Here is a 60,948-nt window from a genome sequence, read left to right as displayed (position 1 = left end):
AAGTACAAATGAACTGAAAAGTGACAATTTTGTTACTATATCTATAGATACCTCCATCAGACTAGAATATAATAGTCATACTTAAAGTATAACTTAGAATTTGGTTATTTTACAGAGAGACAGATATTTTCACCTATAGCGTTACTAAAAGTCTTAAAAAGTTAGTTTGGTGTAGAAAATGAAAAGTTATCATAATGTGCACATAACACAAATACAAATTCTGGGGAGTGAGATGACAGCATAAATTAATGTAACAAGAAGAAATAGGCAGAAAACTTTTATGCTGTTTTCAAAAATAAAGAGCAGGTGCATTTTTCTTTTCTTTTCACACATTTGTACATGATAAAAGTTGAAAAACGTGATTGTCAGTCGAAACGTTTTTTCAAAACTTGACAACCCATTGGGAGAACAAAAAAAAGACAAGTAATAGCTAATAATGTAATTGTGTCTTTTGAAGTGAATAAAGTACAAAATGAATTAAATAGTGACAATTTTATTGTTCCATTTACATCTCCAACAGACTAGGATATTTGTTCATCAGCTTGGAATTAAAGTACAACTGTAAGAATTTGGTGATTTTACAGACAGCAGATAATTTAACCTAAAAATGTGACAAACTCCTAAAATGTTTGGAAAAAAAAAATGGATTGTACTCTGCAGATAACACAAATACAAATTTTGGGGCAATGAGAAGACAGTTAATCTAATGTTTGTACAAAGTAAAAACAAGAAATGGGCAGAAAAAATTTAGGAAATAGGTCTAACATTTTCACATTTTGACTGTAAGAGTAGAAAAATCAAAATTTGTGAGTTTGCAGACAATGAGTACAAAAGTTAGGGCTAAATGGCCTCGCCTACTCCCGTATATGGGAATAAAAAGGCGTTAGCTGATTTTTTTTTTTTATGTAGAAAATAGACAAAGGAAAACAAAGCTTGCAAAACAATATTTGTAAAATCAAGTGTTTTGCATATAAAATTTTGCACATAAAATGTAACTTCGATATCACTGATATTGAGAAATGCATTTATGTAAAAATTTTCTCATTAATGTTATTATTTACAATATCATGCAGTATATTACATAAATACAATTCATGGCATTACAAACTTCTAAGTTATCAAAATCATTGATATGATTTTGATAACTTAGAAGTTAAATTCAAATTCAGCATTTCAAAGTGTGTTTATCTGACCACACAGGTGGATAATTAGTCAATAAGCTTAATGCAATGAGGTGTTTTAATTCTTTTAAAATATCTTAAGACATTGTTAAAATATAAACGGCAGACATCCATTGAAATTGACACTTGACTAAACTGATTAAATCAAACAATATTAATGATATTCGTGCAAAAAAAATTGGCCCACAGGACTAAAAACATCCACAAAGTTTATTTTTAATGGAAACAAAAATCTTTCACAGAGTATTGCAAACAATTTCGCAGAATATCAAAATGTACCAAAGTATATTTCTAATATTTTACTGACATATCTTAACAGAAAGATCTTTCTTCCTTATGGCCTATAAAGAGCAGGATCTGCAATGATCTGAAAGGTTTTCATGGCCTTTATAACTAAAATTATGATATATATTAAGAATAATTAAATCTCAAGGAAGTAATTATATGAAAAGTTTCTTTCCAGTTCCATTCTGTTGACAATTCTTTTCTGAAAATTACTTTGCACAGAGTATAAAGATGTAAATCATCAACCATTCCCTTATATCTTTCTGAGAATACATTATATTCTTTTCGTAAATATTTCACGAGAAATCAATCCTGAGAATAATTTTCAGAGAAATTATCAGTTTTCTATGCTAAAAATTCTTTTTGGGGATTTAAAAAATGCTGCTGTCGAAGCACTTTTCACAAATGTGAATCCTTTAGTGCCTGTTAAGACTGCAGGTTTATTTTTTTCACAAACTACACTGTGTACCAATTAACAGCAGTTAATATTCAATTGTTTTGTGAGATTGCATTTTTCTGAAAATTTCCTTTCCCATACTTCACAACTGAAGGGTTTCTCACGAGTATGAAACTTTAAGTGCTCTTTGAGATTACTTCTTGATGAAAGTTTGTTTTCACATACTTCAAAGTGAAAGTTGTTCATGAGAATGAAAGCAAGTGCTTTTTTCAGAGACTTCTGCGAGAAAATTTCTTTTCACAGACTCCACAAATCAAGGGTCGTTCACGAGTATGAATCTTGAAGTGCTCTTTGAGATTATCACTTGTTGAAAATTTCTTTTCACATACTTCAAGTGAAGGGTTATTCACGAGTATGAATCTTTAAGTGCTTTTTCAGATTAGTTCTTTGTGAAATATTCTTCTCACAGATTTCACAAATGAGGGGTTATTCACGAGTATTAACCTTTAAGTGCTCTTTGAGACTACTTCTGTGTGAAAATTTCTTTTCACATACATCACAAATGAAGGGTTGCTCATGAGTATGAACCTTTAAGAGTTTTTTCAGATTATTTTGTGAAAATTTCTTTCCACAAATTTCACAAGAGTAGGATTTCTCTTGAGTGTGCACCCTCAAGTGAGGTTTTAAATGGCCACTTCGTAAAAATTTCTTTCCACATATTTCACAACTAAGATTTCTCTTGAGTATGAATTCTCATATGAGTTGTAAGCAAATGCATAAATGGAAATATTTTCTCACAGATTTCACAAAGGACATTTCTTGAATGTGAACCTTTAAGTAACTGATAGGAGTACTGCATACAGATTGACCTCTGAATGTTTCTGCTCAGCATCAAACTCAATGTCTCCTCTGAGGCAGCTCTTTATTAAATTGCTTTCGACAGTCTTTGCATGAATATTTCTGAGAACTAATTACCTTCAATCTAAGACTGAGTTCTAGAGAAATTTCATCAGATGTACACAAAATGCTCTGAGCTATCTAGTAATAATTAACGGTTTTTATCGTAATGTATTAGAAACTTTCACCATATACTGTACGTCATGAATGGACTACTTTTTTTTTCTATGTTCTCCCCGATTTAGCAACCATCTTATTTAAATTCTAGTAACGACAAAAACTGATTAGGAATGTCATATTCATCTGTACATATTTTATATAATTTCACCAGACAATGTGTGTTAGTGACTAATTTCAATCCTTAAAACTGGTCCTATTCCTTGACTGTTATTTATCACTTCTAATATCCTTTTGCAGACAGTCTTCCACGTAAATCTCGTGAAGATGTTCATTTTACTGTAAAATGAATTCTCAATTTTCGCAACTTGTAGAAGTTGTCTAAAATAAACAAGAAAAAAAAAAGAAAATATAATCAAGGGTGATTGGTTTAATTGATGCAAAATTTTAAATAAAAAACATTTTCTAATTTAGTTCATAATGAAAACAAGATTTCTGAAATATTTGAAATTGGATATTTTCCAGAAAGCCAGTAAATTGGTGATTAAAATTTATGCTATGAAATCATGCTTTTCATCCAATAGTTTACAAGTGAGAAAAATCTACATAATATTAGTAATACAAAGCATAATACAATTGACTGAGAGGCTTTTATTTCCTTTGATAATAATTCTGTCATATATAACTTAATACGACTCATGGGAAACTTATAAAATAAGAATAAAAAATTCAAATTCTGGAGAGAGAGAGAGAGAGAGAGATGGGAAAATCAGTTCTGCTGGGGGAAGGTGCATACTGTGTAACAGGGATCAAAAAGCCAATCAAATGCATAAAGAAGCAGCTATGAAAGAATGTTAGTAATAAGTTACCAAAAATTACTCAAAATGAGCAATACAGACACTGGCAGAAGAAATAATCTAAGCTTGTGGGAAGAATTGAAAAATCCAAAAATGGTTCAACAACAAAAGAATCCTTGCCAAGTATCAGAAGCGGACTCTGGCTGAAAATACAAGCCATCTCTCCAGGTTTAACAGTGCTACTAACAGGACATGGAGAATTAGATATCTATATACATTTCATATTCTGCAATCGCCATTTTGCATCTCTTGTCCATACATTCAAGAGATTGTTGATCACTTACTCAATGACCATGATCAATTTCACTACATCCAGATATCCCTAACACAAAACCTCATCACTTCTGGAGGCGAGTGGCCAGCAGTAATCAAATTTATTTAATTTTGGCAAAAGCATCAACTTCCAATCATTGTAAATTAATAAACAACTCATACTCTTTGATCTAACAGATAAGCTTAGACATTGATGGTTATTTAAGACTTATTTTTCACGGTATTAACAACACCACAAACACTTTTATCAACAAGGATGTTTTATTAACGCTAATATTTCGCTGATTTTCAACTCGGCATCATCAGAGCACAACACACATGTAAACGCGACAATGAGTGAGTGAAACAATATAATTGCAAAAGACAAAAGATCTAAAGTCCTATTTTTGGCGCCCTCTAACGGGGAAAAAAAAAAAGCAGTAGTTATCCAGGAGTTTTTCTTAGGATAACCGTCTCCCAAATTTTTGGCAAATTAATGCAAACATATTTGTTAAGGTTGGGAGAACTCTTCAAAGCCATTGCTGACATATCTGTCATACTCTTTGAATTATGTAATGTAGATTATCTAGATATACAATTAGATAAATGTAAATATGGTATATGTAAATATGAATATTGACACGTGAATATGTGTACAGATCTTTTAAAATGTATATCAATATGAATATTAATACAAAAATATCAATGCAAATGTTAACCCGTTTCTTAGAAGCTACCTGTAATAAGCCCATTGTGTTCAATGCGCGTGCCCGTGCATACACACACACGAAATGAAAGATACATCAACAAAAGATCTGAATTCGACACCTAATAGCCATATCAGTAACATAAGGTAATAGGCACCCTGATGAAATTTTAAGTTGAGTGCCCCATACTTTTTATTTTAAATGTACTTAAAATTTAAAGATTAAAAATCAAAACACAGTTTTATGTAAAATTGTGTACTTTCAAAAATACATATATTAAGTAAGCAACAAAAGTAAATCAAAATTATTGAAATGGCCATTCTAAAATAATAATAATAACAATCTGTTTCATTTTTCAACTCGGAGTTCTTTTGAAATACTACTGAATATAATTTAGTGATATTTTACACTTACCCTTGAAATAAGAATGTAATGCAAGTTAACAAAAGAGTTGTTCTCAAACAGCAGTAGAATATCTAAATTTGTAAGCATAACAAACGTGCAAATATTTCCATATAATGTTGAAACCTTATTTATTGCAATAAATTTTGCTTGACAGCATTTTTTTTTTTTAATTTTAAAACCAATGTTTAACACAACCGCCAAAATTAGCACGATAAACAATTTCCACAATATTTTCTGTAAGACATCTTCCAAAATGATTATGTATGTAGGCGTATATATCTTGGAAATAACCAAAATGATGACTTGGAATTTAAAAATGCAGAAAACACTATATAAGACAGGTTCACTTTTCTAAGTCAAGAGGTCATAAGCATTACAAATCTGCTACAGTTAACATTCTCATTATTTCTGATGTTTAGGTGACAAAAATAGCAAGAAAATAATCACTTTATTTTCAAAAAAATAAAGTGATTATTTTATTTTATTTTCAAAAAAAAAAAAAAAAAAAAAAAAAAAAAGATGAAGAAAAAGAAAGTCCGTTATAAATCGCACTTCAATCTGAAATCTGCACTCAATGAAAAAGAAAATACTATGTATTTTTCTTATTATGATAAATATCTGGCATGTTCTTTTAGTAAAAAAAGAAGAAATCGCCGCATGTTTGGAAAAGATATTTATGGCTCATTTAGATAAGTGGAGAAATAGTTATCCTTAATAAGAATAACTACTACTACTTCAGATTTATTTACAGTGAAATGTATGAGTATGCTCCCCAAGTGATTTACGGTTTTGAAAAATATTTCAAACATCAACAGGATGAATAGGTGGGTCCTCTTCTCCCCCCCCCCAAAAAAAGGATGCAAATCTAATACATATGCACCTATTTTTCATCATCATCAAATTCCTGCCATGTACCCTCAAAGGGTGTAAAAGGTATGATAGTACATGACAAAAACTACATCATTACTAACTTCCTATCTACAATTTTTCTCCAAATCAGTCTGTTACTTTTCAAGACTCCAACATTATCAGATCTTATATTTCTATCGTCTAAGGCACTTTGTACCGCATCAATCCACCTATATCTTGGTCTTCCTCTGGGTCGTTTTGCTGCCAACCTAGCAGAGAACACTTGTTTTGCTAATCTTTCCTCGCCCATTCTGTTTAAGTGACCATACCACCTGAGATTAGCTCTGCTAACACATTCCTGGATGCTGACAATGTCAAGTTCTTTACCTAATATCCTCGTTTTTAATATGATACTGCCATTGATGCATCTGTTCACGCCTATAATCTTTCTCAGGACTCTCATATCTGCGGTCTGTAGTCTTTGGTCAAGTGTTTTACTTCTGACCCAGCTCTCAGATCCATAAGTTAAAACTGGTTTGAACACTTTCTTGTATACAGCTAATTTAGTGTTTCGACTAATTTCTCTCTTATTCCACATGAATTTATTCAATTGACTTCCCACTATACCAGCTTTGCTGATTCTGTTGTCTATTTCTGAATTTATCATCTTCACTAATAATCGTGCCTAAGTAGCTAAAATGTTTTACTTGTTCCACAGGTTCTCCATTCACAACACAGTTGACATTTTCAATGATTCTGCTTATTTTCATTGTCTTTGTCTTTTTATTGCTAACCTTCATACCATATATATTACAACAGCTATTCAATTTAGCCAGAGAATCTTGCAGACTTGTAGCGGATTTATTTAGAAGTATAACATCATCCGCATAAAGCAAAGATCTGACATTAACATCTCCAATTTTTATATCATGTTTAATACCACTTTGCTTCATAATGTGATCCATATAGATAATGAATAACAGAGGGGATAATGTACATCCTTGTCTCACACCAGATTTAACATTAAACCATCTTCCTGTACTTCCTTCAATTCTAACTGCTAACTTACAACTGAAATAAAGACTAAGTATTGCTTGATATAATGCCCCATTGACACCATATAACTGCAGCGTATTGAATAGCTTCTCTCTTGGCACCTTGTCATATGCCTTTTCCAAATCGACAAAACCTAAATAAAGATCTTTGTTATATTCCCATGCTTTCTCGACTATTTGTCATGAATGAAGATCTGATCCTGACAGCCTCTATTTGGCCTGAATCCAGCTTGTTCTTCACCAAGCTTTTCTTCCACAATTCTTCTCAACCGTTTCTCAAATATACTTGCATAGATCTTGCCAGAAACACTCAGTAGGGAAATACCTATGTAATTCTCACATTCAGTTTTATTTCCCTTTTTATATATGGGTACTATGAGAGCTCTACTCCAATCATCGGGAATTCGTCCCTGTGTCCAGGCTTTCTGAACTATGCAGTGCAGCCACTGTAAGACTCTTATACCACCATACTTCAGCATTTCTGGTCGAATATCATCTACTCCTGCTGCCTTTCCACATTTCAAGCCTTTGATGGCTTTTTCTACTTCAATTATGGATACGTATTCCTGACTGCATGCCTGGTCAGTGTTTTTTACCACTGTGCTATCATCAGTGCTTGTTTCATTTAGCAGTTTTTCATAGTAATTACTCCATACTTCAAGGATATCTTTTTCTCCCATTTTCATGTCACCTTTATCATCTCCAACTCCTTTTACATCACTCTTTCCTCCATTCCTAAGCTTCTTCAACAACCTCCAGAATATTTTGCCACCTTCTTGATATTTATTTTCTATATTCTTGCCAAAGTTCTCCCACGACTTTTTTTAGCTAGTTTTACACAGTGTTTTAGCATTCTTGCATATGTCTCTATATTCTCTAAGAGCACAAGCTGACTTATTTGACAGAAACTTTTGATATGCTTTCTTCTTTTTCTTCACTGCCTCTTTAACTTTCTGTGTCCACCAGGGAGTTCTGATTTTTTTATCCTTGCAGACTTCACCACATGCCTCTCTGGCTGAATCAATCAATGTTTTCTTCAGAGTTTGCCACTGAATCTCCAGTGTTTGATTTCTGTTTTCAAACTCTTTCATTTTTTCTTCAATAATCTTTGTGTATTTTAGTCTACAGTTCGCATCTGAGAGCTGTAGACTAAAAGACTCTTGTTCAACTTTTATTCACTTTAACACTTTCTTACATGTCATTCTTTTCAATATGAAATTCAATTTTATCCTGCTCAAGACTAAATAGTGATCACTTCCAATTTCAAATCCTTTGTACACTGTGGTGTCCTGCACCACGGAGAAAACATCACTATCAACAATAACATATTCAATGAGACTTTTCTTATTCCTTGCCTCTTCTCTCCATGTGAATTTGTGCACATTGTTATGTTGGAACATGGTGTTAGTAATAACCAGTCCGTGTCCTGAGCAGAAATCCAACAGATATTTGCCATTATTATTAGCTTTGCTCTTTTCTCCAAATTTTCCCAAAATATTTTTGTATGTCTCACAATCATTTCCTAATCTACTATTTAGATCCCCAACAAGGACCAACTTTTCCTTTTTCATTGTGTCAATTGCTTTTTCTAAAGCCTCAAAAAATTCCTCCACTTCTACTTTAGTAGAACCATCTGTGGGACCATGGGCACAAATAAGTCTCATTGTCCAGTTCCCCATTCTCATAATTGCACCTATTTTTTTGAATTAAAAGTAACTGCATCAAACAATTTATGTTTTCGATAATAAAAGTGCAATTTTGATTATTATAAATTCTTCTTCCTCTCCAGGCTTATAGGCCAAATGGCCTGTTCCGGACTCAATTCCATCTTTTTAAGGGTCTTCCTCTGAATCAGGTACCTTTTGGGTGGTAATTTAGAATTTGTTTAGGTATTCTGCTTCTATTCATTCTCAGTATGTGTTCTTTCCATTTTTCTTTGTAGCAAATAACTGTTTCATTTAGTGAGACTGTAATTCCACGTTTTTTTCTGATTTCGCTGCTTTTCATTTTGTCCATTATTGTGACTCCTTCAGTTCTGCGCAGAAATTTCTTTTCGAATGATTCAATTCTTCTTTCATCTGCTTTTTTCATTGTCCAAATTTCACTGCCATAAAGTAAGGTTAGTTTAGCTACTGTATTGTAGATTCTTATTCGTGTGTATTTTTGTATATAATTGGGTTTGAAATTTTTTTTATTTATGATGCCTATTACTTTTAAAAAGTTTGATATCTTTGGTTCTATATCAGCTTCATTTTCATATGACATTGTGCAAGCTAAATATTTGATGTATTTACTTGCACTGTTATTTTGTTGTTTATTACTATTTTGCTTCTTATTAGATTAGCACCTTTGAAAGCCATGACTTTGGTTTTGTCTGTTGATATTTCCATACCATATGTTTTTATCAGATTATTTAGACTGCATAATGATTTTTGTAGTTCATCTTCGTTGTTTCCAAGGATTATTTGGTCATCAGCAAAAAGAAGAGTAGCTAATCTGGTGTTATTGTTTATCTTGAATCTTCCTTCATTAGTTATCTTCCATTCTTTTATGATTTTATCTATGTATATATTAAATAAAACTGGTGAGAGAGGGCAACCCTGATGTACTCCTCCATTTATTGGTTTCCAGCTTGATGCTGAATTATTGTACTTCAAAGATATTTTATTATCTTGATATATATATATATATATATATATATATATATATAAGGCTCTAAAGAGTTGGTTTGGTATTTCATATTCTTCTAGGATTTCCCATAGTTTTTCTCTGATAATTTTATCAAATGCTTTGGTGTAATCTATAAAAGCTATGTGTGTTTCTATGTTCGGTTCTCTGTGTTTTTTCAATTAATAATTTTAATGCAAATGCAGAGTCTATGCAAAACCTGCCTTTTCTGAATCCATTTTGTTCTTCTATTAATTTTGGGTCTACTATACCTTTAAGTTTATATGATAAGATGTTTGCACATACTTTATAACAGGTACAAAGCAAGCTGATTCCACGATAATTGTTACAATCAGATTTTTGTCCTTTTTTGTAGATGGGGATAACTATTGCTTTGGTCCAAACTTGTAGGCATTTTCCGTCTTTCCAGATTTCAAGGCTTATCATTATAAATTAAGAAATTATTGTGACATAAATATTGCATCAGACTAAAAAAGAAATATCGGTATTTGTTTTTATCATATAACTGAAAACAAAATAAGACATTTAATTAAATTGTAACATATTGATCTTTAATTGGCCATGCTTTATAAACATCTAATACCTCTGTACTAGCCACTTGGAGCTTTTTCTCTTACTGACAGGGCTGTCGGGCTTCTTCTTATAAGCCCTAAAGAAGCCGCGTCAGTGAAATTTGATGGTATTAGATGTTTATAAATCACAGTCAATTAAAGATCAATATATTACAATTTAATTATATGTTTCAATGAATAAATATAACCTAAATAATGAAAACAAGACATTGCTTATGGTGGGCCACTTTGTCTCAAGAACTCCTGAATCACTTCGTGTTTAGCATGGTGAGAGTTGCATCACAGTTCATGGTGGCTAAAGAGTGCACATTAATTCCTTTAACTATGTCCTTAGGAAATTTGTAACTTTTGCCAAAAAGGTATTGTAATTTAATTTGTAAGAAATTTATAACACATATTTTGTTTATACAAAATGTGTTATAAATTTCATACAAATTAAATAATATTTGTTTTCTGTTTGTCCTGATGAACAAAAGTATTGCTGCAGTGATGAGGATAATTTATCTGATGATAAATTGACATTAGAAATATCTCGATTAAAAAAAATATTAGAAAATATACCAACTTATTAGAAAACAGGTAGCGACCCTACTTAAGTGGGAAAAGCTACAGAAGAAGATGATTAGAAAATAGGCTAGAGAACTGGAAAAGGTGGAAAATGTTTGACTAAACTTTGGATAAGAAAAAGGATCAGAACAAGAACAGGCAGGAAAGTACTTAAATTGGTAATCAAAATATTAACAACAAGTTAAAATCTAAGAAAAAAGAGGTGATATGGAATAGTGACTCAATCTTAAAATTTGCTCTTGCTAAGGGAATCCTACTTATAGTTTCCCAGGAGCGAAAATTAAATATTATTATTATTATTATGGGCATCTCCATGGAGTCAGTAGACTCATCGCGGGAGACCCAAACTAGCAAAACAATATCTGTCATATCTCTTCTTGAATTCATTTACAGACGAAGAGCTCACAACTAAGTAAGGCAATGAATTCCACTCATTCACCACCCTCCAGGCAAAAAACCTTGTTCTGACACCTTTGTTAACCACACTCTTCTTTAATTTCCAGAGATGACCTCTTGTTCTTCCATCACTATCACACAGCTGAAACATTTCCCCTGCATCAAGCCTATAAAAACCTTTCAGTAATTTGAATGTTTCTATCATATCCCTCTTCTTCGCCTATCAACCAATCTCTGCAATCCACAAGTTCTCAATCTATCAATGTAGGGAGCATTTTTTACATCACTCGCCAACTTAGTCACTCTTCTCTGAACCCTCTCCACAGCCTCCTCATCTCCAAGGAATCCAGGTGACCAGACCTGAGCACAGTAATCCAAATGTGGAAGTATCAATGCTTTATAAAGGGGAATAATAACTTCTTTATCTCTGGATGTCAGTGTGTTCCTCAACAACCAAGTAATCCTATGTGCAATCTTGGACACCTTAGCAATGTGTCCTCTGAACTTCATCTCCCTATCTACCAATACCCCTAAGTCCCTAGCCTCATCAATCTCTTGGAGTACCTTTCCATCAATGTAGTACACAGCTGGTAATCTTTTAATCCCAAAATGCATGACTTTACACTTTTCCACATTGAACTGACATCCATTTTCTTTTGCCCATTTTACCAGCTTATTTAAATCCTCCTGCAAACTTTCAACATCAGCTTGATTTTTTATTGCACTACACAACTGAATATCTCCCTTTAAGCCATTTCCTATATCATTTATATACAAATTAAATAACATTGGCCCAAGCACAGAGCCACACCACTGGTCACCTGCCTCATTCTGGACTCTGCTCCACCATACACCACCTTATGGTATCGCTCCCTGAGCCATTCTCCTATCCATATCACCAATTTAATATCCATTCCCATCTGCTCCAATTTGCGTAACAGTATTCTATGGGGTATCCTGTCAAAAGCCTTAGCAAAATCCACAAGTACCACTGTGTAGCCAGTTCCTCTGTCCAACTCAGATGTTATTCTATTATGAATAGTTAATAGATTGCCAAGGCAGGATCTACCTTTAACAAAACCATGTTGGCCTCTATAGAGTATCATATCCTGATCCACCCATTCTTGAATTTTGTCTTTAACCAACTTTTCCAATACTTTTACCACTACTCCTGAGATGGTGATTGGTCTGTAATTAAATACTGCAGTTTTAGAGCCACCCTTATGCAAAGGAACCACTTTGCCCAACTTCCACTCCCTAGGGACCATACCAGAGTTCAAACTTAAATTAAATATCCAAGTAAGAGGGGTTGACAATTCATTTGCACATTCACGCAACACCCGAGCTGATATTCCATCTAAGCCTACAGCAGGGTTTGCATTTAAATTTTGCAATATATTTAATACCTCTGATTCTTTAGCTTCAATTCTCACATTAGCTATTGCTACAGGTATAGAGATATCCTCACTTGGGTGATAGACATTTGAAAAGTGATCACTCAGTAACTCGACTATTACATCTGATTTTGTCACCTCAATACCATCAGCACCCACTAAAGTTATCCTTCCAAAGTCATTCTTCCTCTTACTTGCCACATAGCAGAAGAACTCTTTGGGATTACCCTTGATCTCTTTGGCTAAGTCTTCTCATAATCTGATTTAGCTTTTCTTACTATGCTGGTAACCTTCCTAGCTTGAGCCTTGTACTGCTCATGGGTGTACTGATCGCCTTTCTCCTTGTAAATTCTCCATAACATTTTCTTTTTTTGCAGATCAAGCTTGATACTACTGCTCATCCATCTAATGCCTGCCTTCTTTGACCTCCTGACCGTGGGAACACAATCTGATATTGCTTTCCTCAGATACCCGCTGATTTTATCCCAAGCACTGCTAACATCTTTCCCTTGTAATATGTTTTGCCATGGGATGGCTGCAAGCTCACTCCGAAGCTTCTTATAATTTCCTAACCTGTAGTTCTGTATATACCCCTTCTTAACAGAAAAATCCACAGATTTTGCAACCTCCCAAGTCAATACCACATGATCGCTTTCACCAATTGCAGGTAACGAGGACACCTTACTTATGCACATAACCCCTGAACCAATAACCAGGTCCAACACTCTCACACCACGTGCATGACATATATATGTCATATATGTGAATTATATAATTGAAAAACAGAAAGGAAAAGAGATGGTAGTTCTGGAGGGTATTAATAATTTAAGTAGTAACAAATATAGTATGAGAGAAGATATGAAAGGTCTGCTGGAAGATGCGAGAAAGAAATGTCAGAGTAAAAATTGTAAGATTGCTATCCAGATATGACAGTACTGAGTTAAGAAGGAGGACGATGATAGTAAATGATTTCACGTGCAGGCTGTGTAAAAGAAATGAGATTTTAGATGTGCGGGGGTGTGTTTGTGGCAGAAAAGACTTGTATAAGAAGGAATTCATCTGGCATCAGAAACCTGGAGAAATTATTTCTTGTTATGAGACCTAATGCAGAGAGTCAGAGAAACTAGACCATCAAGGGAGGAATGGGAATAACGTGTGTGAAAGTTCAGCTATAGTATGCAAATGTGATAAAGATATGAATGTTTTTGAACAGGGTTATGTATGTGGTGAAACGGCAGAAATATATGCTTTGGGTTCGGACTGCTGAGTATGGAGAGGGAAAAGAGAAAGTTCTAGAACAAGACCAAATAGATTGCATGTGTAATTATAAGAAAGTAGTAATTTATTATGTCTATACCCAATTGCCAGGAGCATTAGAAACAAACGGGTTGAGTTCGTTGCTTTATTGAATACGATGTGGACTAAGATTGTTGGCATTAATGAAACCTTGCTATCAGAATCAGTTATGGTAAGTGGGATTAAGTATAATTGGTGTACCATTTTTAGGAATGACAGAAGAGATAGGAGAGGTGTGCTACTAATGATATCAGATGACTTAAGTTCGGTTAGGGTAGAAACACAAGAAAACAATCATGGTTACGATGTCCCATGTACCGGTGAGTTTGAGTCTATCTGGTGTGAAGTGGAGGTTAAAAAATGAAATATACGGTGGGGTGTTGCTACAGACCTAGCGGCTCAGTTGTGGGGGAGAAGAAATGCATCGCCAATTTAGCCTTATCAGTACCAAACTGAATGATCATTATGGGCGACTTTCATTTTCCAAACATTAATTGGGTAGAAGAGAAATTTCATGATAACAAAGAAGAGGTATTTATTGAATTGTTTCGAGAAAACTTTCTCAAGCAACTTGTCAAAGAAGGAACTCGTGGTCTAAGAGTGTTGGATTTGCTCAGAGTCAGAAAGGGTCTCTGTCAAGAACATGGCTATTTTAACACCAATTGGTGACAGTGATCATGCTGTACTTTCTTAGGAAGTAACTAGAATTGATGCTCCGATTAAAACAGGTTACATGCTGAACTATAGAGCTGGATATTATGATCACCTTAAGAGAATACCAACTTTGGTCCCATGCTATCAGCTACTGAATGGGAAAAATGTCAGGAATGCATACTGTGGGAATCTTCGAAAAAGTGCTTAAATGACGAAGTATCTGAATGTATACCTAGTGTTCAAAAATAAATAGTTTGGGAATGAAATGGATGTGCAACCTTATTAAGAAAGAGATCCACAAAAAGAATATCATGTGCAAAGAATATTGTGAGAATAAGAGAGAGAAGTTATGAAATCTATAAAGCACAGGCCAGAAAAATAACGGCATTGTGAGCAAAGCTAAACTGGAGTATGAAAAGAAATTCGCCATGCAAGCTAAAGACAATCCAAAAGAATTTTATCGTTATAACGCAAGCAAAAGAAAGAATGAATATGGAAGAATAACTTTACTGAATGCAGATGGTACTTGAGTGTCAAAAGCTAATGAGATTGCTCAGTTAATGAGTTCTCTCTCCCTTTGATAAGATATATGAACCAAGTGTATGAAACATGTTGCACATTGCTAGTGCTAAATTGGATGAAGAGTTAGAGGTTCATGAAAATGAGGTTGAAGATCTATGGAATAACCTTGATAAGAATTTGTCTATAGAGACAAAAAAAAAGAGTACCTCTATAGGGATAGATGGAATTTAGCTCGTTTGCTAAAATAATGTTCAGCTGAATTGGCTACGCCTTTCACATGTTTGTATAACTTGTCTCAGCTCAGGAATGATTCAGGAATGGAAGGAATGTATGATAGTTCGATTGTACAAGGATGGTACAAAAACTGATGTCTAACTACCAACCTATCAGTATCTCTAATGTGGTAGTGAAGATTTTAGAGAAGATAGTAAGAACTCACATACAGAAATGGGTAGACAAACATGCTGTACTCTGCAAGAAACAGCATGAGTTTAATAAAGGAAGGTCAGGTTTTAGTAATTTGCTTATATTTTATAACAATGTTACAGCCTAGTTGGATAAAGGGATTGGATACACTATGATAATGTTACATTTTTCTAAAGCATTTGAGAGGATACCATGCAAAACGCTGTTCATAAACTGGAGAACATGGGATTGGAATATAAGCTCATGTCTTGGATCAGAAGATGGTTGGCATACATATCAAAAAGTGGTACAGTGAGTGTGAATCTGCCAGATTTAAGGTGACCAATGGTGTACCCCAGGGTTCAGTCCTTGGGCCATTTTTGTTCAATCCATATATTAATGACATCGGACAGGGTTTAATATGAGATGTGCAATTGTTTTCCGATGATGAGAAGATAGGCAGAGCAATCAGGGATGCTACTGATATTCAGCAATTACAAAACGATTTGAATAGACTGGAGAAATTTCAATAAACAAAAATGGCTATCACTTTAATGTTAGTGAGTGTAACGTTACGCACTTTGGCGTGATTTGAATTTCAGCAGCATATTATATTAGTGGGGTTATGCTCTAAGAAACTGAGGAGGCAAGCAATCTTGGTGTATGGGTGGTTAGGAATTTAAATCACATAGCAAAATATGCAAATCCAACTCAGAGGATAACTGCGATACTGAAGCGAATCTTGACATGGTAGGGATAAGAAAGTCATTTTGGCTCTTTATAAGGCTTTGATAAGACCAAACTTGGATTATTGTGCGCAGATTTGATCTCCTGGATTCCAAGGAGGTGAAGAAGCTGGAAATGATGTAAAAAAGAGTTACGAAGATTAGATCCGGATATGGGATTATGGAATTTAGGATATGAAGAGAGATTGCGAGTATGTGGATTACAGACTTTGGGTGTTACAGAATAATAAAATAATAAAATTTTTCATTATATGGAGAGAACATGGGGAATCCATGGAAGTTAAATTTGTTCACAGTTAAGAAAGCAGTAAGAGCTAGGTTTTTCTCACAGACAGCAGTGAGTGAGTGGAATAATTTGCTTTTAGGGCTACTGAGTGCATCTACTGTGAATGAATTTAAGGAAAGGTATGACACGTGTGTAGAGGCTTAAGTGCTGTGAGGACATCATGTTGGAGGGTTAATGGAATTTTTACAACACTCAAAAATAATTAAAATAGAATTTAATACTTCCTATATTTCGTCCTAGTCACTAGGACATCTACGGGGATTACAAAAACAATTAATGTAACATATACACAAATAACAAACAATACTAAGCCCAACCATGTAGGTGACACTAAAGTCCTATCTAGGTAGAGCGCCCTCTAAGGGCAGTAGTAGGTGGCCTGGAATGTTGTAAGGTGGGAACTCTGGTGATGAGTGTTTCCCAAATCTTCGGAAGCTTAATGCAACCATATTTATTGGGATTTGGTTGGTTTTTGAGAGCTGCTGCTGCTGCTTCTAACCCTCCTCTCTCTCTGCCTGGAGTTTACAAAGTATCCTGTTCCTGTAAGCTGGTGTACTTTGGACAAACACCGCCATTGGCTCCTTACATGCAGAGCTCTCCACAGTTCTTAACCCTGAACTTTGGTCGATTCTCTCTGGCATTTCGGCAACTTCTGCACAGAGAGAATTCCAAAAAATAAAAAATAAACACATCAAGAAATATAGCAACCTTGTGAAAAACAAACCACAACCACAAATTCAACAGCTCCAGACAGTAATAAACCTCTCTTCCAAAAGGCTCAACAACGATGCCGTCAGCGCCCTTTGCCTCAGCCGTAATTTTGCCGTCTCTCCGAAGGAAGTGCCGGTGCTTGACGTAATGGTGAACATCGAACATGGAATCGGTCGCTTACCGTTGGAGATAGCTAACAACATCAGACTTGATGTAGCCAACATCCTCGCGCATTCTTTGCCACCAAAAAGTAATTTATCATATGCCCAACGCACGGCTCTCCTGAAACTACGTAAAGAAAAAAGTATCATCATCACCAGAGCGGATAAGGGTAAGGCCACAGTCGTTCTTAATACCAGTGAATATAATCGTAAAATGAACATTATCCTCCGTGATCGCGCTACCTACATCCCTAGAACACGACCCCACAAAAACACAAGTTAAGAAACTAAAAATTTTACTCAAAAAAGTATCTTCCTAGCCCCCTGATGTCACGAAAAAACTTAAACCTTCCCCCCCCCCCCCCAAATATATGGTTTACCAAAAATCCACAAACCCAATTCCCCACTCAGGCCTATAGTAGATGCTACCGATGCACCTTGCTATAGACTATCTAAACGGCTGGCCAACTATCTGATCCCCCTCACCGGAAGGTCCCCTTCCTATATAAAAAACTCGACCCACTTTAAAGCCCTCACAGAAAATTTAACCTTGAAGAAGACAGACATATTGGTAAGCTTTGATATCTCCTCTTTGTTTAACAATATTCCCTTAATTGACACCTTATCTCTCTTAGAAAACGTTTTTCCCTCTGACATCTTAGATCTCTTTTCCTTTGCCATTAACTCTGGGTATTTCTCTTGGAACAACAAAATCTACAAGCAGATAGAGGGAACTGCCATGGGTTCCCCCCTCTCACCCCCCTTGCCAATTTCTATATGGAAAATTTCGAAAAACGTGCCATAGACTCAGCCCCACTCAAACCTTCTATCTGGCTGAGATATGTAGATGATGTGTTCTCTATTTGGCCTCATGGCCCAGACATGTTAGACTCCTTCCTCAGTCATCTCAATAGTCTACATCCAAGAATCCAGTTCACTATGGAAAAGGAAAAGAACAATTGTTTACCCTTCCTAGACACCTTAGTCACACGCCTGCCTAATGATACACTTACCTTCACCGTATACAGAAAACCCACACACACAGGCAGATACATTCACAAACTCTCCCACCACCACCCCTCTCAACAATATGGCATTATTAAAACTCTTACCAAGAGAGCCCACAATCTTTGTTCCAGTGGAACTGCCCTCACTACTGAGCTTAACCACATACACAGCACTTTCCTCTCCAATGGCTACAGCGATCACAGTATCAAAAAAATAATCAACTCCTCCCCCATTCCCCGTCCTTCTCGTCAACAAGAATTTAAAAATGCCATCACCATACCCTACATCCGTGGCACATCCGAAAAAAGCAAAGATACTAAAACAGTACAATCTACACACAGCATATAAGCCCCACCGCAAACTGGCTACCCTTATCCGTTCTACGAAAGATCAGCTCCCTCCTCTCTCTCTGCCTGGAGTTTACAAAGTACCCTGTTCCTGTAAGCTGGCGTACTTTGGACAGACGGGCAGATCAGCATCCATCCGTCTAGAGGAACACAAGTCTTACATCTTCAAATACAACTATGGCCATTCAGGCTTGGCTGACCATGTTTTGGACACCACCCACAGGGTATCATGGAAGAAAACCACCATGCTCCACCACAGCAAATTCAAGAAAGAGAGACTTTTCTTAGAAGCAGCAGCAGCAGCTCTCAAAAACCAACCAAATCTCAATAAATATGGTTGCATTAAGCTTCCAAAGATTTGGGAAACACTCATCACCAGAGTTCCCACCTTACATTCCAGGCCACCTACTACTGCCCTTAGAGGGCGCTCTACCTAGATAGGACTTTAGTGTCACCCACGTGGTTGGGCTTAGTATTGTTTGTTATTTGTGTATATGTTACATTAATTGTTTTTGTAATCCCCGTAGATGTCCTAGTGACTAGGACAAAATATAGGAAGTATTAAATTCTATTTTAATTCTTTTTGAGTGTTGTAAAAAATGCATGAAAGGTATGACAGCTGGTTGGAGTAATTTATAGCCTCACTCGATGAGTCCTTGACTCCTTGGAAGTCTCAATAATAATAATAATTGCTTAGTATGCTGGCAATAAATTTATGTCCACAGTTTGCTGGTCATGAAAATATTTTCATATACAGGTAAAAATGTAGTTCCTCCTTTGCTTTTATACACCAGTGTAGACTTATTCAAGAATGCTGTTTTAGACCGCATTCAATCAGCCAAGTAGAACAACTAGGTTTAGTTTATTGAATCATTTAACTGGAATTAGAACTCAACTCTCATCAAAAAGACTGCAACAATTTATAGTGAGGGTGGAAGCAGAGAGGATGATATTGAAAACCAAAATACCAACTTAGCATTAGCAGAGAAGACAATAAATCTAGTAAGCAATCTTCCTCTATTGGGATTGGAAATTAATTTCTGCTGGGAGAAGGTATATCATCAAAGTAGCAGAACACCATAAAGAGTGTACCAGTTGACTGAAGCTATAAAGTAACTGCTAAAAACAAGTTACCAGAAGTACTCAAAATCAGCCAATAAAAACACTTCAAGAAGTAATAAGCCTAATCGTGTGAAAAAAAATACGGAAAACATCCAAAAATTGATCAACAACAAAAGAATTTTTATCAACTATCACAAACAGTCCGGTGGAAAGTAGAAACCATTTGTGTAGTTTTAACCACGATATTAAAGGGAAATGGAAAATTAAAACACTTTCTAAATAACTCACTGTTATGTGAACACGTTCTCAACATGTTCCACGGAATGTTCATCACCTACACCAGGGCTGTCCAACCTTTGGTAATCCGAGGGCCGCATTTAAAAAGAAAAAAAGATTTGCCCAATGGCTGCATCATAATGCGTATCTAGTAATTTGGTGAGCAGCAGCAACACAACCTCAATAGTTGAACAAACGAACAACACTAATCTCCCGCTCACGTTCCCCGGGAGTGGCCAGAGCATGCATGTTGGAACAAACCAGTGTAAGAATGCTTCTTTGACACATCTAATATTTGAAAAACACGTGGGTATATAGTGATGTAATGACACCAAATAAAATTACCAACATCATGATTATGATTAGTGATAGAATTAAAATATCTAATACGCACGAGGCCCGTGTAGCTCAGTGGAAGTGACGCTTGCGTCCTCTGTCCTTGGTCGTTTGAAGTTAGACGTATAGTTCAAGTCTAGTTGCCGACTGGAGGAACTTTTTCTAAGCCTTTCTTTAACCAGTTCCCAAGTTAGTGCATCTCTGGCATGGGCAAGCATGTTTCTCCTCCCGGAAACTCGGATTTTGCATCCCATAAACTCAAGAAAATCGACCATAGTACCCACGTTATTTCAGACTAACATATCTTGTTAGGGTTAGGTACCAAGAGATGGCAGCACTTGTTTGCCAGTGTCTTCATCGGTGGCTGCTATAATTAGTGATAGACATGGGCCAGCTATCTCTGATTGGCTACCGGTGGAGATTGAACTGCCAACTCGGTCTCCAAAAGCTAGATAGGGTATAAAGGCCTCGCCTACTCCCTATAAAGGAATAATGAGTTAGCGTTGATGCGATCTTATTGAATTCTGAGTTTGTTGAGTTTGGTGGTTTGCTTTTATTATGTGTTGAAGATCATGCAATTTTTTGAATCAGTGCTCTTACCAAAACAGTTCAGAGTCCTGCAGCAGTGCCGGTAAGACTACAACTGCATGGTATGCATTTTTTTAAATTTTTTTTTTAAAATGCAAATTGAGAGATATGGAACAGCAGCCAAACGAGACAACGTTTGAAGTATATTGGGAATTTATCAGACTGGGCGAGTTGCTCAATAAACATTGGCCAAGAAAGGTGAAACTTTGTGATACATTTCCCCCGGTAAGTATTACAGACGTTGACACGGAGATTATAGAAGATCAGTCAAAATCGGCAAACCGCACTATTTCTGATTTTCAAGAAGTCTGCGTATGTAAAAAGCAGAAAACAACAGATGAACCACTCAAAGACAACATAATGGAACAACACGATTAAGTTTCGGACTCCACTGCTTCTCCCGGAGAAAAGGTGCCTCCGATTATATTACGAGAGAAGCAGAGATGGGCAGCTTTAAGATCAACAATGTCCAACCTACATATTGGCTATGTAAAGGCCAAAAATGTGGATGAAGGAATAAAGATATATCCTACAATGGTGATAGACTATAGGCGACTAACAAAAGAAATGGACAATAGAGGTATACAGTATCATACCTTTTCGCTCAGCTCGGAGAAAAATTTAAAAGTGATCCTCCATGGCATCTGTGAAGACATTGATATAGAAGATATAGTTGCTGATCTTAATTTGCAGGATCTACCTCCTGTTAAGGTGAGCAGAATGTACAGGTCCAACAAATCTCCCATGCCATTAGTCCTCGTAGAGATCCATAACATCCATAAAAATATTGACAACTTGAAAACAGTCTGTGGACTCATTATCACACCAGAGCCACTCTGAAAAAGGGCATCTTCTGGGAAGTGCCATAGGTGTCAAAAGTAGTCAAGCCCAGAAATTATATAAAGCTGAATTTAAATGCTTGAAATGTGGGGCAAGCCACCCAACCAATATCTGCACAAAGCCTAAAACAACCCCTGCTAAATGTGTCAACCGCAATGGCCCCCACCCAACCAACTATAAGGGATGCATTCAGCATCCCAAAAATAGACAGATGAAAACAGCGAAACAGTCCTCTTCCTCTAGTACAAGAACACCAGAGGTCGCTGCACCACAGTCGGAGGCTTGGCGTGCACAGTCAGAGACCTTCAAAGATAGAGCGAGCCAAAAACAAACAAGAAGTTATACTGATGTGGCCCGTACAAACAAATCAGCACCTACAAATCTAACAGCTGTTATTATAGCCTCTCTAGCCAACTTGCTACAAGACTTCAGCTTGTCAAACCATTCAATAACCTCCACCAAAAGATTTCTCCATGAAACACAGGTTATCCTCACACCACTAATTGATGAGTAGAAAAACTTATTCCAGCCTCTTTGCAGATCAGTACATGGAATGCAAATGGCCTAAGAAACAAAATTCTGGAGCTGCAAGAATTCACTAACAGATATCAACCAGATGTTATATTAATCAGCGATTCTCATCTAATGACCCTCAGATAACTAAAATAAGGGGTTACTGCCTATACAGAAATGATAGATTGGTCTACAGAGGTGGTGGCATTGCCATCTTCATTAAAAACTACATCAAGCACAATTCTGTGAACAACCCTCCAACCACTAATCTTGAGATCGCAGGTGTGAAGGTGTTCACCAGCTCGGCTGACAGACTGAAAATCTACTGTGCTTACAACCCACCCCTAAAAACTCTATTACACTCTGACCTAAATATCATCTTATGCATAAGAGAACTCACCATTATAGCCGGGGATCTGAACTCCAAGCACCCTGTATGGAATTGCAGATCCACCAACAAGAACAGTTACATCCTTTCCAACTTCATAGGATCACACAATGCTGTTATGGCAGGCCCCACTGAACCAACTCATCTTAGTACGTTTGGAACTGCGAACATTCTGGATATAGCTATCCTGCAGGACATTAATCTTCAATACAGCCTAAGATCATTAAATGAGTTGTCATCTGATCACAACCCAATACTACTAATGTCTACCCAACAGGAAGACAAGAATACCTGTCTCCTCCCCCGCACTCCTATATAACATGGGTAAGATTGTCATAAGTGCTCAGGAATAGTAATGGCCCTGTTCCTCACATTTGTACAAAAGACGACATAGAACCTGCAGTTACGAACCTCTCCCAACTAATTAACTCTGCTATAATGGTAACCACATTCTACAAATCTGTCCACAAGCCTGGTCATCTGCCTGAAGACATGAACTTGATCAGGGAGAAAAACATAGCCAGGAAAAGATTTCATAACACTCCTGCACCACAAGATAAAACAAATCTAAATAGACTTACTGGGGCTGTGAGAGATGCACTCAAGGCACACAAAGACCATCTATGGGAAGAAAGGTTAGCCTCTATCTCATCTACTGATCACTCTGCCTGGAAATTACTAAGAAACATCAAAAATAAAGGCAAATCTCTTCCCCCAATACTCTCTGACCAGGGCCTTGTACACACTGGTGTGGACAAGGCAGAGGCCATGGCAAGAAATTTGGAAGAGCAGTGCAAACCTGCATATGGAAATCAAGACTTCAATCACATATACAAAATTCACAGACAGGTCAGGCACTCACTCAAACTTCCTGATACCAGTACTGACCACATTGTACCCACATCACCTGGTGAAATATATTATATTATCAAAAACTTAAAGAACAAAAAAGCTCCTAGACCAGATGGCATCTCAAACAGGGTGATCAAGCTGTTGCCTCGAAAAACTGTCGTGCACCTGATCATTATAATAAATGCAATCTTAAGATTTCACTATTTTCCTTCCACCTGGAAACTGGGTGATGTAATCCTATACATAAGCCAGGCAATTACAAGGACCCACACCTAGCGCAAAATTATTGTCCAATCAGTCTTATCTCCAACCTGGGTAAGGTTGCGAAGAAGGTCATCCTCTCACGACTCCAAACCTCAGTAAATGACCTAAACATCCTCCCTAAAGAACAGTTTGGTTTTCGGCAACACCATAGTACTACCTACCAAATCCACAGAATTGTGGAATACATCACCACCAGCTATAACTGGCGCCAGTGCACAGGAGCTGTTTTCCTAGACCTATCCAAACATTTGACAAAATCTGGCATTTCGGACTCCTATACAAAAACTTATCTCAGCCGGTATCTCACTAAAAATGGTTCATCTAATCCATTCATGTCTTCAGATAGATCAATACAAGTCAAAATCAACGGTACTACCTCATCCCAGTGCCATATCGTTGCTGGAGTGCCGCAGGGATCCCCTACTAGCTCCATTGCTATTTTCTATATACATGTCGGACACCCCGCACAATCCGATGTCTTCCATCTTGACCCTGTATGCGGATGATACAGCAATATTAACCAGATCTCTCTCCGACCACGCTTCATTACCAGAACGCTTCAAGAAAACCTTCGGCATAGGTGATTATAGGATGAATCGTCATCTGATATAGCTGCAATTTGATTCTTTTGCTGAGCTTGCTATTTCTATTAATTAGCAGATAGATCTGAGCGATGGCTTTAGATTCCTTTCCGCACGTAGACTTGATGTGTTGGTTGAAAGATAGCTTTTTTTTTTTTTGTCGAGAATTACACCCAGGTATTTCCCCAGTGTGCCGGGAATTTTGGTATTGAATAGTAACACATCTCCTGCAGGGGATATTGGCCTTTTCGAGAATAGAATGGCTGAGCTTTTTTGGGGATTGACTTCAAATCTCCATTTGGAGAACCAACCCTCCAGCTTTAGAAGGTTTGGTATGACTTAACGTGAAATGTCTCGTTTGGAAAATTACAAAATTGCATGACACACAATCTCTTACTTGCGGAATGTCACGCAACCAACTGGAAATACGAATAATCCTTAGTTTTTGAATTAATCCATTTTTAGAAGGGACTCAACGGTCTGTTTTTTTTTTTTAACATTGAAGTCTATGGGAGACCGCTCTGCACGTCATGATGCATTAGCAGGCGCCTAGTCCTCGTCCGCAAGGGGAAGTGAGGGGGATGAAGCGGATGTTACATCAGTCAGACGTCACACTGACGCACCGATATGACTAGACTAGCTCTGCGCTACTGGAATAATGGCGCCCGCCAATTTTGAAGTGGATATTCCTTTACCAGAGGAACTATATAAACAAATCAGCTATAACACAAATCAGAAGCATTTTTGCTCGATGTCACCACATATAAAACCTATTAGTGAAGAACTTAACTAACCTAACCATGCAATGTGTCTTCCAATTTTCAAAAAGGAGTCAAACACCGTCCAAAGCAAGATAGGGATAGGGAGCCTCGGTAAAAAAGTCGCATATTTGCGCAAGCGACAGTATCGTAACCAGACATACGGAGACCACGGCCGCTATCTTACTCGCAGGTGGAGAGAGAGAGAGAGCCAAGCGTCACAGTGACGTCAACTTGATGTTACTTCCGTTTCATTCTCCTTCCGGTGATGTCTCTTCCAGCAGCGAACGAAGACGAGGTACCCACTTATGCATTAGTGCGTCCGCTGCGATCTCCCATAGGCTGCCATGTTAAAGAACCGGCCGTTGGAAGGGAAGGAGTCCAATTTTCGAAATGGATTAATTCCCAAAGCAGAAACGACCCGGAATTTTAGAAAGTTGCGCTATTCCCACTAAACGATAAAAAATTACATGACATGCTAATTTCGTGTTGAGACATTCTTTTTCAAGTTTTGTCAAATAGGCAAAAATCTAATACATACCTCCTTTCAGTAAGTCTGTTTTCTTCTTTGAAAGGAAAAAATTCTTTCTCTGTCTTAAATTACAGAATATAATATCAACAATCGTTAAATAAATTTCAGATGATACGAATAACTAAAAACCCAACACTAAAGAAATCTCAAATAACATATTGTAAAGAGGGCGCTTCCAAAAAAATAAATGCACTTTATAAAGAACAATTGTATTATAGCAGTGCCATCTATCATCAAACAAGAACAACGCCCGTAACTGTGTGATGCTAATATATGTATATATACATATACACGCATTGGAAGTGTGTATGTGTGTGTATGTGTGTGTATATATATATATATATATATATATATTAGGATAACCAAGCAATTTTATATGCTTGGTTATTTTAGCTCCTAATCCCAAGTATGCAAACAATTAAGTTTGCGCCTGAAACAAAGTTCAAGTCTAAAGATGGTACAACACCAGGGCAACTCATTGTAAAGGTGGTTAAAGCTTTGATCACTATTCTTAGTATTTTCCCATAATGTAAAGCACATCTCACTAGAAGATGTATACTGCAATGCATTATGGGTGGGGTCACTACCCAGACCGGTTTCGACCTTTTTTGAGGTCTCCTCAGTGAGTAGCTAGACCCTAAATACCAAGGTTTTAGTAATACAAAGCCTTATCAACTTTACCTATATAAGTTGCAACAAGGTGTATTAAGTTTTAATAAAAATCTCTGGAGGAGATATTGATGGGAATAAATTTTTAACTTGGGTATATTGTATATTAGGATAACCAAGCAATTTTATATGCTTGGTTATTTTAGCTCCTAATCCCAAGTATGCAAACAATTAAGTTTGCGCCTGAAACAAAGTTCAAGTCTAAAGATGGTACAACACCAGGGCAACTCATTGTAAAGGTGGTTAAAGCTTTGATCACTATTCTTAGTATTTTCCCATAATGTAAAGCACATCTCACTAGAAGATGTATACTGCAATGCATTATGGGTGGGGTCACTACCCAGACCGGTTTCGACCTTTTTTGAGGACTCCTCAGTGAGTAGCTAGACCCTAAATACCAAGGTTTTAGTAATACAAAGCCTTATCAACTTTACCTATATAAGTTGCAACAAGGTGTATTAAGTTTTAATAAAAATCTCTGGAGGAGATATTGATGGGAATAAATTTTTAACTTGGGTATATTGTATATTAGGATAACCAAGCAATTTTATATGCTTTAACCACCTTTACAATGAGTTGCCCTGGTGTTGTACCATCTTTAGACTTGAACTTTGTTTCAGGCGCAAACTTAATTGTTTGCATACTTGGGATTAGGAGCTAAAATAACCAAGCATATAAAATTGCTTGGTTATCCTAATATACAATATACCCAAGTTAAAAATTTATTCCCATCAATATCTCCTCCAGAGATTTTTATTAAAACTTAATACACCTTGTTGCAACTTATATAGGTAAAGTTGATAAGGCTTTGTATTACTAAAACCTTGGTATTTAGGGTCTAGCTACTCACTGAGGAGACCTCAAAAAAGGTCGAAACCGGTCTGGGTAGTGACCCCACCCATAATGCATTGCAGTATACATCTTCTAGTGAGATGTGCTTTACATTATGGGAAAATACTAAGAATAGTGATCAAAGCTTTAACCACCTTTACAATGAGTTGCCCTGGTGTTGTACCATCTTTAGACTTGAACTTTGTTTCAGGCGCAAACTTAATTGTTTGCATACTTGGGATTAGGAGCTAAAATAACCAAGCATATAAAATTGCTTGGTTATCCTAATATACAATATACCCAAGTTAAAAATTTATTCCCATCAATATCTCCTCCAGAGATTTTTATTAAAACTTAATACACCTTGTTGCAACTTATATAGGTAAAGTTGATAAGGCTTTGTATTACTAAAACCTTGGTATTTAGGGTCTAGCTACTCACTGAGGAGACCTCAAAAAAGGTCGAAACCGGTCTGGGTAGTGACCCCACCCATAATGCATTGCAGTATACATCTTCTAGTGAGATGTGCTTTACATTATGGGAAAATACTAAGAATAGTGATCAAAGCTTTAACCACCTTTACAATGAGTTGCCCTGGTGTTGTACCATCTTTAGACTTGAACTTTGTTTCAGGCGCAAACTTAATTGTTTGCATACTTGGGATTAGGAGCTAAAATAACCAAGCATATAAAATTGCTTGGTTATCCTAATATACAATATACCCAAGTTAAAAATTTATTCCCATATATATATATATATATATATATATATTTTTTTTTTTTTTTTTTTTTTTTTTTTTAATGCTGCTGTGGGACAACTTCCTCAAGCTGCATGTAACAGAAGGAACTCGAAGGTAAGAGGGTTACATTTCATTATAGTGTCAGAGGCCATTTCACATTCAATTTAAGACGTAACTATTTGCCTCTGGTTAGTGACAGTGATCCTGTGGTACTCACTTGGGAAGTGACTAAGTTTATGAATGTTCCATTCAGACAAGGTTACGTGCTGAACTAAAAAGCAGGAAATTATGACCAACTGAGGAGTATACTGAGTTGAATGGATTGGGATCGGTTGCTGGATGGAAAGAACATCGGCAGTGCATGTGAAGCATTTAAACAATACTTAAATGATGCGATATCAGAATGTGTCCCGAGGGTACGAAGTATAAATAAAGTGGGAGTCAAATGGATGTGTAATCTTATTAAGTAAGAAATTCGTAAGAAAATGACGATGTGGGAGGAACACTTGCGCATAAGGATGATTTCCGTTATGAACGTAATAAGCAGCACGCCAGTGTAAAGACTACTCACTCACAAGAATTCTTCGATATGCTGAAAGTAAAAGAAAGAATGAATATGAAAGAATAACTCTTCTGAATGTAGATGGCATGAGGGTAATAGATGAAGAAGAGGTTGTTCAACTAACGGGTGCCCATTTTGTTAAAGCTATTAACCTGGTGTACTCAGCATTGAGCTCACTGCTACCTCTTCAGGTAGCAGTGAGAGATATTATAGAGCTGTTGCACAAACTGAATAAGAATTCAGCAACAGGAACTGATGGGATATCAGCAAGTGTGCTAAAAGAGTGTTCAACTGAACTGGCTATTCCTTTGACCAGGCTGTTTAATATGAGAATCAGAACAGGAAAAATTCTGCAGGAATGAAAAGAATGTATAGTACAACATCGCTATAGAATGTGAGCAAGTTGCTAAAAATGACTTTCCCTTAGTAAACCGATGTTGCTCATTGCAACGTAGACAAGAGGCATGGATATAACATGATATTATTGTTTAAATTAAGGGGATATTTAATCCCACACCATTTCAAAGCCGGATATGAAAATTCTAAGATAGAAATCAATCAAAGACTTTCATGCCGAATATAGCAAACTATAAAAGTTCGGCGAGTCCAAGCGTGAGCAAACACCTGGGTGGTGCAATACCGGGAAACTCGTAGTAAAGGTGGATAAAGTTAGGATCGCTATTCTTAGTATTTGCCCTAATGTAAAACTCATCCCCTAGGAGATGTATGTTGTTTTACATTAAGGGAGATAGGTTACTACCCAGACCGGTTACTACCTTTATTGAGGTCTCATCAGTGAGTAGATAGACCAACAAATACCAAGATTATAGTGATAATAGCTTTAGTACTTTACAGTACGAGTTGTTAAAGAGGTGCATAAATAAATTAATGAAATAAAGGGCCAAAAGGGTTCACTTCGGCGATGTAAAAATTATTTAAATTAAGGGGATATTTAATTCCACATACGTCTCCTAGGGGATGAGTTTTACATTAGGGCAAATACTAAGAATAGCGATCCTATCTTTATCCACCTTTACTACGAGTTGCTCGGTATTGCACCACCCAGGTGTTTGCTCACGCTTGGACTCGTCGAACGATTATTCGGCATGAAACTCTTTGATTGATTTCTATCTTAGAGTTTTCTTATTTGGCTTTGAAATAATGTGGGATTAAATATCCCCTTAATTTAAATAATAATTACATCGCCGAAGTGAAGCCTTTTGGCTCATTACTTCATTAATGATATTATTGGATTTTCTAAGACTTTTCACAGAATGCAGCATGGTAGACCTTTGTATAAATTGAAGAATATGGTTTTGGGCTATAGATTGTTAGCATGGATAAGAGGATGGCTGAATGACAGATATAAAAAAGTGGTACAGGGGGGGGTGTGTCTGCAAGGCTTAAGGTAACAAGTGTTGTAACAGAAGGATCAGTGTTTGGTCCACTGTTATTCAATCCATACATTAATAATATCGGGAAGGATATGACAAGTGACAGACAGCTATATGCTGATGATGCAAAGATAGATATGTTAATGAGGAATGCTGCTGATATGTAGTATTTGCAAATTGATTTGAATAGGTTGGAACTGTGGGAATGGGAAAATGGAAGTCATTTCAATGTTAGTAAATGTAAAGTCATTCAGTTCGACGTAATTAGTTATCCAATGTCGTATTATATTGGCGGGATAATGCTACAAGAAGCTAATGGGGCCAGGGATCTTCGAATGTTAGTAGATAAGTTGAAGCTCAGGGTACAGGTAGCAAAGATTGCAAATAGAACTCAAAATATAATTAGAATGCTGAAAAGAACGTTCACATAGAACATATAGGATGTCATTTTGCCTATTTACAAGGCGTTCATAAGACCTGACTTGGACTATTGTGTGCAGGTCTGGTCTTCTAGTTTCGGTTGTGATTCTGATATACTGGAGTAGTGCAATGGAGAGTTTTAAAAATGACAGCAGGTTTGTGGAATACTGATTGAGAATTTGTAGACTGCGAATACCTAGCAAACTGGAGAAAGAGGGAAAATGAGATGTATAAACATCTAAATTTATACATCTCAATTGAGATGTATAAACATCTGAAAGTGTGATACAGAGTTTCAGTTGATGGAGCTTTTCATTTTATGGAGGGGTGGGAAAAGGAGAAGTGGGCATCCTTGGAAGCTGAGAATGAATGCTGCTAAGAAGGGTGTGAGGGCTATGTTTATCTCTCATAGGCTAGTGTGTGATTGAAATGGATGGTGTGAGTGCAAGCAGTGTGAATGAATTCAAGAATGAGTATGATAGCTGGTGCGTGTAGTATGTATGTGGTCTCCTCGATGAGTCCCTGGAGGTCTCTCTCTTCATAATAATAATAATAATATTATTAATATTATTATTATTATTATTATTAATAATTCCCCCCCCCCGAAGGTACTCGACCTTGTCGTGGCGGTGGGGCTATTCTGGCGGTAGCTGCCAGCAGGGCCACCCTTGTCAGACAGTTCTCAAATTAGTAGCCAGACAAACAGTGTTCCATTCCCCATCTTAATGGTGAAAGGAAGAAGAGATCCGTACTGGATCAGTCGACGCCCGGGGTTATCAAGTACTGCATCAGATGTTGGGGGGATCCTAGGCATAAGGCAACATGTGAGCTACAGGACCCAGCTCTCCTCTGGGCAATCAGGGCAGGAAGCTGAAAAGCGACTGGAAGAAACCAAACTTAAAAAATGACTGTAGAAGAAAACAGAGAAGTTATGAAATGTTTTATAGTTCAACACCAGAAAAACGAGGTTTCAGAAAGCGTGTGCATTTAATTTGGAAGCAAAAATTCCCAGAATCTGCAATAACAGAACAAAGACTTATAGGCCAAAAGAATTCCATTTTCCATAACAAAATATTTACTGAAATTGAGCTGCTAGAGTTATGTAATAAACCAACTCCAGTAACAACTAAACATCACGAAGTAGCTATATCAAACCTTGGAATTCAACTCAGTAAACATCAAGCTGACGACATGCATCAGAATGTTTTGACAGAAGTGTTATGAAGTCTGGGATATTGGAACATATGAACCCCATAAATGACTGTATAAGTCTACCACCATTAAAAGCTTTATAAAAATCAAAGCTAAAACAGCTCCTCTTAGGCGCAAATGCTGTGATTGAAACTATCACAACCAACAGTATAAAGGAAACAAATCAGCTCCTATACAGCACATTTCAGTGAAGCTTGGTTTCAAACCGAAAGAGCAGAAGCCGAGGATGAAATAATCTGCACCATGGAAAATCCTGTTAGAAGGAAAAGTCAACAAACTTCGAGCTGATCTGAGTAACTTAAAGACTTTTAAAGAACTATGGCTGAAAAATAATAACAACAAAAACAAAATGATTAGCACATATAATTTTGCCAACAAAACAATTGCTGAAGTTACTGAAAAGCTAAAACAAAGTATTACAGCGACTGCATAGAAAATAAAAGATATGAATCAAGAATAAGCCAATATGTACAAAATATGCAATTTTTACAGAACCAAAGTCAGCTCTTTCAGTCACTCCAGAGAAATATTAATGCAAACCATCATTCACCACGAACACCAAAAACACTCAAATTTTGGAAATCAATCTGGGATAATCCTATTGAATACAACAAAAGTGCCTCATGGATTCAGGAAATAGAATCAGAAATGAAACAAAAACAAATGCAAAATGTCATTATCACTAAATAAATGGTCAGTGCTCAGGCTAGAAAATTTTTAAAAAAATTTTTTAAAAATTTTGCAAAATATGTACAAAATTCATGTGGTTCGTCTTTGCACCTGGCAAAGATGAACCACATGGATTTTGATTAAAACATCTAATCATCTTCATGATCGAATAGTAAAACAATTTAATTATTTGTTGCAGTCAGGCTCAATGGAAGACAGGATGGTATCTTTGCGCACTTTTCTCTTTATGAGAGATAAGGATAAGTGTCCAGACCCAAGTAACTATCGTCCAATAACGTGCCTACCAACTATGCATAAGCTGATCACTGCAATCATAGCAAATTCCATATACCACTACTTATCAGATTTATCGGATTGACCAAAAAGGCAATTTTCAAAAATCTAGAGGAACAAAAGACCAGATCTTTATTAATAATGATTCTCAGAAATTCAAAAAGACGGAAAAAATTATTTAAACATGGCATGGATAGACTACAAGAAAGCATTCGATTCCCTCCCACACTCCTGGATCCTAAAATCACTAAAACTATTTGGAATTAGCAAAAGCATATGTTTGTTTCTGGCTGCTGCTATGAAATTATGGGAAATAACTTTAATAATGAATCATGAACGATTTGGAGATATAAGCATTAAACATGTAAGATTCCAAGGTGATTCCTTGTCACCATTGCTCTTCAACATTACTTTGATACCTTTGTCTATGATTCTGAAGAAAACAAAACTTGGATATGAAATTCCAAAATGTAATATTAAAATTTCCCATCTGTTGTATATGGATGACTTGAAATGAGACAGACTGTGGAACAAGAAGAAATTAGTTTAAGAAGTTACATGGACAATAGCTCTGGGCCAATGCTTCAAGCAATTACTCAAGAAGGCCTTTTAAAAGCAACAGGAAACAAATCCGATTACAAAAAGGAACAACAAAATAACCGATATGTGCGCTGGAAAATAAAACCCATGCATGGCCAATTTCTTCGAGATACTGAGGACAAAATTGACGTGAACAAGACGTGGCGATGGCTATAATACGAATATATTCAAAAAGAAACAGAAGAATTTATTCCAGCAGCTCAAGAACTGGCATTACAAACTAATGCGATGAAAGCAAAAATTTTGAACATCAATAATAACACAGAATAAGCGATCAGAAATATGAGCCTGTAGAACATCTTATCAGTGCCTGCAGCAAAATAGCTCAACTGACTATGAACACGGCCATGATCAAGTGGCCAAAATAGTTCATTGGCATGTATCCAAAAAATATGGCTTTCCTACTTCTGATAACTGATAGCAGCATAAAATAGAGACTTTGTTGGAAAACGAAACAGCAAAAATTCTCTGGGACTTTAGAATACAAACTGTTTGGCATTTGGAACACAATAGACCTGACATTACAGTTATCGAACATCGACAGGTTTCGATTATTGATATCGCGGTACCAAGTGATAACAACATTAACAACAAAGAACTTGAAAAAATTACTAAATATCGATATTTGGCAATCGAAGTTGGCCGACTGATGATTAAACAAACCAAAGTCATCCCAATGGTTATCGGTGCACTTGGTGCAACTTTAAAGAAGCTATCCAACTATTTACAGCAATTAAACATCAATGAAGTGACCCCATGTGACCTAAAAAAATCAGCATTACTTGGAACTGTCAATATTTTACGACGCCACGTGATGGACTATTCTTAGATTCTTGGGTAGAATAGAATATGAATTGTTCTGTATCACCAGTCAATTTTTGTTTATATGATATCTTATTTTGACTGTGGATCAATTATGTGAATAAAATAATATATATATATAAAAAAAAAAAAAATCAGCTAACGCCATTTTATTCTCGTATACGGGAGTAGGCGAAGCCATTTAGCCCTATCTAACTTTTGGAGACTGAGTGGGCAGTTCAATCTCCAATCAGAGACAGATGGCCCAAGGCTATCACTAATTAAGCGGTACGCAGTGAAGAGAGACGGCTCAAATGTGCCGCCATCTCGTGGTCCCTAACCCTAACACAATATATTTAATGTCTGAAATAATGTGGGTTCTAAGTTCGATTTTCTTGAGTTTACAGGACGAAAAACCCGAGTTTCCGGGAGGAAAAACCTGCTTGCCCGTGCCAGAGATCGACTAACTCGGGAACCGGTCGAAAAAAGGCTTAGAAAAATTTCCTCTAGTCGCCGACTAGACTCGAAACCAAGACTTCCTTCGTGCAGCCAAGCGCGATGGTGTGCAAACGCCACATCCACTGAGCTACACAGGCTCTAATACGACTAGACTCGAAACCAAGACTTCCTTCGTGCAGCCAAGCGCGATGGTGTGCAAACGCCACATGCACTGAGCTACACAGGCTCTTATATATATATATATATATATATTTTTTTTTTTTTTTTTAAATAATTTCTAAACTGTTTATAACATATAATTCTGACACATAATCTCTCAAATATTTACATATATACAATTATCATCTTGAGTAACATTCAGTATATTATTTTACAAAGTTCAGCACCGAGTGCTACATATAATGAAATTTCAATAATAGTGATGATAGCATAGTTTTATTTTTGCTATCTTTTAAAATAACAATCACAGTAATAATTTAGAATTATATAGTTCAGAGTTATACAAGTTATATAATATTTTATAATACAATATTATATAATATAATATAATACACATGTTATATTACATGTAGTTTACTTTTTTTTTTCCAAAATTTGAAAAAGTGTGATTATACTACAGTATTTACACATGCGCAATTAAACTATGATAAAATATAAAAATTATATATATATATATATATATATATATATTTATAAAAATAAATTTAACTGACTAGAACCCGAGAAAGTATAACAAAAACCTTTAATACATCACAACTAGTTTCATCGGTGATCCGACTTCTTCAGGTGAGAAATAAAAACATAAGACATAAAATAACACGGTAAAAAATGAACTTTACAGCTTAATAAAAAGCAGAATAATAACAGTCATATTTGAATAGGTGACCGCGTGCTACCGTTGGCATGAGTAGAATGTGTGCGACAATTAATTTTTGAGCGCCAGTACTGGATTACTGCGCTATGGGAATCGGGTAAATTGTAGCTAAGATTATTGTTTAAATGTGAAGGGTCCAGAACTATTTCTTTTGATTCGATGATTCTTCTTTCGAATTCATCCTTGCAAATATATAAATTAGTAGTGCGTTCCCAATCAACTTGATGTGGCTGTTCTTCAAGGTTAGAGTTTGCCGAGAAAAGGACATGACTGGAAAGGGCGCTCGCTCGTGCTCTACTGTAGGAGATGTCAAGTCTATGTTCCTCAAGACGAAGTGAAACAGATTTGTCTGTCTGGCCAAAATAAGGTCGACCACAGTTGCACATAACTTTATAAACACCAGGAAAATGCAGATGGTTGTGTTTTGGTTTTGGTCGACTCAGAAAAGAACGAAGTTTTGGCAGCGTAGTATAGTCGGTCTTTATGTTGAATTTTTTCAGAATCTTAGCTAGTTTTGGGGTAAGAGTGCTGATAAAAGGCAACTGTATATGAGTGATAGGGTTGGAGTCATCTTCTTGTCGAGGATGTTGGCGTGGTCTCAAGCGTTTAGTGATGTTACGAGACGAATATCCATTATTTAAGAAGGTGTTTTTCAGGAAGTTAAGCTCTGTTTGAAGGTCTTCTTCTGTGGAAATGAGACATCTTGCTCGATGGGCGAGGGTGGAGATGATGCCCAGTTTCTGAGGTGGGAAGTGATGAGAAGAACCATGTAAATATCTATCAGTGTGGGTGGTTTTTCGAAAAATTGAAAATTTAAGAAAGTCAGGAAATCTACTGATCTTTAGATCCAAGAAGGGGAGAACGCCGTTAACCTCTAGTTCAGATGTGAATTTAATGTTTTGATGTTGGTTATTTAAATGGTTTAGGAAGTTTTGCAGTTCCTCTAAACTATGTCCCCAAATAAGGAAGACGTCATCGATGTAACGTAACCACAGTTTAGGTTTCAAAGTAGCTGAGGAAATAGCTTTCTCTTCAAAATCTTCTAGAAAAAAATTAGCTAAGACTGGAGATAGAGGGCTGCCCATAGCTAAACCGCTAGTTTGTTTGTATATTTTCTCTTCGTAGCAGAAATAGCCGGAATTGATGCAGTGAGTTAGAAGAGCAAACACTTTTTTAGAAACCTTGTCCTTAAGAAGACTCAGAACTTCATCTGTAGGAACATTCGTAAACAATGATACGATGTCAAAACTCACCATTCTGTCCGAGTCTAAAAGATTCAAATTTTTTATTTTTGAGATGAAATCTTCAGAGTTTTTGATGAAGGAAGAAGAATTGCCAACTAAATGTTTTAAAGAAGCTGCAAGATATTTAGACAGATTGTATGTAGGTGAGTCAATCCCTTCCACAATAGGTCTTAAAGGGGTGTCAACCTTATGGATCTTAGGCAAGCCGTACAACCGAGGAATGAGGGGATGGAGAGAGCGGAGAGATAGTCTTGTATGTCTAGGAAGTTCAGAAGTTGATTTCAGAAGATTGTTTGTACGGTTTTGAAGTTCTCTTGTGGGATCACTTTCTAGCATAGAATACGTATTAGAACTTAACAAGTTGTTCATCTTACAACGGTAGTCAGCTTTGTCTAAGATTACAGTTGCATTCCCTTTATCAGCAGGTAGGATAATAATGTCATTGTTGTTACGAAGTTGGTGTATTGCTTTCCTTTCTGTCGGCGATAGATTATCTGTAGGACGATGACTGTTGTTAATGGTAAAGATGGCATCGATCCTAAGTAGATTCGCAGTTTGTTTTGGTAATTGTCCAGCTGCCTTCTCAACTTTCGTAAGAAAGAGTTCTTTAGGAATGAAGGTCGGAGAAGGAACGAAGTTAAGGCCCTTTGAGAGCACACTAAGTTCTGCAGGAGAAAGTGTGTGAGAGGATTTGTTAATCACAACATTTTTTAAATTTTGTGAGTTGATATTGGATTGGCGAGTTTGTTCCTGTTTGAGTTGGTTGAATTTTCTGATAAGAATTAATTTGTTGGAGAGTTGCGATCTAGAAGCACGGAGAGAGCTCGTGTTTTTAATATCAATCCAGAACCTGTTGTCTAAAGATGAGTTTAAGTTATTTTCTAAAGAATCTCTTTTGCGGAACAAAGAAGCTAATGTGGACTTGGTATCTGCGATTCTTTCATATAATAAATCAAGTTTAGCCTTGTGATAGATATTATGAGCACGTTTAGTGCGAATCAATTCTTTGAAGTCTAAAAACTTTGGGATGACAGAGTGAAATTTGCATCTTTTTAGAAAAACTAACCTATTAATAAAAAGTCCAATTTTTACCAGAGTTTTTTCATAATCCTTGATAAGATGTACATTAACCTCGTCAGAAGGTAGATAAATATTGTTGAAATTAGGATTTACTCGGGATGTATACATTTATAAAAATAAATTTAACTGACTAGAACCCGAGAAAGTATAACAAAAACCTTTAATACATCACAACTAGTTTCATCGGTGATCCGACTTCTTCAGGTGAGAAATAAAAACATAAGACATAAAATAACACGGTAAAAAATGAACTTTACAGCTTAATAAAAAGCAGAATAATAACAGTCATATTTGAATAGGTGACCGCGTGCTACCGTTGGCATGAGTAGAATGTGTGCGACAGCTAATTTTTGAGCGCCAGTACTGGATTACTGCGCTATGGGAATCGGGTAAATTGTAGCTAAGATTATTGTTTAAATGTGAAGGGTCCAGAACTATTTCTTTTGATTCGATGATTCTTCTTTCGAATTCATCCTTGCAAATATATAAATTATATTTGTTTCACTTCTGTTTCACTTCGTCTTGAGAAATATAAATTATATTTGTTTCACTTCTGTTTCACTTCGTCTTGAGGAACATAGACGTGACATCTCCTACAGTAGAGCACGAGCGAGCGCCCTTTCCAGTCATGTCCTTTTCTCGGCAAACTCTAACCTTGAAGAACAGCCACATCAAGTTGATTGGGAACGCACTACTAATTTATATATTTGCAAGGATGAATTCGAAAGAAGAATCATCGAATCAAAAGAAATAGTTCTGGACCCTTCACATTTAAACAATAATATTAGCTACAATTTACCCGATTCCCATAGCGCAGTAATCCAGTACTGGCGCTCAAAAATTAGCTGTCGCACACATTCTACTCATGCCAACGGTAGCACGCGGTCACCTATTCAAATATGACTGTTATTATTCTGCTTTTTATTAAGCTGTAAAGTTCATTTTTTACCGTGTTATTTTATGTCTTATGTTTTTATTTCTCACCTGAAGAAGTCGGATCATCGATGAAACTAGTTGTGATGTATTAAAGGTTTTTGTTATACTTTCTCGGGTTCTAGTCAGTTAAATTTATTTTTATAAATGTATACATCCCGAGTAAATCCTAATTTCAACAATATATATATATATATATATATATATATATACAGGGTGTTCGGGATAAATTTGACATATTTATAATTAATTATATTTTTCCGTAAGTTACATGTATTAACACACACTTCTCTTCATTTAAAAGTTTGGACCCTTCTTCATTCATATACAAGATGTCAGAAAGGATGGATAGCTGGAACCCACCTGAATCATGGAAGAGAATAACTTGTATCATGATGATTCGTGCCCGCCATCAAAATAAGGATATTACGACTGCTGCCCAATGCTCCCTGAATACAGTAAAAACAATCAGGCATGAACTAGAGACTTGCAATGGTGACTACGAGGATGTAGCAAGAAGAAAGATCCCTAGCAGACGATCTGATTGCGTTCGTACAGCAGAATTCCTCGCAAATCTGCAGGAACAGGTGTTGAAGAACCCTGGCATTGGAATTCGGGCTTTGTTCGTGGAGTTGCTAACTGTAGTCAAGCCCTGGATAACAAGGGTAGCCAATGGTAGGCCGTATGTATGGCAGCAGGATTCGGCCCCTTGCCACACCTCTGGGAAAAGTCAAAAATGGTTGTCTGAAAATTTCTACGACTTCACCAGTCCAAATGTTTGTCCTCCAAACTCCCCAGACCTTAACCCCATATATTATTTTGTATGGGGCGCAGTTGAAAAAGACACCAATCGCACTTCCAGTAATACAAAAGCCCAGTTAATGGATAAAATTAAAACAGTTTTTGCGGCCATTCCCAGGGAGACTGTAGCATCAGCTTGTTCGAGGTTCCGAAGCAGAATTGAAGCTGTGATCGATGCTAATGGTGGTTATTTTGAGTAAATCTTGTTGATAGTATTGTAATTAACTCTGCCTGTAATGTTTTTTTGTCAATTCATTAAATTTAATAGATACAAAGAAGATTTTCTTTTTCCTTACGAAACTGTCAAATTTATCCCGAACACCCTGTATATATATATATATATATTTACAATGGCAAAGTTTATTATTCTCATCACAAATTATTGACAAATATATAATTGAAGTATTATTATCACTGAAGTATTATTGTTTTCCGTTTACTACAAGTATTCATTACAGAATGTTAAGTAAATAAATAATTAAGTAAATAATGTTAAGTTAAAAAAATGAACTTATTAGATAAATATTACTACTGGGATGTAATGTCTCAACTGCATCCTCGAAGCTTTGTAATTAGCTTATCTGAGGATGACACTGGTTATATATATATATATATTATTGATTTGGTTGCTGTGTTGGAAGTAGGCTGGTGTTTGGGAGGTCAAATGAATGATCTGAAAGGTCTGATCAAAGAAAAATTGCTAATACATCCTGTTATTGCATCTTTCTTGATGGTTGGCATTCTTTTTTATCGTGGGCTTCCTTTTGAGCTAATTAGGAGGCTTTTTTTCACTGTGGCAGTCTTTCTATGTCTTCTGAGCTTTTAATTTGTATCGGCTTTGAGGTTTGTGACTTCCTTATGAATATCTTAGCGCCTCCGTAGCGCAATTGGAAGAACAACGGTGCAAACAACGAAGAACAACGCAATTGGAAGAACAAACATTTCAGTCAATTAGAATTGAAATTCGTTCTGACAGCGGAGAGTTGTTCCACTTTCGTGGCGGCAAGACAATAGTTAAATTACACTTCCGCCAAGTGAAGGATGACTGATTATCTAATGTATTACACAATGCAGGCTGGTGGGGCTCAAATGTTTACGGACCCCCCAATACAACGTGGGTACGGATTAGGTAGCATTTTCAGAAGTGCCTTCTCCTTTCTAAATCCACTTTTTAAAACCTGCAGTTCAATTTATCGGTCGTCAAGCCTTAAAAGCCGGTAAGCATATGATAGGAGATGTATTGGAAGGGGTACCTGTACGTCGAGCCTTTATAAACAGAGCATCAGAAGCTGGGAAAACCATTGCAGAAAAGGCTCAGCGCCGATTACTTCAGAGAGGTCAAGGAAGCAAGAAGAAAAAAAAAAAGAATACTAAAAAGCGCAAGCGAGATGACATCTTTTGCTGAGGATATGATGTCAGAGTTAGATCTTTTTTCCCACCCTCGTGTCAACATGTATGTGGAAAGAAGTTCTTATGTCACCTACCAACCAATATCCAGTACTGACAGTGGAGGTCCTGTGGAGTTTTGCATACCAGGTACATCTGAAGAATACTTGAATTTGATAAAACCATACCTACTCGTTCGTGTGCACATCACTGACAATTATAATAAACCAATCGAAGATTCTTCAGTTGGTGTTGTGAATAATTTTTTTCATTCCCTGTTCAGTCAAATTGACTTTTTGCTCCAAGATAAACTAGTGAATGTGGCATCAGACACGTATCCTTAAAGGGCTTATATTGAAAACCTACTAAATTATGACAAAGATGATAAAAACAGTCAACTGACAAATGAACTATTTGTTAAAGATGATGTGGTTAATGTTAGTGATATGTTTACCAAAAGTAGACGACAAGTTCGAATTAACCAATCGAAAAGTGTCGAGATGCTTGGGCGAATACACGCTGACATCATGCATCAAGACCGGTACTTGATCAATAACGTTACTGTTAGTGTTCGTATGGTTCGCAGTTTTCCCGAATTTTGTTTACTGACTGCAAATGCTGATTCTAAGGCTAAAGTTCGTGCGCAAGTGTCTTATTTTTCGATTCACAAAGGTATGTCAGATGCCACACGAGACAATCTGTATCTAGGTGATATACCATATAGATGAGGGGTCGCCAAACTTCTTTGATCGTCGACCCTTCGAGCGTTTCTTGACTTTTTATCGACCCCCTATATTTTACTATTACGTAATTATAATAGGACAAGCAAAAAAAGACGCTTATGTGAGTTTTTAGATTGTTTATTTTATAGTTACAGTGTTTCTTGTATGTATAATATAGTATATATTATTATATTGGCTTAACGTCAAAGGGATAGGTTTTTTTTTTTGACGTCCTTCTTAACATTCCATATTTGATAGGAGGGATAAATAATATATAAAATATAAAATTTAATTTAGATAACAAAATAACAATAATACAATCTTCCTTACATATATGAAAATAAGACTTTTATTAACTTAGTATACAATTTACTAATGTTGTCAATATTAAGCAGGGCCGGCCATCTGGGGGCGGAGGTGCGATGGGTGCAATGCACTCGGGCCCCACGATCGAGTGAGCACAGTCGGTACACATTTGCGGAAACGTAGTTTTTATTTATTTTTATTCTTCTTTTTCTAATTTTGCTTATAACTAAAGGGATTTCATCGACAGGATTTTAGGGCCCCCGGTAATAATAATATCTCTGTATTTCTCTATTATATTAGGGTATATGCTTAACCCTTTTGATGCGTTTATGCAGTGTATAAAAATTAACAAACACGATTTCATTTTTACCCTAAAATGCCTGATTCATCTTAGTTTTTTCTAATCTGTTACACATTTATATATCATTTGGCTCGTTATCGAAACCGTTGAAAAAATATTTATTATATTCCTTATATATGGTTAGTCTAGAGCAGAGGTGGACAACCCTAAACATGCCTGCCAAACGTGGCATGCCAATGACTTTTTTTTTTTCCGGCACGCAACTCAGGGCTCATCTTAAAAAATAATTAAATAAAAAAATACATTTCAAACATCTCCGCTGACACATATTTTAACTTAATATAATACAATTTTATGAAGTACAGCTATAACAAATAAAAATGCAATTATTAATTAAACTCTACCAACTTAGAAACAAATTCCTATTTCCAAGCCATCGATATATCTCCGCGATATTCTGATGTACAAGTTTTGTCCAGTTCAGTTGTTGCATTATTCGTCAGGCATCCAGACGTGGCGTTGACTCCTTTACCATCATTTGATATATCTTTTCATGTTTCGTGAAGAACGTATCCGTTTTCTAAAGTGTATTTGGATTTTATTAAATTGAAAGTCATTAAAATATGGATTGGAAGTATTTATTGTCAATTAATATGTTTTACTTATTAGATATAAAAGCAAATTTCCTTTACATGGATTTTCGGAAACTAAACTTTTCAGTTTTTTTCGTAAAATCCCCGCGTATATTGCAATTGCTATTTCCTGCCTAGAGTAGATTCCTTGTGTGCATCCTACCCAAATAGCACCATCTGCTTTCTCATTATTTCAAGCAAAAATTAGCAGTAATTTACAAGACTTGAGATACTTAATGAACAATCCTTCACGAATGACTAATGAACAGACAGCTATGGTACTAGGCCAGTAAAAATATGTGCATATATGATTGATGCGGTATTAACAAAAGATCACGTGAGTCAAAGATAAAAGTCAGCAGACAATTTTTCAATTAAAATGCTAATTCTCTTCAACCAAATTCAATATCTGAAAGTGCCATAACAATATTCACCATATATTTCCTAGCTTTAACACGTTTACGAATTTTAACATTTTCTGTTGATTTTTATTGCTGCTCTGAATTTGAGCTGGAGGAACAGACTCCCACTCATCTAGTTTTTAGTGTTTGCCAGTGCAGCATATGGTTTTGCTTGTGGCTAAATAGCATAGTTTTTGGGGAAAGGGACACGCGATTCATTAGATAGTGCTTTATCCCAGCTGCCTCTAATTGCACTATTTGTTGAGAAATATATTACACAGACTGCAAATGTTTTTACCTTATTCAGTGATACAATAAAAAACGACCAGCTTTTACTGGCGTCTGCAGACGTATTACCTACTATGGAAGGTGCGTGGTTTGCCATGGGAAGCGAGTCACTATTGCCATGAGGTGAACGTGAGTAGTAGGGGGGTCACTTCTGACAAAATGCTTCCGGTGGGCGTGGCTTCATGAGTTAGGAATTTCCCTGTGGGCATATGTGTCAATGGCTTCAGTTGTTGTGTTTTGGTTCGCGTATGGAATTATGGGTGATTTTTTTTGTTTGCATATGGAATTGTGGGTGATTTTTTTGGTTCGCCTATAGAATTATGGGTGATGATAGAGATAAGGATTCGTGTTGTGATTGGTGGGATACTTTAAACCAAATGCTTCCGGTGGGCATGGCTTCATGGGATTGGAATGTTGGTAATTTCCCTTTGGGCATATGTGTCAATGGCTTCAGTTGTTGTGTTTTGGTTCACATATGGAATTATGGGTGATGGTTGAGATAAAGAATCGTGTCGCGATTGGTGGTGCACTTCTGACAAGATCAAGATCAAGATAAGATAAGGAATCATGACGTGAATGATTGTTGTTATGAGATGTAGATAAGTGACGTCATTTGATATTTGTAAATAAGTGATGTCATCTGTTAGTTGTAAATAAGTGACGTTGTTGTTTTGAATGGAAAAGAGAGTTATATTAGAGATAAGGAATTGTGTCATGTTTGGTGGATATTTTAAACCAGATCAAGATCAAGATAAGATAAGGAATCGTGACGTGAATGTTTGTTGTTATTGATTTTGAAAATTCGCTGGGCCCTCGTTTGTCGGGGACATCACATGAATAATTTAATTATATATACTAATGTAACTCAAATACACTTTTTTTTCTTCTATAAATGATTGTACTAATTTTCCAATACATTTTTGGGGTATTTCTTTAATGTTAAAGGGTGGGAATTCTTAGAGTACGTCGTGATGGCCATTGTGATAAGGTTTTCTGAATAATTAATTATACTTGTGTCCCTTAAATACACACACACACACAAACATTAGACATGAAAAGTCGTTAATATATCCATGTTGGTCCTTTAATATGTATCCTATGATTATTCTTATGAAAAAAAAAACTATTCAGTATTAGAATTACTCTTACCAAAAAACATATGAACAGTGATTATTGTATTACAATTATCAATTGTTATGTTCAAGTTAAAAAAAAAACTTATATTTCTTTCCAGAATGGGAACATCTTGGTACTATCTAGGTTTTCTGAATATTCCAAATTGTTGATTAACATATATTCACAGAACACAAACACAAGTCTGAAAAGACATTTCACTTTTTCATTATAGGTTACTGTGGCTAACATATATTCACACCACAAAACATACAAAACATAGGAGTTGAAAGATATTTCTGTAAATAACCAGAAAAGCTAGTGGACTACTTAATTTACTTTAGTATCCGATTGGTTCTCTGTATTAATTCTTTCCCACTGTTGCCCAACCTTGGGGGAAAGTCTATGCGCCGTTTTGTTTAGGATAAGTGTTATTTCCGGTTTCGAATTTCGATTGCTGTTAGAGTATGGAATTCTGACAAGTGAAATTATTATTTTTTTTTCAAATTGATTGGTTATTTTCTGTATTTTACTTTTAAAGGTCATATTCTAACAGAATAACTGAGCAGAATTAATAAATATATAAAGTATATGTGAATTTATTTTCCAACACTGAATATTTCTCATTAAGTCTTATCTTAAAGTTGCCCAAGCTTGGTGGGTAAGTCTATGTGCCGTTTTGTTTAGGGTAAGTGTTATTTCCGGTTTCAAATTCCGATTGCTGTTAGAGTATGGAATTCTGACAAGTGAAATTATTATTATTTTTTTTTCCAAATTGATTGGTTATTTTCTGTATTTTACTTTTAAAGGTCATATTCTAACAGAATAACTGAGCAAAATTAATTCTGAATATTCTAAATTGTTGATTATTAACATATATTCACACAACAAAACACACAAAACATAGGAGTTGAAAGATATTTCTGTAAATAATCATAAAATCTAGTGGACTACTTAATTTACATTACTATCTGATTGGTTCTCTTGTATTAAGTCTTTCTCACTCTTGCCCAAGCTTGGTGGGAAAGTCTATGTGCCGTTTTGTTTAGGGTAAGTGTTATTTCTGGTTTCAAACTCCAATTGCTGTTAGAGTATGGAATGATGACAAGTGAAATTATTATTATTATTTTTTTTTTTTTCAAATTGATTGGTTATTTTCTGTGTTTTACTTTTAAAGGTCATATTCTAACAGAATAACTGAGCAAAATTAATATATATATATATAAAGTGTATGTGAATTTATTTTCCAACACAGTATATTTCTCATTAAGTCTTATCTTAAATATATCTCACTTATCTGCTCGCCGTTTGTTGTACGTAGGTGAGAAATCATGTGTTTTGGTTCGAACTCTTGGTTTCCGTTGTTAAATTACCAATATAACTATTAATGTTACCTTCGATTCCTTGTGCATTTAACCTATTTCTGTAAGTGGAATTTATTTATTTTATTTATTTTTTCTTTAGCATTAGTAAATTTTAAGTAACAGATATGAGAAAAACAAAGTTTGGAACTCTTCGCAGTTTTTCTACAGCAATCTTTTTAACAGTTTTTGTAACAAGTCGTTGAGTTTAAATATCTATCAGAAATTCCATCAGAAATACAAATTTCTTTCTTTATTTATTTTATTTATTTTTTCTTTTAACATTAGTAAAGGTTAAGTAACAGATATGAGACAAACAAAGTTTTGAGCTCTCTGCAGTTTTTCGATAGCAATCTTTTTAAGAGTTTTTGTAACGTGTCATTGGGTTTAAATATCTATCAGAAATTCCATCAGAAATACAAATTTCTTTAGGAAATAAATTCGAACTCTTATTCAAAAGAAATTGGCAGTCAGTTATCCCAATGATAACTGAAAATTCGTATTTTTCACCCACTGTCGATTTTTCATAATCGTTTTCCTTCATTCTTCTTCTTCGATTACTTCATATGGCACCTGAAGAAAGAAACTTTCAAAGAATATGTGGCTCACCCATTATTTTTACATTACCAAACACAAATCACAAAACAGCAGCTGCAGTGGATGAACGATTACCTTAAGTCCAAAGTCACTCGACTCTATGGTATTTTCTTATAGTACTGTTTACACTTACTATCCCCTACCCTGACAGTTCCTTCAAAAATGAACCTTTTGGGCAGATGACTCAACGACATGTACTGTTGGTGTGTTTTTATCTTACTTTGTGTAGGGAAAGGTAAAATTTGTATATGTGTTATCTGTAGAGTACAAACATTTTCTCTATGCCAAACTTTAAAGAAGAGTTAAATTCACGTTTTGTTGGTTTAATTAGGTGCTTCTCTCTCTCTCTCTCTCTCTGTAAAATAACCAAATTATAACAGTTCGATTTTCGATTATGTGAACGATTTGTTTTCAGATAACTCAAATAATGTCAATAGGAAAAAAAAATTAAATAACGCGTTTTTTAATCCCAAAAAATTACAAGTATCAATTGCAGGTGACATCACTAAAAGATATCTGCAAACGATGAGCTCACTCATCTCCATTAAGCTGAGCAGACATCTTCTGGAGGAGAGGTGAGGGGAAAGACTAGGGTGATGGGGTTAGGTGGGGAGCATTGCAGGGAAGACATCTGTCACCCTCTGTGATATCACAGAATGAGAGACATATCTGCAGAAATATCCAAACACATAACGACATTGTTGTCATGTTTTGTTTGGCTATGGAATTGTGGGTGATGTTTTTGAGATATCTTAGAATTTTCCCAGGGTGACACACATCCGTCATTGTCATCATGGTTTATCCAACACCATGTAGAAACATGTCCTTGAATCATCTCTGCAAAAGTTTCATTTTGGAAGGAATGGTCAGGGTTAAGGGTCAGGTAAACAGTACTATAAGGAAAAATAAACGAGTCAAGTGTCTTTGCAGTTATGACAATTCGTTCATCCTGTGAAGTTATCGTATTGTGTTGTGGTGATTGGTATCCAGGAAATTAAAGTAAAGTAAAATAATGGGTGAAAAAAATAACATGTAAACGAATGTTACCATAAAGTATACGATCAGAGCTAATAATCAGTGAAATAATAATAAATAACTATTTATTTATGGTGCCATATGAAGTAATCGAAGAAGAAGAATGAAGGAAAACGATTATGAAAAATCGACAGTGGGTGAAAAATACGAATTTTCAGTTATCATTGGGATAATTGACTGCCAATTTCTTTTGAATAAGAGATCAAATTTATTTCCTAAAGAAATTTGTATTTCTGATGGAATTAGTGTAAGATATGCAGTGACAAAATCACCTTGTAGTTGGAAAGAATTACCTGAAAGAGTTAAAAAACGGAATTCTTGGTTAATAAAATATAACCATCAGCTGAAGTGGGAAATTGGTTCACTAGCTTTGGATAAACTAAGAGATTGGATGATAGAATCAACATGCAAATATCATATATTACTTGCCAAAGGAAGAGAAAAATCAAAAACATTAACGAAGTTAATAGGGAGGCCTGTTCTTGATTTAAATGAAATTGGATGCCCAAAACGTGAAAACATAACGTGTACTTTTCAATGCTTTTGGAAACATAACGAAAGATTCTGTGCTTTTAATAATTCTCTGCAGTATACGTATTGGAATTCGAAAATATAAATATGCAACCCTTAATTTTACTACAGTAATAAATTCCCAACAAACACCAAATGAAAATTAACTTTCAGATGAGAGTCACATTGTCAAAACCATACGATGGCAATTCCACAAGCATGGAAGAACCTTTGATGTATTTTTCAATTTATTTATTTTCTGTATTGTTAGTTTCAGTAAATACAATTTGTAAATAATATTTTGTTAAAATAAAATGTGTATATTTAAATGAACAAATTGGGTGTCGTAGATGTGTTATACAAATTTAAGAAGGAGGATAACATTTTTTTTCCTTGTGAAATTTCATGCCATAAAGTAACCAGAGAATTTTTTTTGATTCATTGAATTAAAAGTCTTATTTGTTCAAGCAAGCCCTCAAATATTTCAAGAAACTCCTGTCAAATCTTGGAAGCAAAAGAAATAATCGGGTATTAAATTAATAGCTAGAATTTTAGTGGTGAAGATTTCACCTGAAAAGTCAAAATACTGTTAGAGTTTGGTTATTTTACAGAGCCATTAGATATTTAAAACCAACGGCACATTACCAAAACTCTTAAAAAGATTGCTGTAGAAAAACTGCGGAGAGTTCAAAACCTTGTTTGTCTCATATCAGTTACTTAAAATTTACTAATGCTAAAGAAAAAATAAATAAAATAAATAAATTCCACTTACAGAAATAGGTAAAAAGCACAAGGAATCAAAGGTAAAATTAATAGTTATATTGGTAATTTAACAACGGAAACCAAGAGTTCGAACCAAAACACATGATTTCTCACCTACGTACAAACAGCAAGCGGATAAGTGAGATATATTTAAGATAAGACTTAATGAGAAATATACACTTTTGGAAAATAAATTCACATACACTTTATATATACATATTAATTTTGCTCAGTTATTCTGTTAGAATATGACCTTTAAAAGTAAAATACAGAAAATAACCAATCAATTTGGGGAAATAAAATAATAATTTCACTTGTCAGAATTCCATACTCTAACAGCAATCGGAATTCGAAACCGGAAATAACACTTACCCTAAACAAAATGGCACATAGACTTTCCCACCAAGGTTGGGCAATAGTGGGAAAGGATTAATACAGAGAACCAATCAGATACTAAAGTAAATTAAGTAGTCCACTAGCTTTTCTGGTTATTTACAGAAATATCTTTCAACTCCTATGTTTTGTGTGTTTTGTGGTGTGAATATATGTTAGCCACAGTAACCTATAATGAAAAAGTGAAATGTCTTTTCAGACTTGTGTTTGTGTTCTGTGAATATATGTTAATCAACAATTTGGAATATTCAGAAAACCTAGATAGTACCAAGATGTTCCCATTCGGGAAAGAAATGTAAGTTTTTTTTTAACTTGAACATAACAATTGATAATTGTAATACAATAATCACTGTTCATATGTTTTTTGGTAAGAGTAATTCTAATACTGAATAGTTTTTTATTCATAAGAATAATCATAGGATACATATTAAAGTACCAACATGGATACATTATCGACTTTTCATGTCTAATGTGTGTGTGTGTGTGTGTTTGTGTGTGTGTGTGTGTGTTTAAGGGACACAAGTATAATTAATTATTCAGAAAACCTAATCACAATGGCCATCACGACGTACTCTAAGAATTCTCACCCTTTAACATTAAAGAAATACCCCAAAAATGTATTGGAAAATTAGTACAATCATTTATAGAAGAAAAAAAAGTGTATTTGAGTTACATTAGTATATATAATTAAATTATTCACGTGATGTCCCCGACAAACGAGGGCCCCAGCAAAATTCCAAAATCAATAACAACAAACATTCACGTCACGATTCCTTATCTTATCTTGATCTTGATCTGGTTTAAAATATCCACCAAACATGACACAATTCCTTATCTCTAATATAACTCTCTTTTCCATTCAAAACAACAATGTCACTTATTTACAACTAACAGATGACATCACTTATTTACAAATAACAAATGATGTCACTTATCTACATCTCATAACAAAAAACATTCACGTCATGATTCCTTATCTTATCTTGATCTTGATCTTGTCAGAAGTGCACCACCAATCACGACACGATTCCTTATCTCAACCATCACCCATAATTCCATACGCGAACCAAAACACAACGACTGAAGCCATTGACACATATGCCCACAGGGAAATTCCTAACATTTCAATCCCATGAAACGACGCCCACTGGAAGCATTTGGTTTAAAGTGTCCCACCAATCACAACACGAATCCTTATCTCTATCATCACCCATAATTCCATAGGCGAACCAAAAAAATCACCCACAATTCCATACGCAAAAAAAAATCACCCACAATTCCATACGCAAACAAAAAAAATCACCCATAATTCCATACGCGAACCAAAACACAACAACTGAAGCCATTGCCACATATGCCCACAGGGAAATTCCTAACTCATGAAGCCACGCCCACCGGATGCATTTTGTCAGAAGTGACCCCCCTACTACTAACGTGATTAAACTTTTTTTTTCTGTGCGAGGTTACGCGAAACTTTTCAATTTCTTTTTTTGCGCAAAGTAAAATCAGGGGTGCAGGTTATACGCGAGGACCAATTATATTCCAGTAATTACGGTAAGTTATTTTTTAAAGCTATGTGAAATGTATTATCAATATTCGGAATTATGAAGTGTTGTCTGCACGTGATTAGATCTCAAGTAAGTTAATTTCAACTTAGTTAATAGTGATAGAAAAGGGTGAAACTGATGTACTGAAGTAAACAAACGAAAAAAATAAAAACATTCCTTGAGTGTTTCTAAAATTTTGTAATATTGTAAAAAGTATGTACATATTTAACTTTTTGTTAATTCATGGGATAAAAATATTTCATATTATTTACTTATTCGACAGGCAAAGCCTGACCCATTAATGTCCATGCCAAGAAAGTATCCCTCTGGGTGTCAAAAAAGGAAATCAGCAGAAAAGAAAAAATAAGAAAAGCAAAATCTAAAAAAGTCACAAGTAGATTTGCTTTCATGGCTACAAAATAAATCTGACAACGAAAAAATTGCTACGACTTCAGCATTTGCGATTCAAACTTCAACTGAAGAAGAAAACTCCAAACAAGCTACACAACTTTTCAACGAAAATGTAGATACTGTGGGATTCTTCGAAAAAGACGCGTCTGATTATACAAACGTTTGGGATACTGCAAATAACGAAGAAAACAATAATAACGATGGTGATTAAGTGAACATAAATGATCCAGGTTTGTGGCCAAATATTATAACTGATAAATTTAGATTATTTTGTGTTAAAACCGGACCTAAACAACATCATCAAGACGCATTCGTTAAGAATGTTGAAGGGAGATCATTTTCTACATCGTACTATTTAAAAAAAATGCCAAATGGTGAAACTCAGCTTCGCAACTGGTTAGTTTACTCAAAAGCTGAAGACTCACTAGTTTTCTTTTGTTGTGTATTATTTTCCAAAAGAAGAGGAAAAGATCAATCAATCAACACAATTTATATATGGTTTTAATAAATGGAGAAACTGTCATCTGTACTTCGAGATCATGAGCTTTCTGTTGGTCACTTTAATTCTTTTATTTCTTGGCAAGAATTACTAAAAAGGCTTAATTTATGTTCAACTGTTGACAGAACAAATCAAAAATTTTTCAGAATATTGCGACGTTTATACTGCGTATTTTCTGCATCTACAAAAAGGTGGGAAAATATACAAAAGCATTTAAATATTACGCTTAAACCATTATGTGATACTCGGTGGGAAGCCAAAATAGACGCAGTCAAAGCAGTGTATACACAGTTTGAACAAACTTATAGTACCTTAGAAGAATTTATTTGTGCAATTAACGATAACACAGCAGTATCCGAAGCTAAAAGTCTACAAGATTCATTACAAGAAATGACATTTATTTTAAGCTTATCAGTTTACAATATTGTCAAAAATTAATAGTATCAACAAACTATTTCAAGCAAAGACAATTGTTCTTGACTCTGCCTTTAATTTAGTGAATAAAATTAAAAATGAAATCCAAAATTTAAGATCAAAATTTAACACATTTTTAGACGACGCAAAAATGATAGCACGATCCTTGAATATTTACGAAGACTTCCCTGAAAAAAGAATTCGAAAAAGAAAAAGATTATTTTCTGAACTAGCAGAAGATGAAGTTTTACTAAACCCGGTAGTGGAATTTAGATATCACTTTTTCAACGTTGTGATTGATACTGTTATTGTACAAATAGATGAGAGATTTAAAAATATACCCAATGTTATAATAATAATATTTGGTTGAGATCAAGTGTTGATCAATTTTATTATTAAAATACCCAATGTTATTTCTTATTTTAAATTAATCACTGATATAAAAACATTTAAAAATGAACTAGAAAACCGCTCAAGGGATTTTGTAAAATATTATAGTAAAGATGTAAATGAAGACTTAATCCAGGAAATTGATTTGTTACGAGAATTGATCTTGGACTAAAAAAATGTAAATAACGCACAAGACATATTGCAATATATATTAAATAATAGTTATAATGAACTAATTCCCAAATGTACTAACTGTATTGAAAATTTTCTTTACGTTACCAGTTACTATAGCAAGTGCAAGCGTTTTTTTAGCAAATTAAAATTAATAAAGAATTATCTTCGGTCAAGTATGCGCGAAGAACGCTTAAATGCACCTGGTATATTAAGCACCGAAAAGGAAATTGCCCAAAATTGTAATTTTTCGGAAATGATTAATGACATAGCAAAAAAAAAAAAAAAATCACATATTTAAATAAATACATATTAAGCAATATACGTGTTAGTAAAACTCGGCCGCTATATAGTAAACCTATGTATTTTTTTATTACTTTAAACAATAATTAATTGTAAATAGATTTTGTGCGCTAGTTGTTGAGCCAGGTTACTTTTGTTTGTGTTAAATATTTATTTATTTTAATTATTTAATACTTTTGTTTTGTGTTCAGTAAACGTTATGTTAACCTGTTATATTTCGAATGCGTTTTTTTGTTTTACTGTGCCAAAATCATTTGCAGGTAAGAGGTTTTGCAATACGTTTATTTCGAATCCTTTAATTTTTACCTTTGAAAAATATTTTAGGGTCCCAAAAGGTTTCTTGCACTCGGGCTCCTTTATAGAGAAGGTCAGCCTTGATGTTAAGGGTGTGCTTCGTTGCTGGGCGGGAATCACCGACATCCATTTATTGGTAAATGCGTTATTTTGGCCTACTTGATTGGCTTCCGTAACTATTTTCACGACCTGTCTCCATCTTACAGGTCCGATTCATGTCACTGTTCCCACGATTCACTCTTAATTGCGTTGTCATTCAGGATGGAGGTAATCCAAGTTAACTGAATTAAATATTACCCGTAGAATAATGTCTTATATTTTTCTATCTACCCCAAATCGACCCCTGAGCCCGAATCGACCCTTAACAATGTTATATCGAACCCTGGGGGTCGATAAAGACCACTTTGGCGACCACTGATCTAGATTAATTATTGGACTGGTCGATAGCAATGGATTTAATGGCACTTTCTACAGAAATCCATTTAATTTTCATCATTTCAATCTGAATTTTCTTGAGGTGACAGCTAACTGTATTCAGTATCCCTCACGACATTTGACTCCGAACTTTAGAGAAAAGCATTACAGCAGATGTTACATGTCACTGTTCCCATCGCTAGGTAAATGGAACAGAGACTGTGATAATGACATTTCTTAGGAGAAATACAAAGGGAAACATTCTCTATGGATTTGACTTATCGCCAGATCAAAATGCCGTTGCCTCCGATGTCAGCATGTTAAGAAGAGGGAGTGTGCGACTCGAATTTAAATTTGCTCAACCTCTTCCTGAAAACATCACGGTGGTTCTTTATGCAGAATTTGAGTGTATGTTATCCGTAACAAAGGATCGTTCTGTATTACTGGACTATGAACACTGAACAATTAGTAAGCATACTAGACTTAGAACCCAGCACGAGAAAAGTGGGTTCAGGAGTTTGGGCTCGTGATGAATTGCCACAATATCCGATCAGAAAACAACAGTTGATGTTCGTAGTGAACACAGATCCGACCTGGTTGCCAGGACAACATTGGCAAGCTATCTATATTAAAGACAAATATGGCGATTTTTTTGATAGCTTCGGTCGTCCACCCGAAAGCGATATTGTTAACTTGCTGAATATCAACACTAATTAATGGTATTATAATACTGTAGCTGTACAAGCTAAGGAATCTGTCGCGTGTGGTTTGCATCGTGTGTATTTTTTAATATTGAGATGTCGTGGTCTTTCTATGCAAAATATTATTAGCAAATGTTATTCTAAGGATTTGTGGTTAAATTATATTGTAGTAACTCATGCTGTTACAGATCATTTACTGAAAATAAAAAAATAATTAAAAAATTTAAAAAAATTGCTTTTTTCACTTACCATTTTTTCCACACCAGTTTCTTATTCCCACGCAGCTTTCGGGGAGATAAAAACACGAATTTGGTACTCGTTCTTCGAGCTCTCCTGCGGGCAGGGAGTGGACTGGAAGCATTTTCCTTACTGGGACTGGTTGAAGTTGATGGTTGACGAGAATGGTTCTGGGTATTCGGTTTGTTCAGTGTAGGTTCTGGAAGTGACAGTCTATGTTCCTGTTGCTCTCCTTCTGTGTGAGCCAATTAGTTTTTCAAACCTAAATAGTTCTGCAGAACCTTTAAGTATGCTTTTACTTTTTCTTCTGGATTTTAATTTTTTTTTTAAATGGCACTCATTTCATCATCCAGTGTGTACAGCTCATGCTCCTCTGGTGATTGGAGGAGAGTAAATTTTTTAAACATACGATTCATTTCCTAATAAGTGAACTCAATAAAGGAACAATGATACTGCCTAATAATGGGAACAGGGCTCCCCTGTGCTGTAAAACCAGTTTTCTTCTAGTAATGAAGGGAAGCGATTTGTTGCTTAGTGCTCTTATAATTTTTTTTCCTTCGTAGGCGTGACTTCTGGTTGTGTTAATGGAATATTTCCAGATAAAACATTTTTGAAGATTTCATGGAGTGTGGTGATTTTACTGGAAATGCAGTGTTTTAAAGCATCATTTGCTTGGGAGAGAAATGAGATAAGTACTTGATGAGATATTCATAACGTTTGAGTCTATCGGCCATTCAGGGATAAACACTGTGTTGGGTTCTTCTCCTGGCAAAATCCGTGACCTTAAGCGTAAAATATCAGATGTTTCCTGTCTAAAGTCTAAAACTAAATATGAGTGGGGTTCCCGTGGTGTATCTTTATAAATCTGAACTAATACGTTCATTTTTCCTGGAAATACTTGGGAAACCAAATGAGAAAACTGTAAAGAGTCTCAGGGATTTTTAAAAGCAATAACACAATGGTTATTGAGAGAAATTGACCAAAAATGTGTTTCTTTACAGAATCAATTTTGTGTCAGTAGAATGACACTGAGGTTACGGTTGATGTGAACCTTTTATGAAAACAGTGGCCGTGTGAGAATTTAAAGTAATGCTTTTGCATTTGGTCACAATCTTACCCCCCATGTTCTGTAACAATAGGAATTGGGGCCTATGATAACAAACTCAACTATAAAGTCACCGTCAAGTTCATCGCTTAGCTCCCCAAGGTAAATGACAGAATCAGTATCTGTGTATAAAAGCCATCTTTGCAAAGGTTCCATGACCTCATATAACTTTATCCTACCGTAGGCAGCTACAAATGAGGAGATGACAGCATTCCCTTTCCTACTTTCAGGCCCAGTGCCTTCAATAGGAGAGTAGGCTACCATCATCTGTCTTCTGAAACTAACCTGGCATCTTGGATAACTTTACTGTTATCTAAAAAAAGTTCTACTAGGTCTTCATAAGAGGAAATCACCTGGGTCTGAATTCTTAACATTGTCATACCAAGCCTTCCCCATAGGGAATTCAAACAAAGCTTAGCAAGTGAACGTTTACCAGGATTTTTACTAATGTGTTCACTATTTAACAACACCTTCCCTTAGCAAAAACTCAGTGTCATTCTACAAAGTGTCAAAACCAACAGATAAGACTGTTGGTTTTGACCTTCAGGCCATCCAGATGCTTCCTGTTTCAGCTTCAGAAAGGTATCAACGTAGTGAGAAAAGAAGTTTTCTTCACCTTCAAATTTTTGAGAAAAATGCCACACACATAAAATTCTATAACTCTATAACTGCGAGCACGTACTAAATCTAATTCTGGAGTGCACCAAAAACTAATAAACGATCGGTCCATATGAGAGCACAATGGGGTCATTTCGGAAGCACACTTTCCACACAGGGGGAGATTAATTTTTCGTTCAATGTGATGGGCAAAACCCAGTAAAAAGAGATCAGTAGGTGCTTCCACTTTTGCATGGCAAATACCAAAGTATACCCCAGGAGAATAGTCGAAATTATCGAGAATAATTTTGGGATGCCCCATAGGAAATACTAGTATTTCATTATCCATGGATAAAAGCTACTGAAGTCCAAATAGTGAATAACTTCCCCTTCTGACTGAATTTTATTTTGTAGCAGTCGGTTCTGCCACCATGCAGAGCACTATGAGGTAAAATGGGATCTGGAATATCAAGAGCAGCAATAAAGTTTTTCAAGGCTGTGTTTTCAGAAATTTCTGTATTAAATTGGCATTCCCAAATTGAGATCAAATCGAATCCTTTGCAATGAAAATAGTTTTCACAATCCTTTGTTTGCTCAAAAAGGTGATCATGTTTGTATTTCTATATGGTTGGTAAGTATTTGCTCTATAGTATTCCTGACATCCATGGTAGAAGCAACCATAGTATTCATATAACAAGCTTCCACATTGCCCATCAACAAAATAAGGTCTGATGTGGGCTTCCCCCCCAAGAGAATGTGCATGTTGTATGTTATGTTGTTCTTGCCATTTGAGCCAAGCCAAAGCCTTTCGACTTTGGACATTTGCCCTGTGTAACCCCGAGCAGGAAGTATGGCCAAAGTATTAGGTCTTAAAATGTTCTGGAGAAATACTCTCAAACATACTCCTGGAATTGTAATATCATGGAGAAATGATCGATCTGGGTGAGCTGTATGAAGAGAGTGCGAAAAGTATTGCAGCTGTCATGCAAAACATGCACATCCTTTGTATAAGCCAAAAGTTTCTTTTTCAAACAGTATTCACTGTCTAGCTGATTTTCGTACCAAGGCTTGAACTCTGTACGAGTTTCTTTGTTCATAAATTCCGGCTGGAAATATGATTTTTCGGGGATGACTCCATGATAATCCAGAGAATCAGATGTGTGAAACTTATGAGGAAAGAAACCCTTATGAACTGCTAGGAGATCGAACATGGTTGGTGGTTTTCCTGGCAAAACTACCATCCATGTTCAACCAGTACAACCCTGGGAAAAAGTTTCTCCCAGGGTTATACATTACTCATGATCTCTGGTGTGACTAATTGCTTTCGAGGTGATATAGGAATTGATTACACTACTGTTGGGTATCAAAGGTTTGTAATTTGACCTCGTGTGGTGATCTTTGAGAACTAAGTTATTCGATGTCACATGTTGTCGTTATTGGTTTTCCTTTGGATTTGATTTTTTATAAATAGACTAATATGCTCGGTGCTTCCCATTGTCTTTCTACTACAGGGTGTTCGGGATAAATTTGACAGTTTCGTAAGGAAAAATAAAATCTTCTTTGTATCTATTAAATTTAATGAATTGACAAAAAAACATTACAGGCAGAGTTAATTACAATACTATCAACAAGATTTACTCAAAATAACCACAATTAGCATCGATCACAGCTTCAATTCTGCTTCGGAACCTCGAACAAGTTAATGCTACAGTCTCCCTGGGAAGGGCCGCAAAAACTGTTTTAATTTTATCCATTAACTGGGCTTTTGTATTACTGGAAGTGCGATTGGTGTCTTTTTCAACTGCGCCCCATACAAAATAATCCATGGGGTTAAGGTCTGGGGAGTTTGGAGGCCAAACATTTGGACTGGTGAAGTCGTAGAAATTTTCAGACAACCATTTTTGACTTTTCCCAGAGGTGTGGCAAGGGGCCGAATCCTGCTGCCATACATACGGCCTACCATTGGCTAACCTTGTTATCCAGGGCTTGACTACAGTTAGCAACTCCACGAACAAAGCCCGAATTCCAATGCCAGGGTTCTTCAACACCTGTTCCTGCAGATTTGCGAGGAATTCTGCTGTACGAACGCAATCAGATCGTCTGCTAGGGATCTTTCTTCTTGCTACATCCTCGTAGTCACCATTGCAAGTCTCTAGTTCATTCCTGATTGTTTTTACTGTATTCAGGGAGCATTGGGCAGCAGTCGTAATATCCTTATTTTGATGGCGGGCACGAATCATCATGATACAAGTTATTCTCTTCCATGATTCAGGTGGGTTCCAGCTATCCATCCTGTCTGACATCTTGTATATGAATGAAGAAGGGTCCAAACTTTTAAATGAAGAGAAGTGTGTGTTAATACATGTAACTTACGGAAAAATATAATTAATTATAAATATGTCAAATTTATCCTGAACACCCTGTATTTGGAATACCATTGAAGAAACCAAGATACATGAATGAAAGGAAGTGATTCAAATAACTTAGTTCTCATCGATCACATGAGGTCAAATTACAAACCTTTGCCACGCAACACTGGTGTAAACATTTAGTCACATCAGAAAGCATGAATAATTCGCAACTCTGGGAAAATTTTACCTTTGAAGAACCGTGATACATCTATGAAGGAAGTGATTGTTTATATTACAAATGTCTAACTAATGTTCCCAATCTCTGAACAAGGACTGACCAGATATGAGTCACTCAGTTATCTATAAGCAAGTCTAATGAAAATTAACAGTGTGGGAAAATAATTCACACAGAGTTTATTTATTTTATTTTACTCAGTTATTCTGGTTATAATATGTAGTTAACTGATTTTTGAAAGTAAAAACTAGAAAATAAAAAACAACCATATCAAAAAAAATCTGCATTGAGAGATGGGGAAATACCAATTGCTGGTGGATATATTAGTATGGAAAACATAGTTTGAGCTTACACTCACCACCTTGGGAAAAAAAAACATAGTATGACCCTATGCGAAGGAATTAACAGTGTACCAAACAGACAAAAAATCTAAGGGAACAAAATTCAAATAGCATTTCAGGTTATTACAGAAATTTCGTGCTTTCTAGCTTGTGATTTTGTGTGTTGTGCTGTGGATAAAAATTCAACTCTTTGGAATATCTATTTGCATTTAGAAGACTCATTCTGGAAAGACTGTAAGTAAATTTAAATTATCGTTAGAATTTGTAGACTACAAACAAAAAAGTTATTGTATTTATTTTTTAAAATGCCATTTGGTTTTTATCCTTATGGTAAACTAAAAAAAAACACCAATACCCAAACATCTGAAAACAACATAACGTAAAATCAAAAAAGATGTTGTCAGATGCCAATAATCTTTTAGTGATGTCACCTCCAACTGATAGTGATAACTTCGGAGAAAAAAAGTGTGTGTTTGAGAGACACTAGCATACAAATAAATTATTCAGAAAAGCCTAATGACTGCTGCCATCACGACTCTAAGAATTTTTTGTCAAGTCTTTTGCAACCACTAAAATTACTGTTTGGATTGTCTGCATGCAAAACTACAATTTTGTTTTGTAAGGCAAATTTTTTACTTACTTCTCCTTTCTTTTAGAGTTACATGGTGATCAGCATTCGTTTTAAAAATTTATGGAATTTACAACAGTGTTATAAAACCTTTTTATTATCTGGACGTTTCATTTTCATATCAAGATCATCATCTGGAGCATACATCAATATACAAGGCAAGCTGAGTTACATTATTAATTGTAAGCTAAAGAAACAATGCTTTGATCACATGTTATTTTACTGGTATGACCTCCAGTGAAAAAAAAATTACAAATTACATCAAGTTAAATTCTATTTACAATGACAGGAATAAACATTCTTTAAGATGGTTTTCTTTCAGAAACGATGTCCTATTTTTAGTATTACAATTCTTATTTTTGCTTTTAAGATACTGCATTTTCTACAGTCCTGTTTATAGTTGTTCTTAGTGAGGAACGTTCTGTGGGTCGAATATATACTTTCCATATGTTTGGGATTTTTAGATCATCATTATTTTTCAGATTGGTGGTGGTTGATAATAATATCACATGCTTCCTTAAATTTCCGTTCATACCATATTTAGTGCAATGTAGACAGCAAGTGCTTTTCCTGTCAATTCTGTGTAAGGAATTCAGGGCATGATCAGAAAGGCCAGCTTCACCATGATTATTATATTTAATGTGTCGTTTATGTTCTTTTTTTCTGATAGGAATTGTGCATCCTGTTTCTCCTGTATATGGTGTTTTGCAAGTACAATAAATCCGGTATACTGCAGGGTGGGCTAGTGGTGGGAGTAGGTCTTTGGATGAGTTGAGCAAGTTTTTTAATTTTGCAGGAGGTTTAAAGGTGGCTTTGAGGTTGTACTTTTGTAGTACTCGGTTTATTTTGTCTGATGTTCCTTTAATGTAGGGAATGGTCATAGTTTTACTGTAGTCTGGTTTGTCTTTGTTTTTTATTGAGGTTTTGCAGACAATTTTGTTAATAGTGTTTGTGCTGTAACCGTATTTTTGCAAAATATTAATGATAATTTTAAATTCGTCTTTCAGTGCCTGTTCATTGGAACAGATCGTCTGGGTCCTGTTTTTCAGCGTGTTGAGGACCCCTAGTTTTTGTGTTGGTGGTGGTAGGAGTTTATGTGTATATATATTGTCCCGTATGTGTCGGTTTCCGGTAAACAGTTAAGGAAAGATTGCCAGAGAGGAGACGTGTGACACG

At 35.6% G+C, this 60,948-nt stretch overlaps 1 long non-coding RNA gene across 1 annotated transcript; it reads right to left on the bottom strand.

The window, feature by feature from the left end:
* Positions 1-1,373: 1,373 nt before the first annotated feature.
* Positions 1,374-25,891, bottom strand: LOC150098517 (uncharacterized). The gene is made up of 2 exons (XR_016549473.1): positions 25,755-25,891; positions 1,374-3,258 (listed from the first exon to the last, which is right to left on the bottom strand). It is a non-coding gene; the product is annotated as an uncharacterized LOC150098517 (long non-coding RNA).
* Positions 25,892-60,948: the final 35,057 nt, after the last annotated feature.

The sequence above is a fragment of the Typopeltis vanoorti genome, chromosome 15 (assembly GCF_054136105.1).
Source record: "Typopeltis vanoorti isolate ZY-2024b chromosome 15, IOZ_Tvanoo_1.0, whole genome shotgun sequence".
NCBI classification, from domain to species: domain Eukaryota; kingdom Metazoa; phylum Arthropoda; class Arachnida; order Uropygi; family Thelyphonidae; genus Typopeltis; species Typopeltis vanoorti.
Note: the sequence above shows the minus strand (reverse complement) of the source record. Positions and strands in the feature narration are given on the sequence as shown.